This window comes from Lactuca sativa, chromosome 6 (genome assembly GCF_002870075.4).
Source record: "Lactuca sativa cultivar Salinas chromosome 6, Lsat_Salinas_v11, whole genome shotgun sequence".
Taxonomy (NCBI): domain Eukaryota; kingdom Viridiplantae; phylum Streptophyta; class Magnoliopsida; order Asterales; family Asteraceae; genus Lactuca; species Lactuca sativa.
Genome location: NC_056628.2, coordinates 64,020,883 through 64,092,971, shown reverse-complemented (window position 1 = coordinate 64,092,971; position 72,089 = coordinate 64,020,883). Strand labels below are relative to the sequence as shown.

Genomic DNA, 72,089 nt, shown 5'->3' with positions numbered 1-72,089 from the left:
GGAACGAACTTTAGTGAATGGATAAGATACATTTCCATGATTGCTCGCTACGAGGACAAGGAGTATGTCCTTGACGAGAAGCTCGAAAAGCTCAATCCAGAAATCGCTACTCTGGCTAAAATGATTGCTTTTGAGACTCATGAGCGTGATGCAACGAAGGTGCATTGCATCATGATAGCCACAATGAACGCCGAAGTTCAAAAGTCCTATGAGGACATGTATCTGTACGAGATGCATCAAGACTTATTGGAGAGATACCACCAAAACACGAGGCAAAAGCGTTAAAAGATCTTCACTAACATGATCACTACCAAAATGGGAAGTGGAGAATCTCTAATCGTACACTTGCAAAAGATGCAAAGGTATGTCGATCGTCTTTGCAAGTTGAATGTCGACTTTGGGGAAGACTTGGCTATCGAAATGGTCCTTCACTCCTTGCCTCTGTGTTACAACCAATTTAGGATGACCTACCACATGAACAAGGAAAAGGTCACCCTAAGCAAGCTCCAAGGGCTCCTAAGGGTTGCTGAGAGAAACCTTAAGGACAAGTCTGTTGCACAAACTCCCAATCCACCCACTGCTCCTGTTTTGGCTATAGGGCAGGGAAGGGGCAAAAGAGGAAGGCTCTGTCAAAGAGCCACCACAAGGGAAAGTCCCGAGATGGTTCCTCTTCTAGTGGGACCAAGGTTGATCCTGCTAAACCCAACCCTAACCCGAAGGAGGCAGAGTGCCATCATTGCCACAAAATAGGGCATTGGAAGAGAAGTTGCCTGAATATCTGCAGGCCATCAAGGATGGAAAGATCAAGCCATCTTTTGCAGGTCTATACACAATTAAATCTAGTAATTCATCCCACACTATTTCTTGGGTTCTTGACACAGGATGTGGTTACCACATTTGTTCTGATTTGCAGGGACTAAGAAAAAGTAGAGATGTGGAGTTCGGAAGAATAAATCTAATCATGGGGAACAGAAGATCATCGCCTGTTACCAAGATTGGAGTGTATTCTTTAGTGCTTAGTAATGGATTGAATTTAGATTTAAATAATTGTTGCTACTCGCCAGATATGGCAAGAAAAATCATTTCTTTTCATGGGTTGTTTAAACAAGGATTTAGATATTCATTTAATAATATGAATGGTTCTATTTATGCTTATCTAAATGGTGTTTTATACTTTGAAGCAATGCCTTGTAATGGAATTTATGAAACTGTCATGGTTGTAGATAACCTAGGAAATGATGTGTTGTGTATGGATTCTGCCAATAGCATGGAAAGAGCATCCTTATGGCATTGTCATCTTGGAAATGTCAACAAGAAGCGCATAGCCCAACTCCAAAAGGATGGAGTGTTGGAGTCATTCGACCTTAGGGAAGATGACACATGCGAATCTTGTTTACTTGGAAAAATGACCAAGTCACCCTTCACCGGTACTTGTGAGAGGGGTGAGGGTTTATTGGATCTCATACATACCGATGTATGTGGACCCTTTAGATCTACCACAAAGGATGGGAACCACTTCTATGTGACTTTTACCGATAATTATAGTAGATATGGGTATATTTACTTAATCAAGCACAAGTCAGAAACTTTTGAAAAGTTCAAAGAATTCAAACATGAAGTGGAGAATCAATTGGGCAGGAAAATCAAGATGCTTCGATCCGATCGAGGAGGAGAGTACCTAAGTCTTGAATTCCACGACTATCTCAAAGAATGCGGAATAGTTTCGCAATTGACGCCACCTAGGACACCGCAGTTAAATGGTGTGGCAGAAAGGCGTAATCGAACCTTGTTAGACATGGTTCGTTCTATGATGAGTCGTGCTTCAATACCTATCTCATTCTGGGGGTATGCCTTAGAGACTGCCGCCCATATCCTTAACCGAGTCCCTATTAAGAAGATTGCCAAAACACCTCACGAAATGTGGACAGGGAAAGCTCCCTTGTTGGCACATAGCAAGGTTTGGGGTTGCGAGGCTTTCGTAAGACGAGATACTTACGACAAGCTTAAACCTCGTAGTGAGCGATGTATTTTCATCGGCTACCCGCAGAAATCCTTTGGATATCTCTTCTATAGACCAAATGACAATCTTGTATTCGTTGCGAGGAGAGGGGTTTTCCGAGAGCGAGAACTCATAAGCCAAGGAGACAGTGGGAGGTAGATCGAGCTTGAAGAGATTCAAGAATCGAGTGATGAAGGAACCTCTACCGCTGGCATTCAACCCGAGGAGGAAACTCCGATTGAACCTATTGACCAATCCTTACCTCTTAGACGTTCTAAAAGAGTTAGAGTTCAACCCCAGTTTTATGGTTTTCATATTACTACCGAAGGGGACACGTATATTAGTGATGGTACACTAATAAATCTAGATGAACCTAATTGCTATAAGGAAGCCATGGCAGGCCCAAAGTCTGCAAAATGGAAAGAGGCAATGGACAGCGAGATTCAATCCATGTATGACAACCAAGTGTGGAATTTGGTTGATAATGTGCCCGGACGTAAGACCATTGGGTGCAAATGGATCTTCAAGAAAAATACCGACATGGATGGAAATGTACACACATATAAGGCGCAATTGGTTGCGAAGGGCTTTACTCAAACTCCCAGAGTTGACTATGATGAGACCTTCTCACCAGTTGTGAAGATAAAGTCTATTAGGGTGATGCTAGCTATTGTCGCATTTCATGATTATGAGATTTAGCAAATGGATGTCAAGACTGCTTTCCCTAACGGGAATTTGGCTGAGCATGTTTACATGGCTCAGCCAGAGGGTTTTGTTGATCCGAAGCATCGAAATAGGGTGTGTAAGCTTGAGAAGTCCATTTATGGACTTAAGCAAGCGTCTCACAGATGGAATCTTTGCTTTGATGAGAAATTCAAATAGTTTGGATTTGTACGAAGCGAAGATGAATCTTCTGTATATGTCAAAGCCAGTGGGAGCATAGTTAGCTTTCTCGTTTTGTATGTCGATGACATACTGCTCATAGGAAACAACATTGCGACTCTGCAGGAGGTTAAGTCCTGGCTCGGGAAGTGCTTCGCTATGAAGGACCTCGGAGAAGCTTCCTATATCTTGGGAATAAGGATAGTGAGAGAACGAAGTAAGAGACTAATAGGACTTAGTCAGAACACTTACTTAGATAAAGTACTGAAACGTTTTAGTATGTAGAATTTGAAGAAGGGAGAATTACCGATACAAAGTAATGCCAAGTTGAGTAAGACTCAAGGTCCAAGTACCGAAGCCGAAATAGCAGAGATGAGCTGAGTACCTTATGCTTCCATAGTTGGCTCAATCATGTATGCTATGACTTGTACTCGCTCTGATGTAGCCTTTGCTTTGAGCATTGTCAGTAGATATCAAGGGAACCCTGGCAGAGCCCATTGGATTGCGGTCAAGAATATCCTTAAGTACCTTCGGAGGACCAAGGAATGGTTTTTAATCCTCGGAGGGAGTGATGACTTAAAGGTGCGAGGGTATAGTGACGCCAGCTTCCAAACCGACAGGGACAACTACCGTTCGCAGTCGGGCTGGGTCTTTACCCTGAATGGAGGAGCAGTAACTCGGAAAAGTTCCAAGCAAGAAACCGTAGCTGATTCAACGTGCGAGTCAGAGTACATTGCAGCAAGCGAAGCATCGAAGGAGGCAATATGGTTGAAGAACTTCATTGGTGATCTTGGAGTTGTACCTACCATAATGGAGCCTATGGAAATTTTCTGTGATAATGAAGGAGCGGTTGCCTTGACCAAGGAACCAACGGATCATGGTAGATCTCGTCATATCGATAGAAAATATCACTTTATTAGACATCGAGTAGAAGAAGGACATCTCGTGGTTAAAAGGATATCATCAGAAGATAACCCAGCAGATCCGCTTACGAAGGGACTGAGTAGGGTTAAGCACTTGCAGCATGCTAGGAGTTTTGGACTGAAGGATGATATTAGTTTAGATTAGATAGTTTTAGAAACTTGTAATAGACAAATGTAATTGACATTTGATGATTAAATAAAAGAGTATTATTTATAAGTAAAGTTACTGTCTTATGTCAGTTGTTTACCTATCGTTTCCTTTGCATGTTTTGACTTCCTGAATAATTGAGTTATTAAGAATAATTGAATTATTCAAATCTCCACAATCGTTCATATGTTGGAAGTAGATATGAAAGAAGATTGTCATGAATTGGTATGTAGATTGTCTAAATGGTATTAGACATAGCAAAGGTTTGCTGCAACGTTCATGAGTGCTTATGAACTAGTTTTGAGCATTGGAACAAACCCGCATTTGTTGGAATCACTTTAAGGTATATATAAGTGATCGCAAGATGATAATATCATATGGTCTTAAAACCTAGATATATGGTTTGTTATTTGTTAATTGGTTGTACATTGATGATGCGAAACCACATCAGTAAATTGATGTTATAAAACACATTGTTGTGTATGATTAATTAGTTAATAAGTAAATGCGTATAAGTCGAAGTTTATCGGTTACTTTTATCCTAAGAAGGTAAAAGCGATATCTCGGCCACTCGATGATTTGATTTGACTTATGTGTCGGGCTCGGTCAGAACTGAATTGATGTGTTCGATTAAGTTCTATGTCAAATAAATCTGAGATCGAGAAACTAAACGCTGGACTATGATTGTGTCCGCATGATATCTGAACAGAGGACTGTACGATCCCTTATCTAAAGCACAGGACTGATAAGATCAGAGTTTGACAACGTCTTTGAGAGCTACGATTGCTAATCGGTTTGTGTTTGCATATATAGTTACTAGACTTATCCAAGTGGGAGACTGTTGGATTAGTGTCTAAGGCTATAACTATATTTGGTAAGTACTTGACCCGGTTGACCATGGTCCTTTTGGGTTGCCTTCACCATAGCAACTTGACAGGATGATTTATAATGAGAGAAGAAATATTATTAATATATTATGAGAATAATATAAGGAATAATAATATTGTTATTTGATTAACATAAGTCATAAATTAATTAGGAATTAATTTGGTGACTTAAAGAGGTTAATTGAATAAAGGGGCATAAACTGTCAAATGTGTGATAGTTGTATTTTGGGCTATGAATCTTTATGGATAAATGGGTGCATGATTTTAGGGTTTGGAGAAGCCTAGAAATCGTCCAAGGCCTAGTCTATAGGGATTATTGGATTGCTTAGGGCCTAAGTTATTCAATTAGGGTTTAAGGTGTAACCCTAGTAGCCAATAATATATATAGACCCTTTGGGTGGATGAAATCGGCACTCTTACATCTCAAGAAACCCTAGAGCCGATTTTCTCACCCTCCTCTCTCTCTCTCTATTATCATCCTCTTGCTAGTTGGTGTTTGTAAGCCATTAGAGAAGTGACAATTGTGACTCTATGCTCCAAAGACAAGAAGATTCAAGCAAGCAACTCAAGGTATTCCTTTAGATCTGTTTTCTTATTCTATGATTTGAATGTTTATACTAGATCTATCAATAGAAGTCTTGGATACATTGCATGTTCAATTAGAGAAACCTAGATCCAAGCATTAGGGTTTGCATGTGCACATAGGAAAGTTCTTATGACTCAAATCCATCACTACTGATCGTTGACCTTTGGCCAAGTTTGAATTTGGGTCAAACTTGAAGATTTTGGGTTATTGATTGAGATTCTATCTATTCTGATGTTAGTGGATCTGTGGGAGCAAGCAGTACAGTAGGGAGCAGATCGCGGTATTCTCGGGTTTCTTTATTTCAAGTGAGTTTTGCCTAGTTTTCGGTTATCTGTTAGTAGAGGAATGTCTTAAGGACTATATATAGTTATGTAGGTTAGACTGAGAAATCTTGGTCTAAGCTCTCTTGCCTATTCCTCTTTTGTTTGTGGCTCTAGAGTAGGATCATCTATTCAGGTGGCTATCTCACCTCTGATTATATGTGGTCATGCATTTCTTAGATTATTGCCACTTATTCACTAAGCCTTATGCTTACCCAGTTGTTTATGGTTTCAGGTATTATCAATGATTGCGGGAAGGTGAAGGCGGCACTGTACACACTCATCAACAACTTTGGGGATTTTACATTTTCTATGATACTCTGGTTTTTAATAAATGTAATTTGGAATAACTGGTTTTGCTTAGATAACGGATTAATAAATTGGAAAGTTTTATCTTAATAAAAATGAAAATTTTTGGTTGAGAAAATAGGGATGTTACAATTTGGTATCAGACCCCTGTTTTGAGTGAATTGGAGGAACACTAGTGTGAATGCAGTCTCAAAATAGGATCCAATTTTTTTAAAAAAAAAAGGTTTTTGAAAGAAATAACTTGTAATAAAAAGGGTTGGGATAAGGACATGGGCTCGAACTCTTTTCATGTTCTTGTTTGATTGTTGGCTTAGGGTCAGGAACATGGGTCTTGGCTTAACCTTGACTTTTCAGGAGGATGCGGTTTGTACAGTCATCTAGAGCCCGAACAGGAGAGTGGGTCCCAAAATACCCATATTCGTTATGTTTTCCGAGTTTTGATATGTGAATTGTTTGAAATGCATGCTAGTGGATATGGTTCTTTTAAAAACTACTGTATAGAAATGCCTGATTTATGTGATGCCTTATGATATAGGTAGTTGCTTTTTGATGTATATTAGTTGATTGTGATTTTTGTGTGTATGTTGATTAGTTGTATATGTCCATATTGGATAGACCTAGAATGATCAACTTGGCCTTTCTTCCTGTTCCTTGTTTGGTTGTGGACTTATGACAGAGTCGATTATTCGAAAGTCTATATGATCTCATGTTGTGTACAACAAGCATGCACAAAAGCAACCGGTGGTGCAAGAGCATGGGTGATCCTAGGAAGAGTACCTAGGAAGTCAGTTGTAGCTCATGGCAGAGGTGGCATTAACATGTCTAGGAGTGGTCTAGTGTAGTGACTTAGGACGTTGGGAGGAATTCTAATCAACTACGGATGGGTGTGGAAGGTAGTATGGGCTCGTACTACTGAAAGCATAGGATCCATATGAGATTCAAGAGGAATTTGAAGGATGCTAAGTAACTAATAGGAGTAGGTCCTGGTGTTTTGAGCATTGTGTTGTGATGTATGATATTTCCTTGATATATTTTTAGTATGGTGACTATTGGAGTTTCAGGATCAGGAGTCGAATCTGGTGGCAACGATGGGCCATGATTGACTAAGGACCGGTTTAGGGAGATCATTCGTGAGGAGGTTGTTTCTTTTGTTTGGTAGAAGATTCCAGAGTTGTTCAGGATGGTTAAGGTCACTATGATGGAATAATTCGATGAGCAATATGCTACCCTTTCTGAGTTTGTTGTTGTTGCAGCCACCGTGGATGTTACTACCTTCGGGCTCGAGGATAGAGAGATTTACGGTATCGGTACTTTGATTGTACGAAGCCCCAGAGTTTGCTGGGGTCTCGGACCTGATTATGGCGATGAGATTGCTTACTGATGTGGAAGGTTGTTTCTTCACTCGTTCTTGTCTAGATGACTAGAAGGTCAAGTGCGCCCTGAACCTTCTCAGGTTGGGGGCAAAGGATTGGTGGAGACTGGTGTCAAGTTCTTATACTCCTGAGCAGAGGGTCGTGATGACTTGGGAGCAGTTCTCAGAGATGTTCTGTGCAAGTTATGTTCCCCTGGTAGAGATGGAGAGACTGGCCCAAGAGTACTTAGATTAGAGACACATGACCGATTCGATGACGGAGATCACCAAGATGTTTACTGAGAGGGATTTATTTAGTCCTGAATTCACTGCTTCAGAGCAGGTTTAGATGAATCGGTATTTGAGCATGCTCAAGATGGATATTCATCAGTTTGTGTCCACCCATCGCTATAGTTCTCTCGCTAAGTTGGAGGATGCTGCAAGGAGGCGAGAGTTTGATATAGAGAACAAGGCGAGGGAGCAATGTCACGCTCCGGATTAGTCAAAACCGGAGGCAAAGAGCTTTAGGCCCGCTGACCAAAGTTCGGAATTATTTGGAAAGAGGAGCAAATGTCTTGTGTGTCGCAGGTGTGGCGGTGAGGGCCATTTGGGTAGAGATTACAAGCGGGGTGCACGACTTTGTTTCCATTGTAACCTGGAGGGCAACTTCAAAGCTAGTTGTCCTTTTCTTGTGTTTGGTAAGGTGCTGAATCCTACACCGTTAGATTGGTAGCTTCCCGGCGGTCGTCATGGGGCGGCCGGAGAGCTAGGGACCGAGAGTTGAGATTGGCAGTTTATCTTCATAGCATTTGGGGTAGTATTGGTATTCATTTGTAATTTCCGTTTATGTTTCAAGTTCAGTTGTAATCTCATATGATCAGTTGTAAGGAATTATTTTATTTAGCCATGTTTAAATTGATTTCTTGTTATGAATGGATTCGTCCTTTCTACCCTTGAGTGTATGCACATTGAAATTTATGAATGCAGTGAGGATTTACATCCTCTTATGTAGTAGGACATCGATGCTTGGGATCAAGTGGTGGAGTTCAAGTTACTCTGCGTATCGAAGGATGGTGAAATTCTAAGATTCTAGCATATCTCAAGTGGGGGAGAGTGGTACCTCGTATCAGGCTAGCCTTGTGCCAAGGTTCGGTTCTCAGGTGAATTTCTCCAGGTTCAAGACTTCTGCGTAGCTGCTGAATCTTTTGATTTTGCATTAAGATCCTTGTCAGCTGTTAGATTACCTTCAAGTCGTATTAGTTTTAGTTGTGGCATTGTGTGTAAGTCGTGTTGTACTTTAGGCTATAGGGGTATTGGAAACCCAAGTTGAGCGTGGGGAAGAGGGATTCTTTTCCTGTTCTTATTTGATTGGGGCTTGGAAGACTGAGTCATGGCCCAAAGACCTAGTAGGACCAGTTAAGTCTTGTTAGATCTATATGATCATCGTTATGTGTCGAAGGCCATGATGCCTAGGGAGGTCCGGATAGACTGAAGGCCAGCAAGGCAGACCAGTCAGGCCGAAGAACCGGAGAGTGGTCTAGATAGGTTGTAGGCCAAGTGAGGCGCTCTATTCATGCTGAAGGCTATGTATGCGTGTTACTGTTGGTTAGGGGATCAGGGGTAAGACTGAGTGTTGTCGTCGACTAGTGGATCAAAGGTGAACCTGAGTATGGCTAATAGATAGATGAGTAGAGTTGTTAGAGCCAAGTAAGAGCCTTGTCAACTTTTGTATGGTATTGTTAGGTTCCCTTATGTTGGTGCATTTCATGTTGGATTATTAGGGCCGCATTTGGCCGAGTAGAACTAGGACTGATCAATCTATATGCACGTTAGACAACATAATTAATCGGATCATGGGTTAGCGTTGTTTGATGGGTTTTGACAGGATTTCTCTCTGATGTGTCAGTATGTGTGGGTGGCATCTACGATGTAGGATAAAGTTCTTATTTTGGATATTGTCAAGCGATGAAAGTACAGGAGACCTTGGTAGGGTTTGGATGGAAGTCTTATGTAGCATGAGTGTCAGCGGGGAGGATCAGTTGCATGAAGGTTCTGGTCGGAAGAGTGGATTTTTCTCTTGTGGATTAACGATGTGGTGGGGAATTGTCATCGTCAGGTTACTTCTTCCTTTTAAGATCTATATGGGTATTGGGAGGTGATCAATTGTGTTGGGCTATTGCATGAGTTGTGTCTCTGGCCACTGAAATATCTACTAATTTGGCTTATGAGTGTAACTTTGAATTTTGAATTTTTGAAGGTGCAAGTCTTGTCTTCAGGCAATGCCAGAACGTCTCTAAGGAAGCTGTCACACCCCCAAACCTGAACGGCGGAAACGTTCGGGGGCGGATGACTTCATGTGGTAGCGTAACAAATGAATACATAGTAAAGAAAGCAATACAACCATCATATATATAATTGAAAGTTTAAATTTGTCAAAAGTTACATGTTCAAAACCAATTACAATATGATGTCAAAATACGAGATTAAACTGGCGCCGCAGCATCCCTTCATCAAAAGCATAATGATACCTGAAATTACTGATTCCCTGGGACATACAAGCAATTCTGAAAGAGTAGATCAGCATTTAAGCTGGTGAGTTTCATAAGTATTTAAGTGACAATGTTTGTATGAAATGAAATGTTTTGTCTTTGTTTGTTTGTGTTTAGAAAATCCTATATTTTCTACTAGTTTAAAAGTAGCCTTCGCTCAAGACCAATGTTTGTTTCTAAAAGGTATGTAAGTGTAAAATAACCAATGTGTTTGAAAACCTTGTAAATCAATGCATTTTTAATACCCCATGTGAGTTTTATAACCATACTATTGACTCGGAATGCCTATACACAACGTTCTTCAAGCGTTAGAATGCTATGACGTTTGTCACCCCAAACGGTGGACTGTAGCTAACAGTCAGGACGCGGGTTGTCAAGCTCGTATAGATCTATACACAAACACCATGCTCCCCCTCCAAGGGATTCTGGTATATAATACAGGACTTGAAATGTGTACTCGAACGTACGTAAAGTTAGTGTCTCACAAAAACCGGTGTATAAAAACAGATCTACTTGTTAAAATGTTTTGTTTGTTGTTGTATATGAAAGTGACTTCTTGAAATTCATGTTTCTAGTACATAAGAGTTAGGAATTTGTTCGTAAAACTATACCTATTATAGTTTTCTAAAAGTGTGTCTGTTTGTTTAGAAATACCTAGAAAAGGAATCATTTGTTATGCAAGCGTAGATTTTTGTAGAGCCTAAGATAGACAAGTATACATATAATCTAAGAAAAGTTTAGTTTATACATGCATTACAACAATTTATATTTCAAAAGATAGAATGCTATTGTAACATATGTTATATATATATATATATATATATATATATATATATATATATATATATATATATATATATATATATATATATATATATATATGAAAGTTCTCTATAAAGTTTATAAATCACATGTGATTTGGATATAAAAAAGCATATAAAATAATTCTTTATGTAACACACGATAATACTCGTGTGTTTACTTGTATTCCCCCCCCCCCCCTGAGAGCATATAAAAGCATTTAGAATATTTAAAAAGGTTGATTAAGGGGTATGAACTCACTTGAATGTTTGAAGATAGCGAGATGGAAAACCGGGCAGAGTTTCGTCTCGGGAGACGGATTTTTCTCGGGAATCTCGGGAGTAAAATCGACCCTCGGGACTTGAGCAAAAAGACCAGAGCTTCGGGTTTGAAAGGCACGGAAAACGAGGCAAGATCGTGAGAGCAAGGAGAGAAATGAGCAAGTTTTTCGGAAGCCTTCGCATGTTATTTATAGGGGGTCTGAAAAGCCTCGGTACGCGGGGCGTACGCTAGTACGCAGCGCGTACTCGTACGTCATGCATGACCGAGTCCTCGACTGCCTCGGTTCGGATGGGACGGATCGGATGGGGCGGGTCGGATGGGACGGCGGGTCGGATGGGCGGGTCGGTAGCCTCGCATAGGGGCGACGTGGACGAACCGAGACCAAGGCCCTCGGGTACGCAGGGCGTACAGGGTTACGCGGCGCGTACCTCGGATGAGGACGCTGACTCCTCTTCGGATATTCCGGATTTTTGAATTAAATAAATATATAATTTATTTAATAAACTTCAAAAAATCATATCTTCTTCATACAAACTCCGTTTTCGATGGTCTTTATATCCACGCATAGGTGAGACTACGCTCTATAACTTTCGTTTAGATTCCGTTGGCAAATTCTGAAATTATTTTTATTATTTATTTATTAAAATGACGTGATTAAGGAATTTCTTTAAAAATTCATAACTTCTTTATCTGACGTCGGTTTTTGCCAGACTTTTTACCGCTGAAATACCATTGTCGAGACCCTCGATTCTCATTTAGGTCATTCCGGCCAAAAGTCGCTCGATCTCCGATTCGAGTTTTTAGTTGTCTGTTGCTAAGCCGAACTTGGAAAAATCATAACTTCAATATACGAAGTCGGATTTGGGCGTTCTTTTTACATACGATCGTGGTTTAAAGACATTTAAACATAGAAGGAATTTAAATAGAACTTTTTGGACATTTTATTACCAAAGTTAATTTTATTAACTCAAAAGTGGTTACAATACTTGACTTTTTAGGTCATTACAAAGAATTCAAATATCGGGTTGTCACATCATCCCCCCGTTAGAGGGAATTTCGTCCCGAAATTTAAAGTAGTAAAGATACTAGTGAACATGAAAGAGATGAGGGTACTTTTGTTTCATCTGATCTTCGCGTTCCCATGTAAATTCAGGTCCCCGCTTGGCGTTCCAGTGAACCTTCACGATGGGTATGCGACTTTGTTTTGTTTGTTTGACCTCTCGGTCCATGATTTCTACTGGTTCTTCCACAAAGTTTAGGCTCTCGTTGATCTCGATCTCGTCGAGTGCAATAACAAGAGTCTCTTCGGACAGACACTTTTTCAAGTTTGAGACGTGGAAGGTTGGATGTATGTTACTAAGTTCATGCGGTAGGTTAAGCTTGTAAGCCACAGGGCCGATTCTGGCAAGAATCTCGAAAGGCCCTATGTATCTTGGATTTAGTTTCCCACGCTTTCCAAAGCGTATTAAACCCTTCCACGGTGAGACCTTTAATAAGACGTGGTCTCCTACCTAGAATTCCAAAGGTTTCCTCCTTTGGTCAGCGTAGCTTTTCTGTCGGTCTCTAGAGGCTTTCAATCGTTCATGAATCTGAACGATCTTCTCTGTCGTTTCTCGTATGATTTCCGGACCGGTGAGAGTGCTCTTAGGAACTCTTCCTCTAGCTAACTGGGTATCGCCAACTTCAGTCCAGCACAGAGGGGATCTGCACTTTCGACCATAGAGGGCTTCAAACTGAGCAGCCTTTATGCTTGTATGATAACTATTGTTGTATAAAAATTCGACAAGGGGTAAATGGATATCCCATGCCTTTCCAAAGTCAATCACACAGGCTCTCAGCATATCTTCTAAAGTTTGTATCGTTCTCTCACTTTGTCCGTCTGTTTGTGGGTGGTAGGCTGTACTCATGTCTAGCCTAGTCCCCAGGGAACTTTGTAGTGACTACCAGAATCTTGAACTGAATCTACTATCTCTATCGGAGATAATGGATATCGGAACACCATGCAGTCGCACTACTTCCCTTAAGTAAGTTCTTGTAAGTTTTTCCATTTTGTCAGTCTCCTTGATGGGTAGGAAATGTGCGGATTTGGTCAATCTGTCGACAATGACCCATATGGTATCGAGTCCACTTGTCGTCTTGGGTAACTTGGTTATGAAGTCCATAGTAATCCGCTCCCATTTCCATTCTGGTATCTCTGGTTGTTGTAGTAATCCTGACGGTTTCTGATACTCGACCTTAACCTTAGTGCAAGTAAGACATTTACTTACGAAGGTAGCAATTTCTAGTTTCATGTTAGGCCACCAGTACAGTTTCTTAAGATCCAGATACATTTTATCTGAAACTGGGTGAACGGAATATCTTGAGTTGTGTGCTTCGGTCATGACTACGTTTCTAAAACCACCATTTTTCGGGGTCCAGATTCGGTCCATGAGATAGTAGGCTCCGCCACCCTTGACTTCTAGATTCTTTTCCATTCCTCACAGGGATTCACCCGCCACATTTTCAGGTTGCAAAGCTTCCATTTGTGCCTCCTTAATTTGTGTGGATAAGTGGGAATGGATAGTCATAGTCAGAGATTTGACCCTCCGACCATTGTATTCCTTTCGACTGAGGGCGTCAGTTACTACGTTGGCCTTGCCAGGATGATAACGAATTTCGCATTCGTAGTCATTTAGTAACTCAACCCATCGTCTTTGTCGCATGTTGAGTTCCTTCTGATCGAAAATGTGTTGAAGGCTCTTGTGATCGGTGAAAATAGTACTCTTTGTTCCGTATAAGTAGTGCCTCCAGATCTTCAGAGCAAATACCACTGCTCCTAACTCAAGGTCGTGTGTCGTATAGTTCACTTCGTGTGTCTTAAGTTGTCGGGAGGCATAAGCAATAACCTTCCCTCTCTGCATAAGAACACAACCAAGTCCTTGATTTGACGCATCGCAATACACTACAAAGTCTTCTATCCCCTTCGGGGAGGGATAGTATCGGTGCGGTGCACAAGGCCTGCTTTAGTGTCTGGAATGCCTTCTCTTCTTTCGCTTCCTAGTCAAAGGCCACGCCTTTCTGGGTTAATGTAGTAAGAGGTTTCGCAATGCTAGAGAAGTTCTTTATGAATCTGCGATAGTAGCCAACGAGACCTAGAAATTGACGAATTTCTGTAGGTGTCTTTGGTGCCGACCAGTTCTCAATGGCCTTAATTTTGGAGGGGTCCACATGTATACCTTTCTCGCTAACAACATGGCCTAAAAATTAGACTCTTCGAATCCAAAATTCGCATTTAGAGAACTTCGCATAGAGTTTCTCCGTTCGCAGTGTTTCTAGGACTTTTCGTAGGTGCTGACTATGCTCTTCCTCACTTCGGGAGTAGACAAGTATATCATCGATAAAGACGATGACGAACTGATCCAAGTAAGGACGGCATACCCTATTCATTAGGTCCATAAATACTGCCGGTGCATTGGTTAATCCGAACGGCATCACTACAAATTCGTAGTGTCCATAACGAGTTCGGAAAGCTGTCTTTGGAATATCCCCCTCTAGAACTCGTAATTGGTGATATCCGGATCGTAGATCTATCTTTGAGAAGTAGTTCGCTCCTTGAAGTTGATCGAATAGGTCGTCAATACAGGGTAGAGGATAACGGTTCTTGACAGTAAGTTTGTTCAGCTCTCTGTAGTCGATGCACATACGGAACGATCCGTCTTTCTTCTTTACAAACAAGACCGGTGCTCCTCAAGGTGAGAAACTTGGTCTTATGAATCCTTTTTGAAGGAGTTCATTAAGTTGACTGGAAAGTTCCTGCATCTCTGCTGGTGCGAGACGATAAGGCGACTTCGCTACTGGGGTAGCCCCTGGAACTAAGTCGATTCTGAACTCGACTTAGTGTTGCGGTGGTAATCCTGGTAGTTCTTCTGGAAAGATATCGGGAAAGTCGCGTACTACCGAGATGTTCTTGATGTCCTTCAGTTCTTGACTTGTATCAACGATGTGCGCTAGGAATGCTCGACCATCCTTCCGCAAGCACTTTCGAGCTTGGATGCACAAAATGATGCGAAGGTTTGTACTTGATTTGTCGCCATAGATAACTAATGTTTAGTTGTTAGGGAGGTTAAGACGGACTGCTTTCTCAAAGCACATGATGTCGGCGCGAAGAAGACTCAACCAATCCATGCCGACTATGACGTCGAAACTTTTAATTTGGACCGGCATGAGATTGATTGGAAAAGAATGGCCGTTTAAAGTTAACATACAACCCATGTAAATGCAGTTAGTGTTTTCGGTTTTTCCATTGGCCATCTCTACAGTGAATGATTTTTCTAACTTGCTAGGTTTAGGTTTAAGTAAATGAATAAAGTTTTGACTTACGAAGCTTCTCTCCACTCCACTATCGAATAATATGCATGCATATGAATTATCGAGAAGGAACGTACCACACCGCCGGTGCCTGCTGCCTTAGGACAGTTCCTCTTGTAGTGGCCCACCTTGCCACAACCGTAGCAAGTCTGCCCTACACCTGCACTGGGAACTTGAGTGATCGGCTTTGCGGGGTCTTTGCAGAAACGGGCTGTGTGTCCCTTTCTGTTGCAGTTGGCGCACTGCATTTCCCGACAAGGTCCATGGTGGTGGTAAGTGCATTTGGTGCACTTTGGGAGGTTACCTACATAAGGCTTTGTTGGGTAGGTATTTGTAGGAGCTGTAGTAGGTACAGTGGCAGCATTCACTGAAACCAGTTGTTTCTTTGCGGATTCTTGGGAAGACCCACCCTTCCCTTTATTCCATACTCTCTTCCTGTTGTTGTTGTTGTTGTTGTTGTTGTTGTTGTTGTTGTTGTTGTTGTTGTTGTTGTTCCCTTTCTGTGGTTCTGGTGCAGGAGTGGTTGAGTTCTGATGACCTCCGTAGTCATTCAGAGATTGTGCCAGTTCCTTAGCACTTTCAAAGGTGTCAGGTTTGGAAGCTAACACGCTTGATCGTATTTGGGGCGTCAGTCCCCAGATGTACCTTTCTATTTTCTTGCTCTCGGGAGCAATCATATCTGGACAAAGGATTGCCAGCTCGCAGAATCTGTTGGTATAAGTAGCGATGTCGGTACCAACCATTCCGAGAGTCCATAGTTCGTGTTCGAGCTTTTGAATCTCTCCCCGTGGGCAGTATTCTCTCATCATCATGGCTTTCAGGCTCTCCCAGCTTATGGAGTTTGCCACGATTAGGGTAAGTACTTTAACATGGCCATTCCACCAAGTTAAAGCTTTATCAATAAGGGTGAAAGTTGCAAATTTGACTTTGCTGTGCTCGGGACAGGAGCAGATTTCAAAGACTGCCTCCGTCCTTTCAATCCACTGCCTCAGGGCCATCACACCACCAGTTCCATAAAACATCAGGGGCTTGGCATTAGTGAAGTATAGGTGCATTCTCGAGGTGGTCCATGACTCTCGCCATGGTTGGATGGGTGTGTGCCGGATCCCAAGCCATTAGTACTCGAGTTATTAATCTGCGACATGGCAGTTGCCACCGCTGCGGTGACTGCTGCTTGGAACATAACAGCATCAAATTGAGGTGGTGGAGGTGGTGGTGGTACAGGTGCTTCCCCACCGTTGTTTCGCCTTGGATTCCTACGCGGAGGCATCCTTCAACTATAGGTTGAAAAGACAAGGATAAGAATTTCGTAGAATAGAAAATGTATGTGTCTCGTGAACTAAATCGCTATAGTTCAACAACAGATGATAGTATGAGTCTTAAAATAGAAGAATGAAAGTTATTTGTAAGACTGAAAGTATGAAACAAGTATTTGGTTTCTCAAAGACCTTTCAAGGTTTGAACGAAATACTTAACGTAGCAATAATAGTGACACTTATATTAATATAAAATTTGTTACAACGATCATGAAAATTTGACCCCTATAAGGGTCTCTGATTACAAAGTTCGAGAAATTTAAAGACTTTTAGCCGATGACCTAAGCTATAACAAAATTTGAGTCTTTGACAAGCACTACTTGCGACGCAGGTTGCGCTTGGAGCTTGACTCCGCATCTGATTGCTTTGACTCCATTAGACGCCTATCAAAAGCGGCTTGTTGTTCCCTGAGTTCAGCGAGGGCTGTAATCATTTGCGCTTGAAATGCTTTGGTTTGGAGTTGAGCATTGTCTTGTATCTTGTCTAGCCTACAGATGTCAGAAGTGTGAACCTGCACTTCTACGTTGACATCCCGGAGTCGGCTAGCTTGAACTCCAGACTGATAGGACTGATTAGCTAACTTACCCACCATTACCGGGAGTGCTCGATCAGCCGAACCTCCGCCGCGGACATCATAGAAGTCCCGGCACATGTCGTAGGGAGGGTGTAGGTTTTGCTGTTGGCTCCATTGGTGGAGGTGACTTCCCCAGACGGGAGTCGGTCCTTGAAAGTTCCTTACGAAGACGGGAGGTGGAATGGGTGGTGGATCGATAACTTCCGGCTCTGAGTCGGTACCGGAGTCATCACCCACTTCTATGGGTTCCTCGTCCTCTTCGGGATCATCTTTGATCCATCCTCCGTTGCCTTGGTTGGGAAAGTAGGGGTCGCCAGGGTGGTGAAATCCAGCCATTTGATTGTACGAGAAATAGGGTTATAAGAATTGAATAAAGTTGGAACATGCAAAACATGTAAGTTAAACTAGTTTACGTAGCAAATACTCCTATAGTATTTAAATTCTTGTGTTTGATTCTAGTAATGGTTTGATAAGTTTTGACTTGTTGCTTACTACGATCATTCCTCGATATATGTTGGTCCAATCTCGGGCAAATATAGTTGATCACGCTATATTTGTCCAAAATCTGATTACATATATCGAGTCTCAATCGTAGCGTCAACTTGTCTAAATACTTGTATAGTTGGATAACACGAAAATAATTTGTGGTATGCATGTAATTGTACTTAAATGAACTATCAATTTAAGTTGAACGCAATGCTGCTTAAGCGTAAAAAGAAAAATTGTTTTGTCAGAGAGTATTAGTCCCTTAAGCATTTATAGTTTGTATATCTTATGTGGTTCGATATACTTAGTTTACTATAAACATTGCTCTGATACCAATCTGTCACACCCCCAAACCTAAACGGCGGAAACGTTCGGGGGCGGATGACTTCATGTGGTAGCGTAACAAATGAATACATAGTAAAGAAAGCAATACAACCATCATATATATAATTGAAAGTTTACATTTGTCAAAAGTTACATGTTCAAAACCAATTACAATATGATGTCAAAATACGAGATTAAACAGGCGCCGCAGCATCCCTTCATCAAAAGCATAATGATACCCAAAATTACTGATTCCCTGGGACATACAAGTAATTTTGAAAGAGTAGATCAGCATTTAAGCTGGTGAGTTTCATAAGTATTTAAGTGACAATGTTTGTATGAAATGAAATGTTTTGTCTTTGTTTGTTTGTGTTTAGAAAATCCTATATTTTCTACTAGTATAAAAGTAGCCTTCGCTCAAGACCAATGTTTGTTTCTAAAAGGTATGTAAGTGTAAAATAACCAATGTGTTTGAAAACCTTGTAAATCAATGCATTTTTAATACTCCATGTGAGTTTTATAACCATACTATTGACTCGGAATGCCTATACACAATGTTCTTCAGGCGTTGGAATGTTATGACGTTTGTCACCCCAAACAGTGGACTGTAGCTAACAGTCAGGGCGCAGGTTGTCAAGCCCGTAAAGATCTATACACAAACACCATGCTCCCCCTCCAAGGGATTCTGGTATATAATACAGGACTTGAAATGTGTACTCGAACGTACGTGAAGTTAGTGTCTCACAAAAACCGGTGTATAAAAACAGATCTACTTGTTAGAATGTTTCGTTTGTTGTTGTATATGAAAGTGACTTCTTGAAATTCATGTTTCTAGTACATAAGAGTTAGGAATTTGTTCGTAAAACTATACCTATTATAGTTTTCTAAAAGTGTGTCTGTTTGTTTAGAAATACCTAGAAAAGGAATCATTTGTTATGCAAGCGTAGATTTTTGTAGAGCCTAAGATAGACAAGTATACATATAATCTAAGAAAAGTTTAGTTTATACATGCATTACAACAATTTATATTTCAAAAGATAGAATGCTATTGTAACATATGTTATATATATTTGAAAGTTCTCTATAAAGTTTATAAATCACATGTGATTTGGATATATAAAAGCATATAAAATAATTCTTTATGTAACACACGATAATACTCGTGTGTTTACTTGTATTCCCCCCCTTGAGAGCATATAAAAGCATTTAGAATATTTAAAAAGGTTGATTAAGGGGTATGAACTCACTTGAAAGTTTGAAGATAGCGAGATGGAGAACCGGGCAGAGTTTCGTCTCGGGAAACGGATTTTTCTCGGGATTCTCGGGAATCTCGGGAGTAAAATCGACCCTCGGGACTTGAGCAAAAAGACCAGAGCTTCGGGTTTGAACGGGCACGGAAAACGAGGCAAGATCGTGAGAGCAAGGAGAGAAATGAGCAAGTTTTTCGGAAGCCTTCGCATGCTATTTATAGGGGGTCTGAGAAGCCTCGGTACGCGGGGCGTACGCTAGTACGCAGCGCGTACTCGTACGTCATGCATGACCGAGTCCTCGACTGCCTCGGCTTCGGATGGGACGGATCGGATGGGGCGGGTCGGATGGGACGGCGGGTCGGATGGGTGGGTCGGTAGCCTCGCATAGGGGCGACGTGGATGAACCGAGACCAAGGCCCTCGGGTACGCAGGGCGTACAGGGTTACGCTGCGCGTACCTCGGATGAGGACGCTGACTCCTCTTCGGATATTCCAGATTTTTGAATTAAATAAATATATAATTTATTTAATAAACTTCAAAAAATCATATCTTCTTCATACAAACTCCGTTTTCGATGGTCTTTATATCCACGCGTAGGTGACACTACGCTCTACAACTTTCGTTTAGATTCCGTTGGCAAATTCCGAAATTATTTTTATTATTTATTTATTAAAATGACGTGATTAAGGAATTTCTTTAAAAATTCATAACTTCTTTATCTGACGTCGGTTTTTGCCAGACTTTTTACCGCTGAAATACCATTGTCGAGACCTTCGATTCTCGTTTAGGTCATTCCGGCCAAAAGTCGCTCGATCTCCGATTCGAGTTTTTAGTTGTCTGTTGCTAAGCCGAACTTGGAAAAATCATAACTTCAATATACGAAGTCGGATTTGGGCGTTCTTTTTACGTACGATCATGGTTTAAAGACATTTAAACATAGAAGGAATTTAAATAGAACTTTTTGGACATTTTATTACCAAAGTTAATTTTATTAACTCAAAAGTGGTTACAATACTTGACTTTTTAGGTCATTACAAAGAATTGAAATATCGGGTTGTCACAGAAGCGGGCAGGAAAGGCCCTTGTAGGGTAATATCTAGAATGGAAACAAGAGAAGAGATTTCGAGGACGAAATTGAATTTAAGTGGGGGAGAATTGTAACACCCCATTTCCATATCGGATCGACTTTGGGCTTCAAGGAGTCAAAGGCCTGGTTTTTGGGAAAAATCAGGGCTCACGACGTAACCATTAAAGGGTTACAATGAGAGGAGTGATCAATAAAGATTTTGATTTAAAATGTGCACACAACGTAAGCATTAAGAGCTCACGATGTGAGGTGCTGTGTAACCCAAGCCCACGATCTTTTAGCGTTTCCATCATATTTAAACCCCAAAAACTTCATTTTAGGGTTCTAAACCAGCCTCCTTCATCCTTAAACTCAGCAAAACCTTAACCCTAGCCTTTCCTTGTGTTTTTTGAGCTTTTAGTGGAATGTTAGAGGTTTGAAGAAGAAGAGATCACAATGGAAACATAGTTGCAACTTGGAAGCTTCATTTGCAAACTTTAGCTACACTTTTGGACCAATGTAAGTAATCAAGATCCAGGCTTTATGTTTCCACGTTGCTAGATCTAATATTTTAAGCATATTTATCCAAGATCTTAAGAGTTGGAGTGTTGGGACTCCATAAGGTTGACAACTTTATGGGTTCTTAGGGCCCCTAGATGATTATATGTCATGGATCTAAAGTTTGGATGACGTTGGAGTTCATGCATGAGAATTGATCCTCTTTTCCTCATGAATGACCCATTTTTGAGCTTATATCTTGTATTGGACATACAAGACCTTAAAGCATCGATTTTTATGACCCTAGGACTGTTAGGAAGCCTCCCGGAAAATATAAATTGGTAGCTTATCGGGTTAAGTTGTTTTTGGATCAAAATGGAGTTTAGAAAGATCTCACGGTGTGAGGGAGATGCATGTCACGTCGTGAGGGTTGCAAGCCTCGATTATCTTGTCATGTAGTGGATCACGACGAGGGAGATAGATGGTCATGTCATGAGGGCCTGCTGACTATTGACCTTTGGCCAAGTTTGACTTTGGGTCAAACTTGAAGATTTTAGGTTATTGATTGAGATTCTATCTAGTTATGATGTTAGTGGATCCGCGGGAGCAAGCAGTGCAACAAGGAGCAGATCACGATATTCTCAGGTTTCTTTATTTTAGGTGAGTTTTGCCTCATTGTATTGTGGGTTGAAGGCACCAATGCTTGCCCACTAGTTTTCGATTATCTGTTAGTAGATGGATGTCTTAGGGACTGTATATAGTTATGTAGGATAGCCTAAGAACTCTTGGTCTAGGTTCTCTTGCATGTTCCTCGTTTGGTTGTGGCTCTAGAGTAGGATCATTTGTTCGGGTGGCTATCTCACATCTGATTATAAGCGGTCATGCATTTCTTAGATTATTGCCACTTAGTATGTTGCTATGCTGTAGTGATCGGTTAGATTTGTATTGTGGTATTGAGTATATCTTTAGGTTGTAGTGATCTGCGAGATTTGTATTTTGATATCGAGTACGTTGCTATGTTGTAGCGATCTGTTAGATCGGTGCCCTGGTATGTAGGATGTTGCTATGATATAGTGCATTATTGGAATGGTATGTTATTTGTACTTACTGGTTATCATCTGGTGGTGTGCCCAAGGGACTGTTTGTGGTTATGTAGGATAGGTTGAGAACTCTTTGTCTATGCTCTCTTGCTTGTTCCTCGTTTGGTTTTGGATCTAGATTAGGATCATATGTTCGGGGGCTATCTCACTTCTAGCTAATTATGGTTATGCATTTCATGGAGGTTAGCTGGTAGTAGGACTGTGTGCTGTGAGAGGACTAGTAGGCAGGAGTGATATGTGTGATTGTTGTTTGCCTGTTTTATGTGCCTGCTTGATACTTGTTTATTTACATGTCGACATATAGTAACGGTGGGTTGAGGCGGTCCTGCTTTGTGTTGTAGGCCAAGATACCCTGTGTGGGTCGGCTGTAAGTCGAAGGCATAGAGGCTCAGGAGGAGCAGTTGGGTTGAGGCGATGGGCCAACAAACCCTGGTTATTCCGACCGGGGTAGATTGAAGGCATGTGAGGTGTCCCAGTCCGGATGAAGGCTAAGGAGTGTCAATTATGCATGGTAGTATGTTTATCATATGCGGTATTTTAGGGGGAAACTCACTAAGCTTTATGCTTACCTGATTGTTTATGGTTTCAAGTATCATCGGTGATTGCAGGAAGGCGAAGGCATGAGTGTACACACTCATCAACAACTTTGGAGATTCAGCGTTTTCTATGATACTCTGATTTTTAATAAATGTAATTGGAATAAATGGGTTATCTTAAATAATGGATTAATAAATTTGAAAGCCGTATCTTAATCAAAATGAAAAATTTTGGTTGTACGAAGGAATCAAATGGCTTAATATCAAGTGGTTGAAATCAAGTTTATCAGTCGAAAATTATGATTCGACTTGGATTATGGGAAAATAAAGGGTTAATAACAAAAATTGAGTTTCGATGGGAAGCCAAAGATTTGTATGGGAAGTGATTTTTCACATTTGGAAGATGATTTTTCGCATTTGGAGAAGGATTTGCATATGCTTTGTTGGTTCACTATCGCGCTTTCGTTCTTGCATTTGATTAAATTTCGGGGTGGGGGGGGGGAGAAGACTCATAAAGTTACACAACTGGTCCCTGAATTTTCAAAAAAGTGACACTTTTTACCAACCAACCTAAATCTTTCCAAATTTTGGAGATTTTTTTGGGGATTGCAAAGAGTGTTATTTTGGCAACAAGTTTTCTAGCAACATGAACAATTGTGTTCATTTTCGGGTGAAAGTTGTCCGGGAAGTAAAGGTTCGGAAAACTGATATATTTTTTCGGCTTTTCCAGATTTGGTGTTTCATTTTTGTCTCATATCAGGGGGAGGATTGTATTGCCAAATCCACAGAGCACTTTCTCTTTCCCATTTGGAGTTTTATAATCATGTTTCGATTATAAAAAGGAGGAGAGGTTATGATATGGGTATTCAAAATTGCACGTTTTTGGATATTCATATTTAGCGAATGATTATTTATGATAGAAGACTGATGTGACCTTGAAGGCTTAAAGGAAAATTGTTTATGAAGCGATTCAGATTTGATTTTCTAAAATGGTTCGTTTTTTTATGAAGGTTTGCTCTTAATGAAGATTTTTTGGATGTGCTTTTAAGCTCAAGGATGGATAGTTTGCCATGGCTTTTGGATACTCATGGACCTTTAAATTGCCTCTTGGTTCTTGTTGCTTTGGATTTTAATGTCTCTCATTCTAGGACCTCGATTAGAAGATCATTGAAGATTTAAAGATTTCTTGGTTACTTCTACATGTGTGACACTTGAGGTCTTGTTTGCAAAGTTGCTTATTTTTTGAAATTAAAGTCGAGTCATCCATTCCAAGCTTTGAGGGGGGGAATGTTAGGGTACAAAGCTCTTCATTGGATGGTGTCTTAGGCTTACCCTTTGTGATATGACATTTTTGTTATAGCTTGCCTATGTATACTTGTATAGTTTTCATGTATAGGTTTGAGAGAGCTTGCATTATATAGATTTCTAGTGTAGTTCCAGAGAGAGAGAGAGAGAGAGATAGAGAGAGAGAGAGTAGTGTAGTAAGCAAGCACATGCTTCTACATTCTTTTTCTCTTTCTTCCATTATCTATACAAATTTGTGCTTAAACTTTGGATTGGGTCTTATCGATAATGCATTGATTCTTTAATTATGCATTTGTTATCTTCCTCGGGATCCTACAACATTAACCTTAAAAACTTGGTGCTCGATCTTTGTTGAGAATGTCTTTCAATACGTTCTTCTTCTTTTCTCTATTTCAAACCAACATGTGTTCAAAGTGAAAATTGTACAACAAACCTTAAAATCATGATATGCGATTTATATTTGTGAAACTAGACATTCATACCTTTCCAATGATATACCTATAGCACAATTTGGATCAGCTAATGATTTTATATGATTTTCCAAATATGAGGGAAAATTTCAGAATTTTACAAAACAAATGAGTTTGATCTTACATTCCATTTAACTCATTTAGTCTTTAATGGTTAAGTCCAAATACGACCAAAGCATATAATAGTGATCTCAAACCAAATATTTTCAATACCAAATAGTAATTAACTCGATCGATTAAGCAGTTGGACAAATTGACTAAAAAACATAACTCTTCTTCACAATAACCTTATACGAAGAGATTTATGAGTTTCGTTTTCAAACAACACACCCATTAAGTGAATAACACACAACATATTATTTTGAAAAACACAACACCATTCATCCACCATGAAGTGGTGGTGACATGGCATAGTCATGGTGATCCTAGGGTGGAGAAAACCCTTACACCATTCAAATGATAAACAAGAGGAAATTATGGTGATTTCAAAGCTCATGCACTATAGCCATGGAATTGTACTCATTCAAGAAAGCACCACCACCTATTGAACTTAAGGTGGTAGTAGGGATGATTTTCGGCTACTGCTACCACCATAGCATGTAGCGGTGGCTGGTGGTTATATAGTGTTTGAATAAAAAAAATAGAAAGAATAAGCTATAAAAGTAATACATTATACCACTCAGGGTTTAAATAACACAAAAAACTCTCCCCTCCTCTTACCTAGCTCCAACGAAAAAAACAATGGTGGATTCCAACAACCAATTCTGACAAGCAACAGTGATTCCGGCGGAGCTTTCTTCTTTCTCGGTTGTTGCTATAAGGACCACCTACTCTCTTGGAGATGTAAAGAAATCTGGTTTTCTCCTTCTTTGTTGGCAGATGGAAGATCTGATGATGGAAGCTCTGACGGTGTTGATGGAGACTATCCCTTCCTTTCTTGACCTGCCTTTGTCTCGGATGTAACATTTGATTCGAGATATTTTTCTCTTTGTTCCTTCAAGTTTAAATTTTTTGTGAAAAAGGACCCCTCGTACACTGGGCGTACGTTTAGGTACGCTTATTGTACATGGGCACTTTTGGTTCGGGGAGCTCAGCCACGTACGTTGAGTGCATGTGGTGTACGCAGGGCGTACGTAGCCAAACACTAAACCCTACTTTTTAGGGCGTGAGCCCTATTTAAACAACATTATGGCATTTAGACACTCACCCTCATCAACCTCCACTGTTAATTACGTCCCATCTAACCCTATTTCACCGCTCCTTTTAGCGTTCTTGAGCTTTGAAGTGATTTTTTGGCATGTTAGTGTGTATTGAAGAAGAAGGAACTTGGAGACCAAGAATTTATTGAGGTTTAGCTTCTAGATCTAGAGTCTTCATCAACTTTGGAATCTTTTGAAGGTAAAAGGTTCTAACCATTGTGAATCATTTTGATTGTTAGAGTTTAGGGCTTGTTTATGAGTTTATTTAGTCCCATGGGTTCTTTTTGTGAGTTTGGGAAACACCAGAAGTTAGAGGAGTTAGATATCGGCCTGTTTGATGTCCTAGATACATGAAAATGTCATCTTGATGGTTGATATTAGTCCATGCATGAATTTAAGTCCTTAATGTGAGATTTTTTGGACAAAAATGGATTTTGGGTTCCATTAAGACATGCTAAGGCATAAAGTTGCCAACTTTATGTCTTAGAATTCAATAATGGTCGAGATCTGAAAGTTAGATTAAATGGCTGTAAGGATTAAGCACCAAATGGCTCAAGGTGGCAAGCAGCTCAGTACGTTGACTGTACCAAAAGGTACACAACGCGTACTGGCAGGCGAACGAGTACGTTGAGCGTACGCCTCTTAGTGGGCTTTTGGTCTTCGGTTGGGCCTTTAACCTTTAGGCCTTACCTTGTTTTCGGGCTTTGGCCTGTTTAGAGTAGGTGGGCCTCAGAACTCTGTTAGTGGGCCAAGGTTGGTTAGGCCCATTATGGGAAAGGTAAATGGCTCTTTATCTTAGGAGTTTGGACTTGAGGTTTAGGCCCACAATTATGGTTTATAACCTATCTCTAATTAGGTTAATTTATGTATGTTCAGTGTGACATCTTCCGGTTCCGTAGCCGAGCAATCAGTTATTTATCAGCGGACCGAGGTGAGTTTTTTCACTATATCAATGGGTCGAAGGCACCAAGGTCAACCCATTATTTGTGATTTAGGGTGTTAGATATATTTAAGACATGTGCATGAAAGACTAGGATTTAGCCCCTGGAAACTATATGAAAGACCATGATATGACCCCTGGCATCTGTGTGAAAGACCAGGATCTAACCCCAGACACCTGTATGAAAGACCGAGATTTGGCCCTCTACATGAAATTGCTTGTAAGACTATGGTTTGGCCCATAACACTAGATTATTTATGTTTGGTATGTGGTACTTTTCGAAAACTCACTAAGCTTTTGCTTACAGTTTATATTTCTGGTTTCAGGTACTTCCGGTACTAAGGGGAAGGGTCCGACGTGATGGCACAACACTCATTCCTCACCATTTTTCTGCACTTTTGATATTGTACTTTGATGATTTGAAATTATTGTTTTGTGATGGTTTTAGAACAATGTGATGATTCTTGATTTTAAAATGAAAAAAATTATCCTGGTTTTTGGGTCTTTACAAGTTGGTATGAGACCCTTGGTTTAAGGGATTCGGGCACACTTTCGGGTGTGTCGTAACTCAAATTGAGGAAATAATAACCTTTTCAAAATAAAAGTAATTTGAATTTTTTTGAAAAATATTCTTTTAAGGAAAGGGGGACTGTAATGTGTGCAATCAGCTGAGCTCAAGTAAGTGTTTCGCAAGTTACCCATTCTTATGTATTGTGATTAGTATGCTTGATATGTGAACAACATGCTAGATTAGGGCTACGGATATCTTCAAGAATGATATTAAAACTGCCTGATTTGCATGATGCCTTATAGCTCAATAGAATTTGATGCCATATATTAGTTAGAATTGATATCGGCTCAATTATTTGTTATGTGTATGCTTTCAAAGTTGTATATGCTTAGGATTGTATAGCTCTAGAATCATCGAATTAGCTTCATTTCCTTTTCCTTATTTGTTTGGGGAATTAGGGTAGAATCTTCATTCGATAGTCTATGTGATCCTATTTTGTGTACAAATTGCATGCATAAGGCAACCAGCAGTGTTGATTGAGGTTCTTAGCACTGCTAGTGGTGAAGGTTGAGAGTTCCTAGAAGGGTCTAAGATATGTATGTTGTGTAGCATGGGTTGTTCTTGGTTGTAGTGTGGTAACTTAGAGGAATCAAAATTTACCTTGAGGAAGGTACATCTAGGTGTGGAAGGTAGTATTGGGTTCGTACTACTGGAAGCATAAGACCTGTACCCGAGAAAAGTGTAGATACGGGGATTCTAAGGATACTTGTGTGTTGCGAGTTTCCCTCGGGTGTTTGTTGATTGTTTATATCTTGTGTTTTAGTTTGAGGATGGTGGTCACTCATTTGGGATCCGGAGGTACTGGTTCTAGCTCTGGATCGGGTTCAGGTTTTGGCTCTGGCTTAGAATTGATTGATGAGAGGTTGCGTGAGCTTATTGAAACCGAGGTTACTCACAATATTCTTGACGCTACCTCCATGATCTTCGGTACCGTCAAAGAGGGGATTTTGGAGCTCATGGAGGAGTGACTCTAATCTTTTTGAGCCGAGATTGTTATCGGAGATGCTAGGGCATGAACTACCTCATTCGAGGAGTTCAAGGCGTGTAGAGCGCCTGAGTTATTTGGGGTTAAGGACCCTATTGCTATTCGTCGCTGGACCACTAACATAGAGAATGCTCAGCGTACGAGTTTTCCCTGAGGGGGAAAAGGTGGGATTCGCGTCCTGCTTGCGGAGGGACAGAGCGTGGAACTAGTGGGAGGAGGTTACCTAAGCGGTAGGTCGGCGGCAGTGGTTGTGATGACATGGGAGGAATTTGTACAGAGGTTTAAGAGGGAGTTTGCACCAGCTATAAAGGTGCAAAAGCTGGCGAGGGAGTTCCAGGACCTTCACCAGACTACAGAGACGGTGGCAGAGATTACCGCTAAATTTAGGGTGACAGAATTGTTGGTACCGCGGTACGCTATGTATGAGGAGATGAACAAAACAAGATATCATGATATACTGAGGGATGATATTAGAGTGTTTGTGAGCTTCTCAGGTTACAAGATCCTGAATGGCATGATCGAGAAGGATCGCGAGCGGGAGATTGAGTTGGAGCTCCGGATGAAATAGAAGCATGAGCAGGTTCAGATAGTTGTGGGTCAGGCTAAGAGACCCAACACCTCTGATATCCACTTTAGAGGCCAGCAGGGTTGGGGTCGTTGCACCAAGTGCGACAAGCCACACACTGGATCTTGTTGATCAGCAGGTTCAAGATGTTTCAGCTATGGCCAGTCGGGTCACGTGAGTAGGGATTTCCCTAAGAGGGCTCTGGTTTTCTTTCATTGCAATCAAACCAGCCATAAAAAGGCCTATTATCCAAGATTGTGTGGGGGAGCAGTGGTGGTGCCAACCACCTTGAGGATTACTAATGGCCGCCAAGGCAAGGCGGAGGATTTTTGTAGTGAAGAGCAGGGCTGTAACGCCCAAATCCTGGTATGTATTTTAAATCAAATTATTCATTTTTGCAAAGGGACTCGATGAGTTAGAGATCCCAAACTCGTCGAGTAGAAATGGAATTTGGACACGGGGATTGAAGTCTACTCGACGAGTTATGTTCTATGTCAGACGAATCCGAACAAAATTGATGTGTTCAGTTATGTTCTATGTCAAACGAATCAGAAATCGGGAAACGAATTGCAAGACAATAAATATGACAATGTTCCATGTGTTTGTCCGCATAGATATCTTGAGAACATAGGAGTATATGATCACTTATCTGAAGCACGTGTCACTGAGTAGGTCAGAGTTCGACAACGGCTTTTGAAAGCTTATGATTGCTAAGTCAGATCCTAAAGTGCATAAGCAGTAATAGTTATTACACTTATCCAAGTGGGAGACTGTTGGATTTGGTTTCTAAGCCCATAACTATAAATGGTATGTATTTGACCCAATTGTTGCATGGTCCTTCTGGGTTGCCTTCACCAGTGCAATTTGATATGATGATTTTTGATAATAAGGTTATTTATGGTTTATTAATATATTACAATTATAATATATTAATATGGAATTATTCAATTAGTATTGATCAAGAATTAATTTACTACATTTATGATAAAAAGAGACTAATTAAATATATGGGGATTGATTATGTAAATCAATCATTCTTGTAATGTGGGCTAATGATCCATGATTATGAGCTAAACTAATCCATGGATAGTCCATGGAGGTTAAACTCGTGGAGCATGAGAATGTGGAAAGTCATGGGTTATTAGGGTTTACCAAGTGTAACTCTAGCATGTCCAACACTATAAATAGAACCCTCCATAGACCAAAATCGGTTGCCTCTTCTCTTTGAGATTAATAGATTATTCTCTTAAATCATCCTCTTACATATTGGTGTTTGTGAACCATTAGAGGCATCACACTTGAGGAGCTCAAACTTTCAAGGGTCAAGAACTACAAGTCCTTCAAAAGTTATGTCATCTATCTAGATGTTTTATTCAATTGGCAATTTGTATGCTAGTTGAGACAATGCTTTGGAAAAATTGAAAATATGCATGTATAATAGAGAAAACATAGATCCAAAGCATTTAGGGTTGCATGTGCACCATAGGAGTGTTATAGTGCTCAAAACCCAACAATGTGTTATGATGGGGGAACTCACTAAGCTTTGTGCTTACGTTTTTAGTTTTTGATTCAGGTCCTTCTTCTTCGAAGGGAAGAAAACCGACACGATAGCAGCACATCGCACACACGATTTTCCACATATGAGATTCTTGGGATTTGTACTCTTACATTATTTTCCTATGATATGTGTTTGAGATGGTTGACTTATGGATTTCATGATACGAGATAACATTGATGGCATTTTCAGTAATCTGTTTTATGAATCTTCAAATTAAAAATGAAATTTTTGGTCTTGAAATTAGGGATGTTACAAGTTGGTATCAGAGCCTTGGTCTGAGGGATTCAGACACACATTCGGGGGTGTCTGGACTCAAATCGAGGGTTTGAAGGATTTTTACAAGAAAATAGTTTTTATAAAAAATTACAATAAGAGTTTTGAGAAAGAACAAGGTGTGTGATGAGTGCAATCGGTCGAGCTCAAGTAAGTTTTCCCCAAGATACCCATACATGTTTGTTATGATATATGATATGAATATGAGAACTGCATGCTAGATTAGGGTTGAGGTTCTAGGAAGAATGCCTTATATGCCTGATGTAAGTGTATGAGATCTGTGTGCTAGATTAGGGCTAAGGATCTAGGAAGACGCCTTATGTGCCTGCTATATGTGCTTATTGAATTACATGCTAAAAATGATTAGTCAGTGATACAATGGCATTGATGAGATATGATGGGTTTGGTTACTCGATGCCCGAATGTTGTGTGCTTTGTGATTTTAGGAGTCCTAGTTATCTTTAATTAACTAGCAAACGAATACATTAAGTTACATATTGTGAGGACTAAATAATTTCATAAGGTTAGGTCTAGCCCTATTTCGCAGCTCTTGCCTGAGTCCAACCATTGTAGGGTAGGACCTCTCATTCAAAGAATTATCTGGTCTTAGTGATATGTAATGGTATTCACGAAGTAGTTAAGTAAAGGTAGCAAAGATTTCTTGTACAGCTGATGGCGGAGAGTAGGTCGAAGAGTTACCCTAGGGTAAGCCTAGGATGCGATTAGTGCAACGAGCTGTAGTAATGAAAGGGACTTGGTGAAGTCAAGACATTCCTTGAGGAAAGTATGGATAGATGTGGATGGTAGTATGGGCCCGTACTACTGAAAGCAGAGGTTTCGTACTCGAGTCAATGAGGACTGAGATAGAACCAGGGAACTTGTAGAGTGTGTGAGACCTCTCAAGGTTATGTATGACCCTGACGATTATATGTTTTGCTTCATAATGGAGGTGACACATCACGGAGCAGGAGGTTCAAGGTCTGGGTTAGGTTCAGGTTCAGGTTCAGGTTCGGATGCAGGTTCCGAGCCGGTTGATGGCAGACTACGCGAGTTCATCGCATCTGAGATTACGAGAGGCATCCTTGAGGCAAACCCTTTGATTTTTGGGTCGATTAAGGAAGGGATCATTGAGTTGATGGAGGATCACCTTCAGGCATTCCGGAGTGACATGGCATCCAGCCAGTCAGGGACATGCACACTCTCCTTCAAGGATTTTAGGGGATTTGGTGCGCTAGACTTTCATGGTGTGAAAGACCCTATTGTGGCCAGGAGACGGATTGCAGGCATCGAGTCTTCATAGTTGACAAGCTTCTTCCCTGAGGGGTCGAATGTCTGGTATGCGGCGGGATGTTTGAGAGACAGAGCTAGAGACTGGTGGGAGGCAGTCACTGACACATTGGGAGCCCCGACCATTGAGGCTATGACTTGGTCGGACTTTGTGATCAGGTTTAGGGCCGAGTTTGCGCTAGCTGTGGAGATTCAGCAGCTGGCCAGTGAGTTTCTTGATATGAGGCAGATGACTGAGTCAGTGGTGGAGATTACCGCCAAGTTCAAGGAGAGGGCCTTACTGGTGCCTCAGTACGTGGGTGATGAGGAGATGAGGAAGACCTAATACTATGATATGTTAAGAACTGACATCCGGAAAAATGTCAGCTACTCGACATGCCCGAATTTGGAGGAAATGATTGCTAAGGCGAGAGAGCGGGAGATCGATATATAGCACATTTGGAAGAGGAAGGTGGAGGTTGGGCAGGTGACTGGGGTTTCGAGGAAGAAACCCAAGGGATCCGATTCTAGGTCAAAGGGCCAGTAGGGCCGAAGCCGCTGTGGGAAATGCAGCAAGACACACGAGGGAGTTTGCAGATTAGGATCGCTGGGCTGCTATAAGTGCGGCAAGATTGGACACTTTGGCAGGGGTTATACTGCCCCTAACCCTTCCTTACAGACATCAGACCTTATTTTCTTTCATTGCAATCAGAAGGGCCATAAAAAGGCCAACTGTCCGAGATTTCTTTTCGACATCAAGAGCGCTTGTGGCGACGCCTACTCCAATGACCATGCAGATCAAGGATGGCCGACAGGGCAAGACAGATACTCTAGTGGTGCGGAGGAGAGCCTTCTAGTTGACTGCCGAGGAGGTACGTGGCGCACCAAATGTGGTGGCAGGTATGTTTTCTTCTCCATAACTCTTGTTACATGTCGGTTATGATGTTTATGTTATGTGTTCTATGTGTTTTCTTTAGGATCATTCCATGTGAACGGTATCCCAGTTCAGGCGTTATTTGACTCGGGGGCTACCCGATCATTTGTCTCTCTTGCACTTAACAAGAGGTTTTCTGAGTCTTCGGGCATGTTGGATTTTCCTTTAGAGGTCGATATTGCTGACGACCAATCTGTACGGGCATCAGAGGTTTTAAGATATTGCATATTGAGGTTGTACGATGAGCAGTATCTGGTGAATTTGGTTCCTATTCCTTTGGGGGGGGAAACACGGTTATCATAGGCATGGACTGGTTGAGCCCTAATGGGGTCGTGATCGACTATGTGCAGTAGCTAGTATGCGTCAGGACCCTAAGTGGGGGAGATCTGGTGATTCAGGGTGAACAACCGCAGCATGGACCAACTTTGTGTTTAGTAGCGAGGGCTAGGGGCTACCTCCATCAGGGGTACGCAGGCTATGTCGCCTACATTATGGATACCTGGGAGGTGGGTAAGGCGACCGTGTGTAATGTTCCAGTTGTGCAAGAGTACCTGGACGAATTTCCAGAGGAGTTTCCTAGGATACCTGCAGAGAGATAGGTGGAGTTTAGGATCGACCTAGTCCCTGGTGCGGCACCAACAGCCAAGGCACCATATCGGTTGGCTCCTCCCGAGATGCAGGAGTTGTCTACACAGCTGCAGGAGCTATTAAAGAATGGATTCATTAGGCAGAGCAGTTCTACTTGGGGGCCCCGATCCTGTTTGTGAAAAAGAAGGACGGGTCGCATCAGATGTGTATAGATTACCGAGAGCTGAGCAAGGTAATGCTGAAGAACCGTTAACCACTCCGGAGGATTGATGATCTCTTCGACCAGCTACAAGGGGGATCTTGGTTATCCAAGATAGATTTGCATTCAGGCTACCACCAGATGCGAGTTAGAGATGAGGGTGTACATAAGACTGCTTTCCGAACTCGCTAGGGTCCCTAGGAGTTCGTGGTGACGCCCTTTTGGCTCACCAATGCACCTGCTACATTCATGGACCTCATGAACCGTGTATGCAGACCGACGCTGGATCAGTCTGTGATAGTCATTATTGATGACATCTTGGTTTACTCCAAGATGCATGAGGAGCACCTGCGGGAGGTGTTGGATACCCTGAGGAGGGAGATCATGTATGCCAAGCTCTCCAAATGTGAGTTCCGGTTGTGCGAGGTGCAGTTTCTGGGGCACCTCGTCAACCAGAATGGTATTTTGGTTGACCCGGCCAAAGTGGAGGCCGTGATGAGATGCGAGGTTCCGCAGTCTCCATCTGAGATTTGGAGTTTCCTCGGGTTAGCAGGCTATTACTGGAGATTCATATTAGACTTCTCCAAGATAGCAGTACCCTTGACCCGGCTAACGAAGAAGATCGTTATATTTCGTTGGGGGTCAGAGCAGCGAGTAGCGTTTGAGACGGTAAGGCAGAGATTGTGTGAGACACCAATTTTAGCCCTGCCAAAGGGCATTGAGGATTTTGTAGTATATACTACGATGCATCCATCTCGATTTTGGGTGCAATATTGATGTAGAGGGGGAACGTCATCGCCTACGCCTCGAGGCAGCTGAAGCCTCACGAGGCAAACTACCTGACGCACGACTTGGAGTAGGGGGCGGTTGTTTTTGCCCTCAAGATTTCGCGACACAACCTCTATGGGGTCCGATGTACCATTTACACGGACCACAAGAGCTTGAGGTACCTCATGGATCAGCCGAAATTGAAAATGAGGCAGCGTCGGTGGTTAGATGTGGTGAAGGATTACCACCTTGGGAAGGCCAATGTTGTGGCTGATTCCCTTAGCCGCAAGGCATCCACGGCCCCGATCAGAGACATGTATAAGGATGACAGTAGTGACTCTGCTTCTGGAGAAGATCCGGGAGACCCAACAGGAGGCTATGAGGGAGGAACACCAGAAGAGTGAGTGTATAGTGGACCAGATTTCCTCCTTCGACTATGATAGCCGCGCGCTGATGACACTTCACTACAGAGTGTGGGTTCCATACGCAGGCGGTGTGCACCAGATCCTGATGGAGGAAGCGCATAAGTCCATATTTCCCATCCATCCGGGGGCGACGAAGATGTACAGAGATCTTCATTCTGATTAATGGTGGCCCTGAATGAAATGGGATGTAGCTTGGTACGTTGAGAGGTGATTTACCTGCAGGAAGGTCAAGGCCGAGCACCAGAGGCCTCATGGCAAGATGCAGCCATTGACTATCCGTGTGTGCAAATGGGAGGATATTACTATGGATTTCATCACGAAGCTTCCCAGGACCGCACTGGGAGTGGATTCGATTTGGGTCATCGTGGGTCCGTTGACCAAGAATGTCCATTTCATCCAGATCTAGGAGAGCATTTCGTTTGAGAAGATGGCCAACATCTACATCTGAGAGGTAGTAGCTCGAAATGGAGTGCCAGTTTTCGTGATTTCTGACCGAGATGTATGGTTCACTTCCAGATTCGGGAAGAAATTTCATGAGGAGTTGGGTACTCATCTGCACTTTATCATTACTTTTCACTCGCATACGAATGGTCAGAGCGAGCTGTAACACCCCATAATTTTCAAACAAAATTTAATGTTATGGTTTAACCCAAAGGCAAGGTTTAACAAAATAAAAAAACGTTTAACAAATCATCAGAGTTTAAACATGGTTTCCAAACAATTTCTTGGGTATTACTAACATTGTTTCAAATAAACCATAGCAAGCAAACCAAGATTTACAAGATCAAAGTCAAGTGTAACTTATGCTCCACTAAGTCTCCCATGGACTTCATTACTTCTAGATCACTTCCCACCTTTTAGCTATCACCTGAGATACATGACATTAAAAAATAAGTAAGACAAAATGTCTCGTGAGTTACGTGGATTTTAGACTTTGTAACATTTCAAGTATTTTCAAAGAAATTCATTTCTTACATAACATAAATTATCATTCATGTCATAACATTTACTTCCTTTTTCATTCCCAAGGCCAAGGTGGAAAGAACAAATCAATCAGCTAACGTATCATAATAGGACATCTACTTCGTGACCAGGAGGTACCACCCCAGTAGATTCCTCTAGTGCCTCTTATGAGGTATCATGGTCCAGACGGTTTTCATTGCATCATTACATCCTTTCCTTTTTCTATTAACATATAATCGTTGAAACATATTCAAAATACACACATTAATTTTCAAAACATTTTACATAAGATAGTTTAACATTTAGCCATGCACCCCATTGTGGGGAAAAAGTCCACATATACTCACCTAGTTCTCCGATGTAGGTTGCTACCCTCTTTCAAGCTTCTTTCCACAAATAACACCCCCCCTTAAGTACTACCTATTGAATACAAGTAAAGGTCAATTAAAATGACCAAAATACCCCTCATAGTTTCTATTACTAAATTTTATTGCTTTAACTCATTCTTTATGTAAAAATATGAATGTAGGCGAAAACCTGGTATAAATCCGAGTATGTATGCAAAAGTTATGAAGAAAACAAGAAAATCTCCAATTCATATATTTAAATGGGTCGTGTAAATTAAAGCATGCATTTACACGAGCCATGTTTTCATGTCTGCACACACACAAAACTTGATTTTTCTCAAAATAACACTATACTTTGCATAGTTCTTGAAGACTCTTTTCCAAATCACTTTGTACCATTTATATAGGTTCTCACATTTGATTAGAAGGTGTTTTATCATCCATAAACACATCACTTAATCCATTAAGTGCTCATTGAACTCCTTAAAGACATAATGTTTCTCATCTTTCTCAAGAGGATGGTTAGTTAGGCTACAATGGAATTGGACATTCCCAAGTTTACAAAGCTTGAACCTAACTCATTGTACACTCATTTGAATGTTGTTCAACATATAAAACCACATTTAATCTCATTGTAAATACCCAATCTGACTATGGAGTCCTTAATTCTATTCCATGTTCCAAAATTGCCCTTATGTCCAATAGTTCAATATATAAATCAAGGAATCAATAATCACCTTATGATTTGAATTCCAATAATTCTAATAGTATCCATTCATACTTATGAATTTCCTTTACTCATCAAAAGTCCAACAAGTAAGGATTCTATCGTTTTCATCATATTATCTCCAATTCCACTTTAATTCTAGCATATATATGATTCTACCACCATGGATGAATTTGAGCATTCTAATTGGATTTGTTGCTATCAAATATCATCTAGGTCATAGAATCCAATCCCATTTCATCACCAATTGCAGTATTCCCAATTTGGATTTTTTTAGGGTTCATGGAGCTTTTTACCCAAATCATCAAAACCATCAATGGAATGAATGGTTTGAGATTAGAACCATCAAATCCACCCAAAGTGGGTTAGAAGTTGAAAACCCTAATCATAAAATCTTACTAAACTCGACATTAGGGTTTCACCCTCTTCACAGCTTTGAATTTTAAGGGTAATAGAGAAGAGTTTTACCTTGCTAGCCTTGACTCCTTCTCTCCTTTGCTTTATTGCCCAATTCTCCTCTTGAATCAAGCCCTAAATTTCAATAAATAAAGCATTCACCATTAGATCTCTCTATTCCTTTCAAAATAATTCTAACAAGAATGAGGGAAGTGTGCTTGCATCTTATTTCCACAAATTTTTCACTTATGGTCCCTTTAGTTTGAGAATTTTGTTAGTTCTTACCATAACTTGCATTTTCCCAAATTTAACATGTTATTAGATATATTTTAACCAATGACATCCTTATTTTATTTTTAATTTAATTTTTTTAGGATGTTACAATTACCTACCCTTTAAGAGGATTTTGTCCTCGGAATCGCCTCGTAGTCTACAATGGTAGGGTACCTCCTCACCATTTCTGCTTTTGTCTCCCATGTGAGATTGGGGACAATCTCATGCTTTCCATTTGACTAGCACCAAGTCAATTTCCTTGTTCCTTAGCTTTTGGGTCTTTACTTCTAGAATTGCCGTCGGTTCTTCTACAAGTCTCTTCTTCTCGTCAATTCTCAAGTCCTTTAATGGAATTGTCAATTCCTCTTTTCCAAAGTATTTTTTCAAGTAGATTACATGGAAGGTATCATGTATTCCTTCGAGTTCTTTGGGCAACTCCAAACTTAAAGACTTGGGTTGCAACCACTTTCAACACCTTGAAGGGTCCAATGTATCTTGGATTCAATTTACCCTTCTTACCGAATCTCATGACTCCTTTCCATGGGGAGACTTTCAACATTACCAATTCACCTTCTTTTATGTCATAAGGTTTTTGCTTCAAACTTGCATAACTTCTTTGCCTATCTTGAGCCGCCTTCATGTTAGCTTGAATAACTTCTATCTTTTCATTTGTTAGCCTCACAAGTTCGGGACATGGGAGTTTCTTCTCTCCAGCTTCAAGCCAACACAAGGGTGTTCTACATTTCCTTCCATAATGCTTCATAAGGTGGCATTCCAATACTTGAGTGATAATTGTTGTTATAAGAGAATTCCACCAAGGTTAAGTGGTCATCCCATTTTCCTCCAACATCAATCACGCATGACCTCGACATATCCTCCAAAGTTTGGTTGGTCGTTTTGGTTTGCCCATCCGCCTGAGGATGGTACGCAGTGCTCAAGCATATTTATGTCCCCAATTCTTCTTGTAAGGATTTCGAAAATCTAGATGTGAATCTAGCATCCATATCTGAAACTATGGTAAGTGGCACACCACGCAGTCTCACCATTTCATCAACATAGATCTTTGAAATCTTTTCTAAAGGGGTTGATTCCTTTATAGAAAGGAAGAGTGAACTTTTAGTTAAGCGATCTACAATCACCCGAATGGCATCGTTCCCTTTACTTGTTCTTGGTAGGCCCATCACAAAGTCCATAGTAATGTCTTCCCATTTCCATGTCGGTGTTTATAGTGATTGAACCTTTCCATAAGGAAATTGGTGTTCTACCTTGACTTGAGCACAAGTCAAACAGTTGGAGATGTACTTCACCACTTTTGGTTTCATTCCGGGCCACCAGAAGTGTCTTCTCAAATCTCTATAGGTCTTGGTACTCCCGAGATGGATGGAGTAATTTGACTTATGAGCCTCATCTAAAACTAGCTTCCGATTCTTTCCATGTTTAGGGACCCAAATTCTTCCCTTAACGGTCATCAATCCTTGTTGATTTTCCCCAAAATCGATCTTCTTTCCCAACTTCTCTTTCTTGACATTCACTTCCTTCAAAGCTTCAACTTCGGCATTCTTGATCATTTTGATTAAATCGGACACCACCTCGATTCGTATTGATCTTCCTTTAATAGGTTTCTCATGAGTCTTTCAACTTAAGGCGTCTACCACCACATTCACCTTCCCTTCATGATATATGATCTCACAATCATAGTCATTGATGAGTTCTATCCATCTTCTTTGCCTCATGTTTAATTCCTTCTACGTAAAAACATACTGAAGACTCTTGTGATCCGTGTACAATTTACACTTGGTACCATAAAGGTAGTGCCTCCATATTTTAAGAGCAAAAACAATCGCAACTAACTCCAAATCATGAGTGGTGTACCGTGTCTTCGCATCCTTTAATTGTCTAGAAGCATAGGCAATGACCTTTCCTCATTGCATAAGTACACAATTGAGTCCTTTGTTGGAGGCATCACTATAAACTATAAAGTCTTCCATGTCATTGGGTAATGTGAGGACTGGAGCCTCGCATAGTTTCTTCTTCAAGGTTTCAAATGCTTGTTGTTGCTTCTCGTCCTCCAACAAATTTTACTTCTTTCTTGGTAAGTTGGGTAAGTGGAACTGCGACTTTGGAGAAGTCTTGGATAAACCTTCTGTAACAACTACTAGTCCAATGAAACTTCTTATCTCGGTTAGAGTCTTCGGGGGTTCACATTTCATGATCGCTTCAATTTTCACCAGGGTCGACTTTTATGCCTGCACGAGACGCAACGTTGCCAAAAATTGAACTTCCCGCAACCAAAATTCACATTTTGAGAACTTTTCATAGAGTTTCTCCTTCTTGAGTAATTGTAGGACCTTGCGTATGTGATCTTCATGTTCTTCTTCACTCCTTGAGTATATCAAAATTTCATCCATGAAGACAATGACAAACTTATCGAGAAAAGGCTTGCAAACCCTATTCATCAAATCCATAAACATGGTTGGGGCATTCGTGAGTCCGAAGGGCATCACAAGTAACTCATAATGCCAGTAACGCGTTCGAAATGTCATCTTCCCAATGTCTTCATCTCTCACTCGAACCTGATGATAACCGGAACAAAGATCGATCTTGGAAAAGTAATCTGCTCCTTGAATTTGGTCGAACAAATCATCAATGCGAGGTAAGGGGTATCGATTCTTGATTGTGACCTTGTTGAGTTCCCTATAGTCAATGCACATACACATTTACCCATCTTTCTTTTTAACAAATAACACGGGAACACCCCAAGGGGACGAACTAGGACAGATAAATCCTTTGTCAAGCAATTCTTGAAGCTGGGACATAAGTTCCCTCATTTACGTTGGAGCTAGATGGTATGGTGCATGAGCAACTGGGTTTACACCCTACACTAGATCAATGCCAAATTCAACTTGTTTTATGGGAGGTAAACCGGGTTAATCTTCGGGGAAAACTTCGGGAAACTCACTAACTACCTTCACTTCTTTAATTTTTTCCTTTTCTTTCTTCCCATCAATGACATAGGCTAAGAATGATTCACATCCCTTTGAGAGGCATTTTTGAGCTTTGATGGCCGATATCACACAAGCAAATTTGTTTTCTCGGTTCCCATATACATAAAACTTTTCACCCTTGATGGTCTTGATGGAGACCATCCGCTTTCCACACAAGATTTTTGCATCATTAGCTCCCATCCAATCCATTCCCACTATCATATCAAACGCTTTAATCCCCAACTTACAATCACCGGCATGTCGCTTTCCATACTTCTTACATTCCTTCCCTTCTTCTTTCTTGAAGTAGCTAGATGCGGAGTGACTCCTCTTATGAGATCCCACAGCTCCATTGAATTTCCTCTTTAACTTGCTTTCTTGAGTATCATGTCTTCCACTCTAGAGGCTACCTCAATTGCATCATCAAGTGTAGTGGATTTTCCCACTTCCAAGGAATAGTCCCCCGGAAGTCCATTAAGGTAGCGGTTCACTCATCCCTCTTCATTAGGTAGAGTATTCCTAAGAAAAGGAAGCATGTCGGTGAACCTCTTAGTGTACTCATCAATTGTCATATTGCCTTTTTGAAGAGCAAAGAACTCATTCACCAACTTATCTTGGTGTCTCGAGGAGCTAAATTTGGATTTTAAGCGCTTCACAAATTCATCCCAAGTGATGGATGTAATCCCGTCGGTTCTAATTGCCTCGCTAAGGTTGTTCCACCATCCGAGAGCATCATCATTGAGCATGTAGCTAGCAAATTCTACTTTCAATCCATCTTCACACTTGCAAGTGTAGAATACATGCTCCATTTCGGAAATCCACTTCATCACAACCTTTAGGTCTTTGTCTCCTTTGAATTCCATAGGGCGGCACGTCATAGAGTCTTTGATTCCACATTTTTGCGCTCCTTTCTGTCCAACTAATGGTTCTTTTAGAGGAATAACTGGAGGTAGGGGTGGTGGAAGAGGTCCATGAGTGGATGAATCGGATTGGGCAACACCCTCGGGGGTGTCACCTTGATCCCGAGAGTCTGATAAAGTTCTCGGTAAATCCCTCATTCATTCGTCAATCAATAGTCTCATTTCAATTCGGCTTTGTTCTCGGTGGTCATGTAGAAGCTTTTGGATTTCCTCAAGAGTGACCGGAGGGGGATTGAGCTCACCATCATTGTTGCCTTGGTTGACCACTCTTGGTGGCCTATTCACAAGAATCCCTTGATTTGGGGCCTGTCCTCGTCCTTCTTCATGGGATTTTTGACTCCTTGTTCGCGTCATCACGCTACAATACTTCAACACTTTAGTATACATCATTATTCACATATCTATATTAGTAGATTTCAAAAATTAGCATGGCATTTCCTAACACATGCAACTTCTAACAACATTCATAGAAAAGGTCTATCCCATATTTCACAAACCCCCTTCATAGTTCCACCGAGTTTGAGTATGTATCATGTGTTCATAATAGTACGGGACTTATACTATTATACTCACATCATACATAAACAAATTTGATTTCACTATTTAAAAGGTTTGCTCCATTGGTTTAACTACTAATATACTAGTAGTACTTTCTTTACTACTTTAAGAGAACTCAAGGTAATATCCTACAAATCCATCTAACTTGAAGCATATAAATCCTTTGACTTGTTCATATTTTCTATAACCAAAGTTTAAGCCTAGGAGTGGAATGATCCAATCCTAATTCACTTAAACTATGGCTCTGATACCAATTGTAACGCCCCATATTTTTTTAACAAAATTTAATGCTATGGTTTAACCCAAAGGTAAGGTTTATTAAAAGAAAAAAAAACATTTAACAAATCATCAGAGTTTAAACACAGTTTCAAAACAATTTCTTGGGTGTTACGAACATTGTATCAAATAAACCATAGCAATCAAACCAAGATTTACAAGATCAAATTCAAGTGTAACTTATGCTCCACTAAGTCTCCCATGGACTTCATTACTTCTAGATCGCTTCACACCTTTTATATGTCACCTGAGATACATGGCATTTAAAAAAATACATAAGACAAAATGTCTCGTGAGCCATGTGGGTTTTAGACTTAATAACATTTCAAGTATTTTCAAAGAAATTCAGTTCTTAAATAACATAAATTACCATATCATAACATTTACTTCCTTTTTCATTCCTAAGGCCAAGGTGGAAAGAACAAATCAATCCACCAATGTATCATAATAGGACATCTACTTCGCGACGGGGAGGTACCACCCCAGTAGATTCCTCTAGTGCCTCTTATGAGGTATCATGGTACGGACGGTTTTCATTGCATCATTACATTCTTTCCTTTTTATATTAGCATTTAATCATTGAAACATATTCAAAAGACACACTTTAAATTAAATTTTTTTCCATAAGATAGTTTAACATTTAGCCATTCACCCCAAAGTGGGGAAAACGTCCACACGTACTCACCTAGTTCTCCAATGTAGGTTGCTATCCTCTTTCAAGCTTCTTTCCACAAATAACAGCCCCTTAAGTACTACCTATTGAATACAAGTAAAGGTTAATTAAAATGACCAAAATACCCCTCATAGTTTCTATTACTAAATTTTATATCTTCAACTCATTCTTTATGTAAAAATATGAATGTAGGCGAAAACCTTGTGTAAATCCGAGTCCATATGCAAAAGTTATGAAGAAAATAAGAAAATCTCCAATTCAAAAATTTATGCGGGTCATGTAAATTAAATCATGCATTTACACGGGTCGTGTTTTCAAGTCTGCGCACACATAAAACTCGATTTTTCTGAAAATAACACTATACTTTGCATAGTTCTTGAAGACCCTTTTCCAAATCACTTTTTACCATTTATATAGGTTCTCACACTTGATTAGAAGGTGTTTTATCATCCAAAAACACCTCACCTAATCCATGAAGTCCTCATTCAACTCCTTAAAGACATAATGTTTCTCATCTTTTTCAAGAGGATGGTTAGTTAGGCTACAATGGAATTGGACATTCCTAATGTCACACCCCAAAACGGGAATGGCGGAAACGTTCTGGGGTGGAGGACGTCATGTCAAGTATCACAACATATGCAGTATAGTAATCAAAGTACAACAATCATTGCATTAATAGTAGTAATTTTTACATAGGTTACATTTCATAGCAACATCAAAGTAAATATAGAACATAATCATAGATGCAGCTCGGTTCTAGGCTGACTTCGCAAAAGCTCTCGGGATGTACCTGTCTATCGATGACCTGAGAATACAAGTTATTTTGAAAGTGAGTATCAACATTTTTATAATGCTGGTGAGTCCATAAGTATTTAGCGTCATTTGTATAAATACACATTTTTATTCAAAATAACTTTATGAAAGATAGTAATCTAGAATCTACGGTGTATTAGCGTTCTTTCCAGAAAATCCTATATTTTCTAAATAAAAGAAGTCTTCTACCAAGACCCGACAGATTTATGTTTTAAGGAGTAATTTTCCCCAAAATACAGTATTAACTTTAAAGGAATAATGAGAAAATCACAAGTAAAAATATACTAGGGGAAAATAACATATACCTCAGCAGTAATACTACTGACTAAAGCAAAAGAAAACATAGACTCCAGGAGAGTATTGAATGAATGATACGTCTGGCTCAGTTTAACACAAGAAAGCACAGACTCCAGACAGTATCGAATGAACGATATAGCTAGCAAAGTCCAAAACAAGGAAATACAGACTCCAGACAGTATCGAATGAACGACACAGCTAGCAAAGTCTAAAACAAGAAAATACAGACTCCAGACAGTATCGAATGAACGACACAGCTAGCAAAGTCTAAAACAAGGGGTGAATGTGAACTCTTATGTAACCATGTTGATCGACGATAGAGTATCCGATGACCCTCCAGGTCACGCGTAGTGTTAGTGGCATTATGTCACCCATGGTCCTTATCGGCGTGGACTGTAGCTAGTAGTCAGGATGTGGGAGTGCCAGTCCCGTATAGATCTATACACATGAAGTTCACTCTCCCTCCAGGAGAATTTGGTTACACGGCGTTGGCGCAATGAAGCGCCGTAGAGAGAAATAGGGTGTCACATTCTAAAGTAATATAGTAATAATATAGACTCGCAAATGAACTGAATCCTGAGTAAATCTTCATACTAGAGAGAGAGATAGAATCTCCTAACTATTCCTATAATAGTTACTAGGGTTCCAGAAACATGAATAATAGAAGGATGCCTGTACTACTCAAGGCGATGAATTGGCTGAGAGAGAGAGCTTTTATGTCCATACATGTGTACCTGATATATAAGTAATATTTAAACGACCTTCGGACGGATAACCGATACCCACCAGACCACATCCCAACGAGGAAAAGGAAATAGGGCGAACTAGCCTTCCTAAGTCCTTTAAACATTATTTATATAACTATACAAATATAGGCATGCATTTAACGAAATAAAAGCATAGGAGAAAACTTTGGTAAAACCTTTGGAAAACCTTTACAAATAAGAATTTACAACTTGATGTCATTTTGTAAAACAAGCTTTGAAAACCTTTGGAAATCCTTTGAAAAACCTTTCATAAACAGCTTTGAAAATGTTTTTTATAAAACAGTTTAAGGGAAGAAAACCTTTGTTTAAAACACTGCTGTAACAGGTTTTGAAGGAAAACATATAGCACGAAGGATAGTTTGAGAAAGATCTAAATAAGTAATAACGTTTTTGGAAAAAACCATTTGAAGTAATATACTTGGTAAAACAGATGAAAGTGTAATAAATCCTTTTACATGCGGGTTATTAATCACCTATGATTGATATGATAACTAGCATGTTTCAACTTGTATCCCCCCCCATAAAAGCATTTAAAACATTTAAAAGGTTAATTCAGGGGTATGAACTCACCTGAAGCGAGTGGATCGGATGGAAGTGTCGGTTGAGTGCTCGGTGTCAAGTGAAGACTTGAACACACTTAATGACCTAGTAACATATGAATACATATGTTTACATATAATTACTGATTATAACACTAATTAAACACGTATAAACAACCTAAAGTGTGGAAAAACACTTTGGTCAAGTGCTAGGAGGCTATTGGGTTGCAACAAAAGAGTATATGGCTTAGATATGGAGTTTACTCTTCAAGAGTAAACTCTTAGAGGAGATTTCAGCCCAATGACCATATCCACATGAGTTTATGGCCGTAAACTCATGGGTGGTGTGTTCTTGGTTGTTCAAAGGTCTTATATCACTTGGGGACTTAAGTTAGGTTCAATTCTAGGGCATAGGAAGTGGCTAAGGCTTCAATTTAAGGGAGCTCACGGGTGTAAACATAGAGTTTACAGCCGTAAACTCTTACTTTTCCCCTCACTTCATGATTTAAGGTCTCAAATGAAAGAATACAAGGTTCTATGCATTATTCCAAGCCATAGGGGGAAGTTAGGGCATCATTTGACCTCCTTTAGGGAGTTTACGGCCCATGGACCATTTCCTTAGGGGTTTATGGCTGTAAACTCTATGAGGACATGGTTTCTTTGATGTTTAAGGTCCCTACTTCGATGGTGGTTGATTCTAGACATTAAACCAAGCCATAGGAAGTGTTGAAGGGGCAATTTAACACCTTAAATGGTGTTTACGGCCTATGAAGAGGGGTTTACGGTCCTAGAATATTATTGGGCCGTAAACTCATGTTTACTCCCCTAATGACAAGATTTTGGTGTTCTAAGCTCATACATGCAAGTCCCTAAGTCATAGTTAAGCACTAGAAGTGATTTGGAAGGGTTTTGGGGCTTCAAAACCCCATTTATGAGTGTTTGCGGTTTGGGGTTGTTCTATGGTCGTAAACACATAACTTTGAGGCTTTTGGATGATTTAAACATGAATTTGCATGTATAACAAGCTAAACAACAAGCTAGGATAGATTACTTACGATTATGGAGCTCGAAAGGGGCATTTTGGATCAAAATCGGCTTTGTAGAGAGAGAGGGTAGAGAGAGAGTGGAAAGGGTGTAAATGAGGTTCACTCACCCTTATATAGGGTGAGTTTACTGCCCCAGAGTTTACCACCCGGAGTTTACCGCCCGAAAAACTCTATCTTATGAGGTTTATGACATGATTTTTGGTGTTAGGGCTTTAGCGGTTATTTTCTAAGACTTGATCGTTATGTGTGAAAAGCTCGGAATATTAAAACGGATTTTAAATTTGCTAAAAGATGGCGGAAATGAATTTGACTTCCAAATGAAGTGTTTGATTGTAGAAATTATATATATAAAATATTCGGGTTGTCACACCTAAGCTTATAAAGCTTGAACCTAACTCGTTGTACACTCATTTGAAATTTGTTAAGCATATAAAACCACATTTAATCTCATTGTAAATACCCAATCTGAATATGGAGTCCTTAATTCCATTCCATGTTCCAAAATTTCCCTTATGGCCAATAATTCAATATATAAATCAAGGAATCAAGTAATCACCTTATGATTTGAATTCCAATCATTCTAATAGTATACAGTCATACTTATGAATTTCCTTTACTCATCAAAAGTCCAACAAGTAAGGATTCTATCGTTTTCATCATATTGTCTCCAATTCCACTTCAATTCTAGCATATATTTGATTCTACCGCCATGGATGAATTTGAGCATTCTAATTGGATTTGTTGCTATCAAATATCATCTAGGTCATAGAATCCAATCCCATTTCATCACCAATTGCAATATTCCCAATTTGGATTTTTTTAGGGTTCATGGAGCATTTTAGCTAAATCATCAAAACCATCAACGGAATGATTGGTTTGAGATTAGAACCATCAAAACCACCCAAATGGGGTTAGAAATTGAAACCCTAATCATAAAATCTTAATAAACTCGACATTAGGGTTTCACCCTCTTCATAACTTCGAATTTTAAGGGTAATAGTGAAGAGTTTTACCTTGCTAGCCTTGATTCCTTCTCTCCTTTGCTTTATTGCCCAATTCTCCTCTTGAATGAAGCCCCAAATGTCAATAAATAAAGCATTCATCATTAGAGCTCTCTATTCCTGTCAAAATACATCTAACAAGAATGAGGGAAGTGTGCTTGCATCTTATTTCCTCAAATTTTCACTTATGGTCCCTCTAGTTTGAGAATTTTGTTAGTTCTTACCATAACTAGCATTTTCCCAAATTTAACATGTTATTAGATATATTTTAACCATTAACATCAATATTTTATTTTTAAATAATGTTTTTTAGAATGTTACACGAGCAGACCATCTAGACTTTGGAGGATATATTACGAGCGTGTGTCTTAGAATTCGGTGGTAGTTGGGATACCTACCTTCCCTTGGTAGTGTTTTCCCATAATAATAGCTACCATGCGAGTATCGACCGTCCTCCCTTCGAGATGTTATATGGGAGGAAGTGCAGAACCCTGATATGTTGGGGTAAGGTTAGGGAGAGGGTCATGGGGAGTACCAAAGTGGTACTCAAGACGACAGAGAGGATCCAACAGCTTTGGAGCAGGCTTCAGACCGCTTAGAGTCGGCAAAAAAGTTATTTTGACAAGCATCATTCTGACCTGGAGTATTAGGTAGGAGATATGGTTGAAGGTGTCACATTGGAAAGGTATCATCCGGTTCAGGAAGCGTGGCAAGTTGGGTTCCAGCTACATTGGTCCTTTCATGGTTCTAGCACGGGTGGGCAAGGTGGTATATAGGCTAGATCTACTAGTCGAGCTTAGTCAGATCCATAGCATCTTTCATGTCTCCCAGCTGCGTAAGTGCTTGGTAGATGACTCTACAATGGTGACTCTAGAGGATATTCTCGTAGATGACCGTCTGAACTACATTGAGCGACCGGTAGCCATCCTCGAAAGGAAGATGAAGGATCTGACAAACATGAGGGTTGAGCTGGTGAAGGTGCAATGGCAGCACCGCAAGGGCTTGGAATGGACCTGAGAGCCGGAGGACGAGATGAGGGAGCACTGCCCAGAGTTATTCCCAGACGCAGCAAAATTTGAGGATGAAGTCTAAAATAAGTGGGGGAGATTTGTAACGCCCGGATCCTGGTATGTATTTTAAATTAAATTATTCATCTTTGCAAAGGGACTCGATGAGTTGGAGGCCCCAAACTCGTCAAGAAGAAATGAAATTTGGACGTGGGACTTGAAGCGTACTCGACGAGTTGAGAGCCTCAACTCGACGAGTCGGGCTGCCAGAGTGAAACCCTAATTTTCAGGATTTTGCACCCTATTTAAACACCTTAACCTCCAAAGGTTGGCCTCACTTGTAGCCTCCATCACCCCTAACCCTAGCTACGAAACCCTAATCCACTTTTGAGTGTTTGTGAGCCATTGTTGGGTGTTCTTTGTGATTTTGAAGCTTGAGAAGGAAGGAGAAGCTTGGGGATTCAAGAGGAAGATAGTAGATCTAGAGTTTGAGCTGCATTACTGACTCATTTGAGGTATAAAGTTGATATCTTGGCTTTCTATTACTTATATCTTTATTTAGGGTAGTAAGTTTTCACTTTTGGGCCATATTGAAGTCATTTTTCGGATTTGAGTGTATCAAGAAGTTATGACTTCAGATCTTGGCACTCATGAGCTTATGAGGCTTAATGTTTCCAGCTTTATCCAGCCTTGGCCCTTCCCCATTCCCTAGTCCTCTTATATAGCTTAGTTTTGGTGTTTCTAGGTTCATGACACTATGCATGAACGTAAAGTTAGAAACTTTACATGGTAAATTAGTCCCAGGGGACCAGATCTATGGTTTAGAAGCATCGAACTTGATTGGAAGTGACTGAACGGATTTAGACTAAGGGGGACTTGACAAGTTATTCATCCAACTCGGCGAGTTGGGTTGTGATCCCCCAACCTTTTCTGTTATTGGGCAAACTCGTCGAGTCTAGGAGATGACTCAGCGAGTTGGACATGGTTTTTGGGTTTTGAAGATTGAAGAATTTGATGAGTTTAAGGAGGAACTCAGTGAGTTGTGAGAAAAATGTCTCGACCCTGTATGAGGAGGAACTCGATGAGTTCATGAAAGAACTCGACGAGATGAATCGAGATTTCCTGAGTTTTATGGATCATGGAACTCGACGAGTTGATGGACCAACTCGGTGAGTTGAGTGAACCAGGATGTTAACTTTGACCATTGACCAGAGTTGACCCTTAAAAGGGTTATGATTATGAAAGGGTAATTAAAGGCGATTTTTATGTGTAGGAGTTTGAGAGGATTTGATCCCAGAGCCGATGACAGTTCAACTACTACATGACATTTGAGGTGAGTTACCTTCTAGGAGAAGTGGGTTGAAGGAACCAATGTCGGCCCACTAGTACGAGTTATAGTAGAGATGATTGTCTTTGTGATAATTATCTGGTACGCCACTATTTGTTATACTTTATGTGCTAGTATGCTATGATATTATGTGATAGTGGTAGGAGGGGCATGATAGGCCCTAGTACCAGTCGAAACAACTGAAGGGGTATGCCAGCACCCTGATAAATTAGGCAATATATGATGGGTTTTAGCCATAAGAACTTTCCTATGTGCGCATGCAAAACCCTAATGCTTGGATCTAGGCTTTCTAATTAAACATGCTTCGAATCCAAGACTTCTAATAACTAATTAGGTATAAGAACAATACTAAATCAGATCTGGAATCATACCTTTGAATCTTATGCTTGATCTTGTTGTCTTGGAGCTCTAGAGTCACAATTGTCACTCCTCTAATGGCTTACAAACACCAAATAGCAAGGAGGATGATTTGGGAGAGAGGGGCTAGGAGGAAATTGGCCAGAGGTTCTCTATTCTTAATGAAGTGTCGATTTCCCTTTGCCATAAGGTCTATTTATACTTGTAGACTCCTTAAGGGTTACAACTTAAACCCTAGTTGGATAATCTTCTCTTAAAGCAATCCATATCCTTACCATAGATAGCCTTGGATGATTTTAAGCTATCCCTAACTTCTAGAATTTGTCCAACCCCTATCCAATAAGGATTTACAGTCTAAAGTTTAACTATCAAACAATTGACAGTTTATACCCTTTTATTTAATTAATCTCTTTAGGTCAGCAAATTAATTCTAATTAACTTATGACTTATATTAATCAAATAACAATATTATTATTCTTTATATTAATAATATTTATTCTCTCATAATAAATCATCCTGTCAAGTTGCTATGGTGAACGCAACCCAAAAGGACCATGCACAACCGGGTCAAATACTTGCCTAATATAGTTGCAGCCTTAGACACTATTCCAACAGTATATGACTTATGTGTTTATGAGCTAGGATGTTATATGGTAAAAGTTGGGGGTCAAATAGTCCCCGGTACCGGTCGAAAGGACCGAAGGGGTAGGCCAGCACCTTGATATTCTAGGCGAGGTACCGATCGAAAGGACCGAAGGGGTAGGCTAGCACCCTGATATGCTAGGCAAGTTATTGGTTTCAAGAGACTGTAAGGGTATGCCAGCACCCTGATATGCTAGGCAGTTACCAGTTGAAAGAGACCGAATGGGTAGTCCAGTACCCAGATATGTTAGACAGTATGTTATTGTATGGTATGTGGTAAGATGGGGGAACTCACTAAGCTTTGTGCTTATGGTTTTCAGTTTTTGTTTCAGGTCCTTCTTCTTCAAAGGGAAAGGAGCTGGCACAATAGCAGCACATCGCACACACCATTTTCTGCATATGTGATTCTTGGGATTTGTACTCTGACATTATTTTCTTATGATATGTTTTTGAGATGGTTGACTTATGGATTTCATGATATGAGATAACATTGATGGCATTTTCAATAATCTGTTTTATGAATCTTTAAATTAAAAATGAAATTTTTGGTCTTCAAATTTGGGATGTTACAAGGGCTTTTCAGTTGACCACCGATAGGGCCCATGCAACGTCGGATGTAGTTACTAGTATGTGTTCTAACCCTATCTTTTATTGCTTTCCTTGTTTGTTCTTATGTTTATTATGATCTTGTATAACGAACTTTTTGGTCAAAGGTTTATCTGCTCATGGTCTGTTTGATTCGGGGTTACCCAATCTTTCGTAACTCTTGCGCTCAGCAAGAAGTTTCGAGACGCTCCGGGGACTTTGGAACCCCTTCTAGAGGTGGAGATTGCGGATGACCGTACCATGAGTGCTTCTAGGGTTTTTAGTGGGTGTGTCCCGAACATGTTCAGTGAGACGTACCCTATTGATTTTGTGTCGATTCCCTTGAGACGATCGTAGGTTATCATTGAGATCGATTGGTTGTTTTGTGATTGATTGCAAGTGGAAGTTGGTGAGAGTTCGAACCCTGAGTGGGGGAGAACTAGTTATTACTGGTGAGAGAGCTTTGCATGGGCCAACTCTCTGTTCAACTGCGAGGGTAGTATGGGCCCATACTACTGAAAGCAGAGGATCCGTACTCGAATCAAGAAAGGACGAGACAAGACCAGGAAGCTAGTTGTAGTATCAATGATCCCTTGAGATATTTCAGTTTTCTGATGTAATTGTGATGTGTTTCAGAATGGTGGTTTTGCGTTCGAGACCAGCAGCCGGCAGTGGAGGTGCCGGGGAGGGATCAGGTTCAGGCTCGGGGGACGAGCGCATGGATGAGCAGACCCGAGAGTTTCTTTCTTCGGATGTTACGCGCATCATTATAGAGCAGACTCCTGTGATCTTCGGTTCGATCAAGGAGGGAATTCTAGAGCTGATGGATGAGAGATTGGGCACCTTCCGTGCCGAGGTGGCGGCCATGATGGGGTCGCGCACCCTTACATTCAGGGAGTTCAGGGCATGTGGAGCTCCGGACTATTATGGGGCGCGGGACCCCATAGCGAGTACTAGATGGTTGGCGGATGTGGCCAACGCTTTCCGCACTAGCAGGTGTCCCGAGGGGGAGAAGGTCAGATTGGCATCCTGTCTTCTGAAGGACAGGGCATGGGATTGGTGGGAGGCGGTCGGACATTCCATTGGAGATGACGCAGCATTGGACGCCATGACTTAGGCTGATTTCTCTACCAGGTTCAGGGCGGAGTTTGCACCGGTTATTGAGGTGCAGCAGTTAGCTAGGGAGTTTCAGGACCTCACCCAGACTACAGAGACAGTGGCGGAGATCACCGCCAAGTTCAGGGAGAGGGCTCTTCTCGTTCCTCAGTACGTAGCTGATGAGGAGATGAAGAAGGCCCGTTATCATGAGATGTTGCGGAGCGATATCCGCCAGTTTGTGAGCCGGTCCAGCTGTAAAACGCTGGATGACATGATTGCTAGGGCTCGGGAGAGGGAGATTGATCTCGAGATGAAGAAGAAGAGGAAACTGGAGGCGGTTTCGGGTTCAGGCGGTTCGGGCAAAAAGCCCAAGGTTTCAGATCACAGATCTAGGAGTCAGCAGAGCCACGGTCGATGTGGCAAGTGTGGGAGATTGCACGAGGGGGCGTGCAAGGCAGGGAGTTCCAGCTGCTACAAGTGCGGTCGGATTGGGCATTTGAGTAGGGATTGTACGGCCCCTGCTACTGCCGTTGCAGCATCAGATCTGATTTGCTTTCAGTGCAATCAGAGGGGACATAAAAAGTCCCAGTGTCCGAGTTTAGCTGCAGCAGGGAAGGTGGGTGCACCTGCCCCTGCTACCTTGAGGATTACAGATGACCGGCAGGGCCGAGCCGAGACGCCAGTGGCGAAGAGCAGGGCGTTTCAGATGATAGCAGAGGAGGCGCGAGCGACTCCTGATGTGGTGACGGGTATGTATCTTCCCTTCATCTCTTTATTATTATTATTGATTGAATATTGCTTATGATTGTATGTTTTATTTAGGGTCGTTCTCTGTGAACGGCATTTCTGCTATGGTATTATTCGATTCGGGGGCTACCCGAGCATTCGTATCGCTTGCGCTTAGCAAGAGATTTAGTAGAGCTCCAGGGGAGCTGGATTGTCCATTAGAGGTTGAGATAGCAGATGATAGGACCGTGAGGGTCGGCAGAGTGCATAGAGGGTGTTCTCTTCAGTTGTTCGATGAGCAGTTTTCAGTGGACCTGGTACATATTCCCCTGCGAGGGAATAAGGTTATTGTGGGCATGGATTGGCTAAGCCCCAATGGGGCGGTGATTGATTGTGAGCTTCAGCTAGTGAGGGTTCGCACTCCCAGTGGGGGAGAGTTAGTGATTCAGGGCGAGAGGCCACAGCGGGGACCGACCTTTTGTTCCGCCGCAAGGGCGAGACGCTATGTTCAGCAGGGTTGCGCCGGTTTTGTAGCTTACGTCTTGGATGCCCGGGAGAAGGGCAAGACGACAGTTGATGATGCTCCTATAGTGCGAGACTACCCGGATGTGTTTCCCGAGGATTTGTCGGGGATACCTCCTGAGAGACAGGTTGAGTTCAGGATCGACCTAATTCCTGGTGCGGCTCCGATAGCCAAGGCACCGTATCGACTAGCTCCCCCTGAGATGCAGGAGTTGTCTACACCGCTGCAGGAGCTGTTAGACAAGGGTTTCATTCGGCCGAGCAGTTCACCTTGGGGAACATCGATCCTGTTTGTGAGGAAGAAGGATGGGTCGCATCGTATGTGTATAGATTATCGGGAGTTGAATAAGGTAACGGTGAAGAACCGTTACCCACTTCCGAGGATAGATGATTTGTTTGATCAGCTTCAGGGAGCGTCTTGGTTCTCCAAGATTGATCTACGCTCCGGTTATCATCAGATGCGGGTTAGAGATGAGGATGTACAGAAGACTGCTTTCAGGACCAGGTATGGTCATTATGAGTTTGTGGTGATGCCATTTGGGCTCACCAATGCTCCAGCCGCGTTCATGGATCTCATGAATCGCGTGTGCAGGCCGATGCTGGATCGGTCAGTGATAGCATTCATAGATGATATCTTGGTGTATTCCAAGACGCAAGAGCAGCACGAGGAGCACCTGCGGGAGGTGCTGGAGGCTTTGAGGAGGGAGAGACTTTTTGGAAAGTTCTCCAAATGTGAGTTCTGGTTGCGCGTGGTGCAGTTCCTTGGTCACCTCGTCAACCAGAAGGGTATTTTGGTAGATCCGGCCAAGATAGAGGCCGTGATGCAGTGGGAGGTCCCGAAGACTCCATCTGAGATTCGGAGCTTCCTAGGGTTGGCAGGGTATTATCAGAGATTTATTCAGGATTTCTCCAAGATAGCAGTGCCGCTCACCCAACTGACCAAGAAGTCGGCGGTATTTCGTTGGGGGCCTGAGCAGCAGACAGCGTTCGAGACCCTCAGACAGAGATTGTGCGAGGCTCCGATCCTTACCTTGCCAGAGGGAGTAGAGGACTTCGTAGTCTACTGTGATGCCTTGATCACAGGTATGGGAGCAGTATTGATGCAGCGACGCCATGTGATGGCTTATGCCTCGAGACAGTTGAAGCCTCACGAGGCTAATTATCCTACCCATGATTTGGAGTTGGGGGCGGTTGTGTTTGCCCTCAAGATTTGGAGGCACTACCTCTATGGGGTTCGTTGTACCATTTACACAGATCACAAGAGTTTGAGGTACCTTATGGATCAGCCGAGTCTGAACATGAGGCAGAGGAGGTGGTTGGATGTGCTAAAGGATTATGATTGTGAGATCCTTTACCATCCAGGGAAGGCCAACGTGGTGGCCGACGCCCTAAGCCGCAAAGTGTCGGTGGCCCCTATCAGAGATCTGTGTTTGAGGATGACAGTGATCACTCCGTTGTTGGAGCGGATCAAGGAGGCTCAGGTGGAGGGCCTCAAGGAGGAGAGGCAGAAGTGTGAGAGGATAGTGGACCGAGTAGCCTCGTTTGATTATGACAGTCGAGGATTGCTGACGCTTCATGGGAGGGTGTGGGTACCGTACTGGGGTGGAGTACGGCAAGTGTTGATGGATGAGGCTCATAAGTCTCGGTTTTCTATCCACCCAAGGCCGAAGAAGATGTATCGAGATCTTCGACCTGATTATTGGTGGCCCCGCATGAAGCGGGACGTCGCCTGGTACGTTGAGAGATGCCTGACCTGCCGGAAGGTCAAGGCGGAGCACCAGAGACCTCACGGCAAGATGCAGCCGTTAGACATTCCCGTGTGGAAATGGGAGGACATCACCATGGATTTTGTCACCAAGCTTCCCAGGACCGCACGAGGAGTGGATTCGATATGGGTAGTAGTGGATCGGTTGACAAAGAGTGCCCATTTTATCCCGATCCAGGAGAGTATATCGGCGGAGAAGTTAGTCGATATCTATGTGCGGGAGATCGTGGCACGTCATGGAGTGTCGGTATCGGTGGTGTCAGACCGAGATGTCCGTTTTACATCTAGATTCTGGAAGCGGTTCCACGACGAGATGGGTACTCGTCTCCATTTCAGCACCGCTTTCCACCCTCAGACGGACGGGCAGAGCGAGAGGACGATTCAGACTCTCGAGGACATGCTTAGGGCATGTGTTCTAGATTTCGGTGGCAGTTGGGATACGTATCTTCCGTTAGCGGAATTTTCGTATAGCAACAGTTATCATGCGAGCATTGATCGACCTCCCTTTGAGATGCTTTATGGGAGGAAGTGTAGGACCCCGATTTGTTGGGGCGAGGTCGGTCAGCGAGTCATCGGGAGCATAGAAGTGGTGCTCAAGACGACCGAGTTGATCCAGCAGGTCCGTAGTAGACTGCAGACTGCGCAGAGTCGGCAGAAGAGCTACGCCGACAGGAGGCGTTCGGACTTGGAGTTCCAGGTGGGAGATATGGTCCTTCTGAAGGTTTCACCTTGGAAGGGTGTCATCAGATTCCGGAAGAGGGGCAAGTTGGGCCCTAGATTTATTGGTCCTTTCAGGGTTTTGGCCCGGGTGGGTCGGGTTGCTTATCGGATAGATCTTCCTGAGGAGCTTAGTCAGATCCACAACACTTTCCATGTGTCTCAGTTGAGGAAGTGTTTGGTGGATGAGTCAGCAGTCGTTCCCCTAGAGGATATTCAGGTTGATAGCAGCCTGAATTATATTGAGAGGCCGATCGCGATTCTGGACCGGAAGACCAAGACCTTGAGGAACAAGGAAATTCAGTTAGTGAAGGTGAAGTGTCAGCACCGGAAGGGGTCTGAGTGGACGTGGGAGGCTGAGGAGGAGATGAGAGAGCACTACCCAGAGATATTTGCAGAATCAGCCATAGCAGACTTCGAGGACGAAGTCTGAGATAAGTGGGGGAGAATTGTAACGACCCGTCTCCGGTATGATGATTCCATAGCATTTATTTTGAAGTTTGCAAGAGGGACTCGGCGAGTTCATAGCCTGACTCGCCGAGTAGGGACGGGATTTCGAGCACGTGTTAGCTGGCAACTCGGCGAGTCCATATTCTGGACTCGGTGAGTCTGTCTGTCTGGGAGAAACCCTAAATCCCCGGGTTGCCCACTATTTAAGCCACCTTATAGCCTCCATTCTCGCCTCCTTCACTCTTAGAGAGCTGTGAGAAAACCCTAATTCGTTCTTGAGTGTTTTAAGTGATTTTGTGTGCATTTGTGAAGGCTTGAAGAAGGAGAAGAAGAAAGGAGCAAGGAGAAGGATTGTAGAGCAGAGATTCAAGGGAAAACAAGAGTTCTTTGACGTATTCTTCGGATTTCCTTCCCTTTTATGCTTTAAAACCCCCTCTAGATCTAGTTGATGCTTTTCTCAAGCCTTATGTTGATATGGAAGCCCTTTTATGTCAAGATATCTTTAGATCTGTTCATTTAGGAGTTGTAGAGCCCAGATCTATTGCCTTTATGGAGCTATTTTGCATCATAACCCTAGATCTACCCTTTTAAGTGCCTTTTTAGCCTTTATTCCCTTTTTCATGTGTTTGTACATGTAAAGTTGGAAACTTTACGTGGTAAATCAGCTTATTGGACTCAGATCTATCATTTGTATGTATTGGATTCGAGCAGAATCGAGTGTAGAATAGTTGCATGGCTGTGACTCGACGAGTCGGAAGAACGACTCGGCGAGTCGAGTCGCGAGCCCCCGATTTCTTCCTTTTGAGCGGTGTCGAGTGGGACCAGTGAGTAGTGGAGATGACTCAGCGAGTTTGAGGGTAGACTCAGTAATGGAGGGACTCGGCGAGTTGTTCATACAACTCGGCGAGTCCAAGGCAATCTTCTTAAGCTCAAGAACAACTCGTCGAGTTGTTCATATGACTCGACGAGTCGGATGAAGATTATTTGAGTTCTTGGATCGAGAGGGTACTCGTCGAGTCGATGCCATACTCGACGAGTAGCAGCGAGTAGGGTCGAGAAGTGAGAATAGGGACTCGGCGAGTTGGCGGCCCAACTCGGCGAGTCAGGTCAACTGAGAGTTGACTTTGACCGAGAGTTGACCTTGACCGAGAGTTGACTTTGACCAAGGGTAAAAGAGTCATTTTACCCAGTGCAGTGTTTAGTATTTGATTGAGTGTGTTTATGGACTTGTAGCCGGGGAGATACCGGAGCAGCAGCAGTTAGCCCTCAGAGCCATTCACTCAGCAGCCAGTTCACGAGGTGAGTTTCCCTTCAGTAGGAATGGGTCTACGGCCACAATGCCGACCCGTTTAATTATCAGTAGTTCCGGACTTTGGTCTAATGTAGTAGTTGGAGTGCTTGATGTCTTTGTGATACAAGCATGTTTGTGTTATGTGTTCCGGACTCTGTTCCGATGCAGTATGCAGTATATGTGATTATAATAGTTGTTATGTTTTATGCTATGCTATGATTAGTCAGTTCCGGACTGCGGTCTGACGCAGTCAGTTCCGGACTTCGGTCCGATGCAGTTAGTTCCGGACTTCGGTCCGATGCAGTCAGTTCCGGACTTCGGTCCGATGCAGTTAGTTCCGGACTTTGGTCCGATGCAGGGGACAAGGTCCCAGTCAGTTCCGGACTTCGGTCCGATGCAGCTAGTTCCAGACTTCGGTCTGATGCAGTGGGCAAGGCCCAGTATGTGCTTTATATATGTATTGTATGGTACGTGGTAGTTTGGGGGAGCTCACTAAGCGTCGTGCTTACAGTTTCAGTTTTGGTTTCAGGTACTTCCGCAACCAGAGGGAAGAGCTCGGGATGATGGCATCGCACACACCACAGCTTCAGCTTTTATCCTGGGAGTTGATTTAGTTTTTGATTTTGATATGACATAGATATGATACAGTTTTCCGCACAGTGTTTTTATTATGTTTGGGATACATCACGTATGGTTTTATGATATGACACTCAGATTATGGTTTTTGGTTATATTGAAAAATGAAATTTTTGGGTCGTATTTTTGGGTCGTTTCAAGTTGGTATCAGAGCCCTGGTTTGAGGGATTCGGATACACTTCCGGGTGTATCTGAACTCAAACTAAGGGGAAATAAAAAGATTTTTAAAAGGAAAATGTTTTCTAAAAATATTTTGAAAGCACTTAGAAAGAAAGAAATTTTTTAAACGAGATAAGGGTGTGGTGCATGCGATCAGCCGAGCTCAAGTAAGTACTCCCAAATTACCCATACAAGTTATTTGTTCAGTTTCAGTTTCAGTAGAACAGCATGCTAGTATAGGACTAAGGATCTAGGAGGATGCCTTATGTGCCTGCTTTATGTGTTACAGCTTTATGAGTATTGCATGCTAGTATTGAGTAGACAGCAGTAGGATAGCCTGTTTAGGTTATGCCTGATAGTATGAGCTTAGCATTGTATGTTAGTACAGTTTCTCGTTATGAGAATAGTTTTGCCTGAGTATGTTTCCTTTATCCGAATGCTGCTTGCTTCGTGCTTTGTGGGGGTTCTGAGTGATGGGAGTTAGCCATTAGGTGAACACGTCACACCACATGTGATCAGGGTTGAATAATCCCAGAGTGCCGGAATTGGCCATATTGCGCAGCTCTTGTTTGAGTCCAACCGTTATTGGGATGAGTCTTTTACTTGAAGGATTATCTGAGCCTCGTCACATGTGATGGTGTTCAGGTGGTGGCTAATTAGCATTATAAGGAGGCCTTCAGCAGCTGAGCACTAGTTGTGTTGAGTCTGAGGTTTCCCTAGGGCAAGCCTAGGATGAGAGTAGTAGAGATCATTAGTATTAGAAGTGACTTGGTGGAGTCAAAGCAGTTCTTGAAGAAAGTACGGATAGATGTGGAAGGTAGTATGGGCCCGTACTACTGAAAGCAGAGGATCCGTACTCGAATCAAGAAAGGCCGAGACAAGACCAGGAAGCTAGTTGTAGTATCAATGATCCCTTGAGATATTTCAGTTTTCTGATGTAATTGTGATGTGTTTCAGAATGGTGGTTTTGCGTTCGAGACCAGCAGCCGACAGTGGAGGTGCCGGGGAGGGATCAGGTTCAGGCTCGGGGGACGAGCGCATGGATGAGCAGACCCGAGAGTTTCTTTCTTCGGATGTTACGCGCATCATTATAGAGCAGACTCCTGTGATCTTCGGTTCGATCAAGGAGGGAATTCTAGAGCTGATGGATGAGAGATTGGGCACCTTCCGTGCCGAGGTGGCGGCCATGATGGGGTCGCGCACCCTTACATTCAGGGAGTTCAGGGCATGTGGAGCTCCGGACTATTATGGGGCGCGGGACCCCATAGCGAGTACTAGATGGTTGGTGGATGTGGCCAACGCTTTCCGCACTAGCAGGTGTCCCGAGGGGGAGAAGGTCAAATTGGCATCCTGTCTTCTGAAGGACAGGGCATGGGATTGGTGGGAGGCGGTCGGACATTCCATTGGAGATGACGCAGCATTGGACGCCATGACTTAGGCTGATTTCTCTACCAGGTTCAGGGCGGAGTTTGCACCGGTTATTGAGGTGTAGCAGTTAGCTAGGGAGTTTCAGGACCTCACCCAAACTACAGAGACAGTGGCGGAGATCACCGCCAAGTTCAGGGAGAGGGCTCTTCTCGTTCCTCAGTACGTAGCTGATGAGGAGATGAAGAAGGCCCGTTATCATGAGATGTTGCGGAACGATATCCGCCAGTTTGTGAGCCGGTCCAGCTATAAAACGTTGGATGACATGATTGCTAGGGCTCGGGAGAGAGAGATTGATCTCGAGATGGAGAAGAAGAGGAAACTGGAGGCGGTTTCGGGTTCAGGCGGTTCGGGCAAAAAGCCCAAGGTTTCAGATCACAGATCTAGGAGTCAGCAGAGCCACGGTCGATGTGGCAAGTGTGGGAGATTGCACGAGGGGGCGTGCAAGGCAGGGAGTTCCGGCTGCTACAAGTGCGTTCGGATTGGGCATTTGAGTAGGGATTGTACGGCCCCTGCTACTGCCGTTGCAGCATCAGATCTGATTTGCTTTCAGTGCAATCAGAGGGGACATAAAAAGTCCCAGTGTCCGAGTTTAGCTGCAGCAGGGAAGGTGGGTGCACCTGCCCCTGCTACCTTGAGGATTACAGATGACCGGCTGGGCCGAGCCGAGATGCCAGTGGCGAAGAGCAGGGCGTTTCAGATGATAGCAGAGGAGGCGCGAGCGACTCCTGATGTGGTGACGGGTATGTATCTTCCCTTCATCTCTTTATTATTATTATTGATTGAATATTGCTTATGATTGTATGTTTTATTTAGGGTCGTTCTCTGTGAACAGCATTTCTGCTATGGTATTATTCGATTCGGGGGCTACCCGATCATTCGTATCGCTTGCGCTTAGCAAGAGATTTAGTAGAGCTCCAGGGGAGCTGGATTGTCCATTAGAGGTTGAGATAGCAGATGATAGGACCGTGAGGGTCGGCAGAGTGCATAGAGGGTGTTCTCTTTAGTTGTTCGATGAGCAGTTTTCAGTGGACCTGGTACCTATTCCCCTGCGAGGGAATAAGGTTATTGTGGGCATGGATTGGCTAAGCCCCAATGGGGCGGTGATTGATTGTGAGCTTCAGCTAGTGAGGGTTCGCACTCCCAGTGGGGGAGAGTTAGTGATTCAGGGCGAGAGGCCACAGCGGGGACCGACCTTTTGTTCCGTCGCAAGGGCGAGACGCTATGTTCAGCAGGGTTGCGCCGGTTTTGATATGACATAGATATGATACAGTTTTCCGCACAGTGTTTTTATTATGTTTGGGATACATCATGTATGGTTTTATGATATGACACTCAGATTATGGTTTTTGGTTATATTGAAAAATGAAATTTTTGGGTCGTATTTTTGGGTCGTTTCATGAGATGTAGGAGTTTTCTACACAGTTGCATGCCTGCTAGACAAGGATTTTATTCTCCCGAGAAGTTCTCCGAGGGGAGAACCAATCATGTTTGTGAAGAAGAAGGACGGTTCGCACATGATGTGTATTGATTATTGGGAATTAAAGAAGCTGAAGGTGAAGAACTGTTACCCACTCCCGAGGATTGATGATTTGTTCTACAAACTTCAGGGTGCATCTTGGCTTTCCAAGATTGATATGCAGTTAGGATACCACCATATGAGATTCAACGATGAGGTTGTGCAGAAGACAACCTTCGGGACTCGTTATTGTCATTACGAGTTTGTGGTGATGCCTTTCGAGCTCACCAATGCACCAGCAGCATTCATGGATCTCATAAATTGGTTCTGTAGGCCGATGCTAGATCGATCTATGATTATTTTCATTGATGACATCATGGTCTATTCCAAGACCAAGGAGCAGGATGACCAACATTTACGAGATGTGTTGGAGAACCTCAGAGGGAGAACCTTTATCCAAATTCTCCAAATGTTCATTTTGGTTGTGCAAGGTGCAGTTTCTGGGGCACATCGTCAACCAAGAAGGAATCTTGGTCGACCTGGTCAAGATCGAGGTTGTGATGCTTTCGGATATTCAGAGTTTCTTAGGTGTCGCAGGGTATTATCGGTGATTTATCCAGGACTTCACCAAAATTGTTGTGCCATTGACCCGTTTGACTATGAAGAATGTGACCTTTCGGTGGGGGTCGGATCATCAGTTGGCTTTTAAAACTCTAAGACAGAGATTGTGTGAGGCCCCGATTCTTGCGCTCCTTGATGGTTTGGATGGGTTTGTGGTTTATTGCAACGCCTCTATCTCGGGTTTGGGAGTTGTTCTTATGCACAGAGGTCACGTGGTTTTCTCCCTCAAGATCTGGAGGCACTATTTGTATGGGGTCTGGTGTACTATCTAGACTGACCACAAGAGTTTTAGATATTTGATGGACCAACCAAATTTGAACATGAGAGCGGAGATGGTTGTATATGGTAAAGGATTATGATTGTGAGATCATGTATCACCCTGGGAAGGCCACTGTGGTAGCCGCTGCGTTGATCCGCAAAACAGCAAGTACTCCTATCAGAGATGTTTGCTTGAGGATGATCATCGCCTCGCCTCTGCTATATCTAACCAAGGAAGCTCCAGTGGAGGGTTTGGAAAAGGAGAATTGGAAGGTCGAGCAAATCAGGGGGAAAATTCCCTTGTTTGTCAGGGACATCCGTGGATTGCTAACTCGGTGTGGTAGGATTTGGATCCCGACATTAGGTGGGGTGAGACAGACGGTTCTGGAGGAGGCGCATAAGTCAAAGTTTTCTATCCATACAGGGGCCACGAAGATGTACATGGATTTGAGGTTGAGTTATTCGTGGCCCTATATCAAAAGGGAGATAGCTTGGTTTGTGGAGCGATGCCTGACTTGCGGGAAAGTTAAGGTCGAGCATCAGAGACCCCACGGCAATGTGCAACCGTTACCCATTCCTATGTGGAAGTGGGAGGAGATCACTATGGACTACATCACAAAATTGCCTAGGATGGCACGTGGTGTTGATTCTATATGGGTTACTGTGGACAGATTGACCAAGAGTGTGCATTTTATCCCTATTGTCGAGAGCATATCTACAGGGAAGCTAGCTGATATTTATGTCCGGGAGGTGGTAGTAAGGCACGAGGTGCCAGTTTTGGTGGTCTCGGACCAGGACGTTCGCTTCACCTCCAGGTTTTTGAGGAAGTTTCATGAGTAGTTGGGAGCTCAGTTGCATTACAGTACATCATACCACCTTCAAACTTATGGCCAGAGCAAGTGGACGATCCAGCCACTCGAGGATATACTTTGGGCTTGCATGTTGGATTTTGGAGTGAGTTGGGATACTTAACTTCCACAGGCCGAGTTCTTCTACAACAACAGTTATCAAGCTAGTATTGACCGACCACCATTTGAGATGTCGTACGGGAGTGTGACATCCCCAAAATCTCGGCCAGAAAAGACCGGTTTCATTTATGCTTTTTAAACATTTTCAGAGTAAATCCTTTTGATTTTAAAAGAGATGCGGAATTTGTTCCCAAAAACAAAACATGATAAAATAGATTTTTATCAAAACATTTCATGAAGAAATATAATTTCATTTCATAATAAAAAATCGGGATGTCATGTTCCGATATAGACCATAAAGCATAAACGATAACATTACAAGTCATTCAATAAATATATACATATACAGACTTGTAAACAAAACAACTCGATGTTTCATCCATCTTATGCCCTCGCGCCACTTCCTGTAATACAAAGAAACTGAGTGGGTCAGGCTTGGGAGCCTGGTGAACATATAAGGTTTTCAACCCACAATAAATAATTATATTAATTTCATCAACCAACAAAAACCTAATTACCCATTCCCGTTATCCTCACTTTACGTCCCTAACACTTTTCTCAAGGGACCTAATCTAAGAATATTTCATTGGGCGACAACACATGCTTCGGGGGTTTCCCAGCAATATATGTCAAATAAGGCAACCATGGGGCGGATGGAGTACAGCGATTGAACACCTAAGTTCATTAACACCTACAGGTGGCGAGCCTGCTAGTGTTCCACGGGACTGTCTGGAAAAGTCTGTGGTTTTCATCTAAACTCCACTAGATGACTGAATCAAGAACAACAACATCGAGGCCTCTCTTCATTTTAACACACATCAATTATCTACCCATGCTTCACCCAAAACTTTTGTAGATAAAAATACATTTACGGTTTAAATTTTGTATAAAACATTTATTCAACACTTATTTCAAATAAACAAATAATGTATAAACACATAACACGTATTTCAAGGCAAATACTTCATGTTTATGTGTTAGAAGAAAATAACCACACACTCACACATATAAACAACAATATATATACACATAGCACGTATTTTATAAAATACTTAATATCTATGTGTAAGATGAAAGTGACTATACACTCACTTGATCAGAAGATGATCGGACAACACTACCGCTTCTAAAAGTAGTATTCTTCGGTAGATCTGGAAGATCTTCACAAAAACCGGGCTCCTCGCGGGCAAGGCTTCGCCTCGGGAACAACGCTCCTCGGGATCCTCGGGACTTCGGAACTTACTTCGGGGCTCGGGAATGATATCGGGGCTTCGGGATATAATTGGCACGCAAAACGATGCAAAACTTAGAGAGAAAGGAAGAAAAATGGCAAGGAAAATGGTTGATCTCGGGTTTTATTTATAGGCTGGTGGGTCTGGGATTACGCTAGGCGTAATTTCCAAGTACGTTGGGCGTACTCAGTACGCTGGGCGTAATCTTGGTTATGCTGGGTGTACGCTTCGGATAAGCTTTGGTATGCGTGCCACAATCTTCAAAAATTCATAACTTTCGCATACAATCTCCGTTTTTGACGTTCTTTATATCCACGTATAGGTGATATTATGCTCTACAACTTTCATTTAGACTCCATTGGCTAATTTTGAATTTATTTTTTTTATTATTTATTTTTAGTAGGCCGGGACAGCAAAACTCCGTTATAAATTCATAACTTCTTCATCTGACGTCCGTTTTTGTCCCTATTTCTGTCGTTTCACTACTATCGACGAGATCTTCGATTCTCGTTTAGAAAGTCTCGGCTAAAACTCGCTCGATCTCGATTCAAACTTTTGGGCTGTCTACTGCTAAGCTGAAACTTCAGAAAATCATAACTTCCTCATACGAAGTCAGATTTAGGCGTTATTTTTATGCACGCTCTTGGTTTAACATTATCTACGTCTTTCGTCTTGATCACTAAGGCTAAATATCACTCCTTTGTAAATTCACTATTTACGTCACGCTATGCCACACCGGTTTTGTCGCAAAACTTCGACAGGTCATAACTTTTTCGTTATAACTTGGATTTCAACATTCTTTATATTTTCGGAAACCTTGTCTCAACCACTACATCTTCGAGCAAAGATATCAGGCTTATCTCACACTTTAATTTTGACACTTATTTTATTCTTAATTCATTAAATTATAATAATTAAGAAAATAAACACATAATTCTCATAATACTCACTATTTCATAATTAATACTTCAAAAAAAAGTTACAAGGGTTAACCTAGACTATTACATCAACAATAATGTCTGGCCTGGAAACGCGAGCGTTATAGGGAGGAGGTGCATGACCCCCATTTGTTGGGGAGAGGTTGGTCATCGGGTCATAGGAAACACTGAAGTGGTGCTTAGGACCATAGAGTTGATTTAGCAGGTGTGTGATAGGCTGTAGGTCACGCGAAGTCGAGAGAAGAGTCATGATGATCGACGTCGTTCTACCTTGAGTTTCAGGTGGGACACTTGGTGCTGCTGAAGGTGTCACCTTGGAAAGGTGTCATCCGGTTTCGAAAGTGGAGCAAGTTGGGCCCCCAGTGTATTGGTCCTTTCAGGATTATTTCCCGTGTGGGTAGGCATACCGGCTGGATCTTCCTGATGAGCCCAATCAGATCCATAACACCTTCCACGTGTCTCAGTTGCGGAATTGTGTAGTCAATGATTCAGTAGTGATTTCGATGGATAATATTCAGGTGGATGAGCACTTGAATTACATGGAGTGGCCGATTGATATTCTCGATTGAAACTAAGACTATGCACAATAAGGTGGTGAATTTTGTGAAGGTGTAATGGCAGCATGGAAAAGGCTCTGAATGGAAGTAGGAGCCGGAGGATGAGATGGGGGAGCACTACCTAGTTTTGTTTGCATCAATGGACTTCGAGGATGAAGTCAAATTTAATTGGGGGAGATTTGTAACATTTGTGACATCTCCATTTTAATGGCCAGAAAAGACCGATTTCGTTTATGCTTTTATAATAAAATCTGAGTAATCTTTCAAATAAAAGTGATGCGGAATTTGTTCCCAAAACAAAATATGATAAAAATTTATGAAAGCATTTCTTAAAGAAATGTATTTTTTATTTCATTACAAAACTCGGGATGTCAACATCGATACAGACCAAAATCGTAAACAGTAGAATATAGGCCTTACAATATTTATTTACATCTATTGGCCTATAATCCAAAATCCCTCCTCATCATCCAACTATGCTCTTGTTCCACTACCTGTAATACAGAAAGTTGAGTGGGTCAGGCTTACGAGTCTGGTGAGCATATAGGGTTTTCAACCAATAATAAATAATTTTATTAATTTCATCAACTAACCATAAATTTATTAATTTCATCAACAAACAATAAATTTATTAATTTCATCAACCAACAATAACCCTGATTACCCATTCCCGTTATCCTCACTTTACGTCGCTAAACGTCTATCATAAGGGACCTAGCCTAAGGATCATCATCGGATGGACAATACTGCTAAGGGGATTCCTCAGCCATATATGTCTGTAAGGCAACCATGAGGGGGATGGAGTACACCGGTGAACACATCGTTCACAAACACCTACAGGTTGCGAGCCTGCTAGCATTCCACTGGACTGTCTAGAAAGGTCTATGGTCGTCATCAATACTCCGCTAGATGACTGGAACATCAACAACTTCGAGCCCTCTCATCATTTTTATTTCATCACACATCAACTATTTCATCTACCCATGTTTTACCCAACATATTTGTAGATAAAAAATACATATACAGTTTAAACCATTATATACATGTATAAAACATTCATACAACATCCATCTCAAATAAACAAACAATATATATACACATAGCACGTATTTTATATAAAATACTTCATATATATGTGTAAGATGAAAGTGACAATACACTCACTTGATAAGATGGTGATTCGACAACACTTCGTTCCTTAAAACAATCTTTTTCGAAGAAACAGGGAGGTTTACTCATAAACCGGGCTTTACGCGATCAGAGTTTCGACTCGAAAAACTCTTTTTCTCGGAGACTTCAGGCTCTCCAGGGATTTCTTCTGGTGCTAGGATAGTACCCTAGGTTTGGGGGGTTTTAGTGTAGCTTAAAAGAGAGTATAGGGTGAAAGGATGAAAAAATTTGTAAAATAATTTGGGCAGCCTCGCACCCCTTTTATAGGTGGCCAAAGCCCGTCATTACGTTGGGCGTAGCTTTTTGGTACGCGGGGCGTACTACTTTGTTCAGCACTTCGTTGGGCGTTCTCTCGTATGTTGGGCGTAGGGAAAACGTGGTGCCTGATTGGATTCCGAGCTTCGGACGCATGCAAGCTACATACACGCCTCCACCATGCGAAGGGGTAGGGGGACGTGGCCGACTTCGGACCATGTACACGAGTATGTTGGGCGTACTCCTCCAAATTTCATTTTTCAAACTTAAAAAATTTAGAACTTTCACATACGGGCATCGTTTTCAACATTATTTATATCCACGCGTAAGTGAGACCGTGCTCTACCACTTTCTTTTAGACTCAGTTGGCTAATTTTGACTTTATTTTTAAAGTTATATTTTTAACAGGCCGGGATAGGAAAAGTCCGCTAAAAAATTCATAATTTTTTCATTTGACGTCCGTTTTTTGTCTGTCTTTTTACCGTTGAACTACTATCGAAAAGATCTTCGATTTTCGTTTAGGTTGTGTGGGCTAAAAATCGCTTGATCTATAATTCGAATTTCGGGCTGCATATCGTTATGCCAAATCTTAGAAAATTCAAAACTTCCTCATACGAAGTCATATTTGTACATTATATTATGCACGCTCTCAGTTTAACGTATACTACGATTTTCATTTAGATCGCTAAGGCTAAAAAGCACTTTATCGAAAACTCACTTTTTACGTCGCACAGCATCATGCCGGTTCTGTCTCGAAACATCGACATGTCATAAATTCTTCGTTATAACTCAGATTTCGTCGTTCTTTATATATCCAGAATCCTTGTTACGACCACTACAACTTTCTTCATAGATATCGGGTTTATCTAACATTTTACTTTTGATGCTTATTTTTATCATTAATTTATTATATCATCATAATTAAATCTCAGGTACATAAATTCACATAATTCATTCTTATTACTTCAAAACATGTTACAATAGTTGACCTAGACTATTACATCATGTTTAATGCTTAGCCCAGAAACATGGACGTTATAATTCTCTCCCCCTTAAGATGATTTCGTCCCCGGAATCATGCATCAACAAACAAATGTGGATACGAATCATCATGCCACTCTCCGTTTCCGAGGTGAGATTTGGCCCATTCGTATGTTTCCATCGCATAAGCACTAAATCGACCATCTTGCATCCCAACTTCCTAGTGTTACGGTCAACGATTGCCTATGGTTCTTCAATTAGCCTCTTTGTAACGACCGAAAAATACAACCAATTTTAAATTTTTCAAAAACAACTCGATTTCATTAAATCTTTAGAAAAAGGTTTTCAATACAAAACACTTAACGTATTCCCAGAATCACATTACTACAAAATCATGAGGAGCGGTACGATCACGCCTTCGTCTTGCCACGATCTCCTAAAGAACCTGAAAAACATAAAACCACAACTGTAAGCCCGAAAGCTTAGTAAGATATCCCCAAAATACCAACCACAAATACCATACACGTATAACATGCCATAACATATCCGATCACAGAACAGCCATGCACTTCGGGTCTACTGTGTGACTGGTCCGCCGCACCGGCCTACAGTCCACCTGGTCCACCCTCTGAGTCTATCCACATACATCGAGTCTGCAGTGTGATTGTTCCGCCCGCTCCCGGGCCTTCAATCCACCTGGTCCACTCTCTGAGTCTACAGTATGACTGGTCCGCCCGCACCGGGCCTTCAGTCTATCTGCTCCACTCTCCGCGCCTTCGGCACGTCTGGTCCGCCCTTTCGGGGCCTACAGCCTATCCGGACAGCTCGCTGGGCCTTCGAGACAACCGGTCCGCCCTGGGTATCTTGGCCTACAGCACACAGCAGGACCCGCCTCAACCCAACTCCATTCCAAACAACCATGTGCACATATGCATACAATCACATAGCAATTCACAGTCAACAAGCAGATCAAACAGATCACATAACATACCACCATCCTAACCAGGATACCGACCTAACAGGTCACTAGCATAGCATCTCCCTATCTCTCAGGATACCAATCTCAATCAGGTCTCTAACATATACCACCCTAGCTCTCAGGATGCAAACATCTCACAGCAACAACATAACAACAACTACCCGAATCTCAATCCGATAAGGGCCGGCATTGGTGCCTTAGACCCTGTTGATATAGTGAGGATAACTCACCTCGAAACTGTCGGCTGAAAGGATAAGATCCCGCTGCTCCAAGCTCCAACACGAACTCCTCCACTGAACACCAGCACACTCACTCAATAAATACCCTTAATTACCAAAATACCCCTGAAAGACAACTGGTCAACCCTTGGACAAGATCAAAGTCAACCCCTGACTGACTCTACTCGCCGAGTCAACCCGATGACTCGCCGAGTCCCCATACTCAGAACTTCCCTCAATCCGCGACCTAACTCACCGAGTCACCCCGAGACTCGTCGAGTCCAACAACTCTGAGTCCACTCGCCCACAACTCACCGAGTCATCCCGCGACTCGCCGATTCTCGACTCAACCAGAAAATATTGGGACTCTTTGACAAGAGTCGCTGAATCCAAGAACAGACTCGCCGAGTCTAAGGCTATCTTCAACCTACTCGCCGAGTTGTTCATACAACTCGCCGAGTTCCCGGCCATCTTCATCCAACTCGCCGAGTTGTTCTTCCAACTCGCCGAGTTGTTCTTCCAACTCGTCGAGTTCCAGCTCATCTTCAAGCAACTCGTCGAGTACACCCATGTGACTCGCCGAGTACCACCGGTCTGAATCCATACAGAAGTATTCCAGGCCATGCAATTGATCCAAAACATAGATCTAGCCTCCTACAACTCATCCATCACGTAAAGTGGCAAACTTTACGTGAATCCAAAGAGATCTATACATTTTGCACATTAGGGCTAAGGTTTGGGACATGATAGCTTCATCTAACACTCAACACAGGTACTTTCATGCATTCCAACTCTTCTCCATTCCAGATCTGAGGTAGCAACCTCAGATCTAACCTCTAAACTCCAATACATCCAAAGATATGATCTCTAATACCCCCAAAATGATGCATCTAGGAAATAGCAGCTCAAAAACGAGATATTACCTCAAAAGAACGCCCCAACTGCAATGAAACTCAATTCCAAGCAAAGCCCCTTGCTCCAAGCCTCTTCTTCTCTAAGATCTCTTCAACAACCACCTCTCCAAGCTCCAATTTGCTCAACAATGGGGTTTCTCCACGAAATTAGGGTTTCTGGGACTCAAGGGGTGATAAAGAGGTTGGGAAGGAAACATAATGTTCTTTATATAGGGATCAACCCCGAGAATTAGGGTTTTCTCCACTCAGCGCCTACTCGCCGAGTCCATCTCATTGACTCGCCGAGTTGGCTACTCAACACGCGACCAAATCGCGACTCTACTCGCCGAGTCCATCTATGGACTCGCCGAGTCACTCTTTCCCAATTTACTCTTTTAGCCCTTCAACTCTACTCTTGATATTTTGGGGTGTTAGACTCTTGCTTTCATCCATTCTTAACTCAGAAATTGGAATTATGTCGGGAATTTCTCCCGTGAACTTCCTCAAATAACACACATGGAAAGTGTTATGAATACCATCTAGTTCTTCTGGTAGTTCTAGCTTGTAAGCTTGGTTCCCAATCATCTGAAGAACTTTAAACGGTCCAATAAAGCTTGTACTCAACTTTCCCCTTTTATCAAATATTATAAGTCCCTTCCATGGCGAGACTTTAAGTAAAACAGAATATCCAACTTCGAATGTCATTGGTTGTCTTTTCTTATCAACATATCTCTTTTGACGATCCTGAGCGGCTAACATCCTTTCCCTAATCACTTTCAGCTTTTCAGCAGTCTGATGAACTATTTTGGGTCCCATAAACTGCTTTTCTTCATCTTCAAGCAAACATGACAGTGTTCGACACTTTTTTCCATACAAATCTTGATAAGGGCCATCTTGATGCTCGAGTGGAAACTATTATTTTCGAAAAATTCTACCAGAGGTAAATGGTCATCCCAGTTACCTTGGAATTCCAGGTTATATGCTCGTAGCATATCCTATGATGTTTGAATCGTTCGTTCACTCTGACCATCGGTTTGTGGATGGTAGGTTGTACTTAGACACAACTTCATACCCAGTTCCTATTGTAGACTTCACCAAAACCTTGACGTGAAACGACTATCACGATCTGAATCAATCATCAAAGGAACACCGTGAAGTCTTACTATCTCCTTCACGTAAGCCTTTGCAACTTTATCCATAGACCATTTTTCATTGGCTTCAATGAATTGTGTACTTTTAGTAAACCGATCAACGGCCACCCAAATCATGTCGTGACCGCTCTTAGTTCTGGGCAGTTTAATCACAAAATCCATGGTGTTGTCTTCCTATTTAACCATGCGTACAGGTAAAGGTTCTAAACTCCCATACAGTTTCTGATGTTGTGCCTTAACCCTTACACATGTCACACACTCGGCCACGTACTTTGCAACATCGAGCTTCATCGTTGGTCACCAGTAGTAGGATTTCAGATCCCTATACATTTTTGTGCTGCATGGATGAATCGAGTACATGGTCTTGTGAGCTTCTTCCATCAAAATATCTCTTAATCCTCTCGTCTGAGGTACCCAAATCCTATCTTGGAATACCTTCCATCCTTGACCGTTTGTATGAAATACTAACGTTTTGCCCAAATGTTCTTCCTTTCGGTCATTTTTCTCTAAAGCTTCTTCCT

At 41.9% G+C, this 72,089-nt stretch overlaps 1 protein-coding gene across 1 annotated transcript; it reads right to left on the bottom strand.

Annotated features, from left to right (window-relative positions):
* Positions 1 to 37,692: 37,692 nt before the first annotated feature.
* LOC111897700 (uncharacterized) lies at positions 37,693 to 38,854 on the bottom strand. The gene is made up of 2 exons (XM_023893647.1): positions 38,552 to 38,854; positions 37,693 to 38,043 (listed from the first exon to the last, which is right to left on the bottom strand). The coding sequence occupies exons 1-2, from the start codon at positions 38,852 to 38,854 to the stop codon at positions 37,693 to 37,695; spliced, it is 654 nt and encodes a 217-aa protein (XP_023749415.1).
* Between the last annotated feature and the right edge of the window lie 33,235 nt (positions 38,855 to 72,089).

Coding starts and splice junctions, on each gene's coding strand:
- LOC111897700 (XM_023893647.1), bottom strand. CDS start 38,854: ATGATCAAGAATGCCGAAGTTGAAGCTTTGAAGGAAGTGAATGTCAAG. Junction 38,044..38,551: donor TGACTTGTGCTCAAGTCAAG/GTAGAACACCAA, acceptor CACCTTATGAAG/CATTATGGAAGGAAATGTAG.